Here is a 61,788-nt window from a genome sequence, read left to right on the forward strand (position 1 = left end):
GGTAGGAAGGATTAGGAAGGAAATACCTTCTGGGAACCTTGTCTGAGCCAGGGGACCCCGGCCCGAGAAACTCTAAGAAACCAACTTGATTGAAATACCAATTAACTCAAGGGGCTCTGAGCCCCTTCCCGGCTCGCTTTCCACGGAGAGGGCGATCCCAGGACCCGGAGGCCACGAATGATGCCCCGGGAACGTGAGCCGAGAGCCGAGCAGGGCCGGGCGGGGCTCCTTAGCCCGGCGCCCGCTCAGCGCAGGTTTTCAAGTCGGCTGGCAGCAATCGCCGGAACCCCCTTCCGTTGCTGTAATGAGCAGCCCCAGGAAAAAGGCCCTGGTCTGAGTGTTTTCGCTCATTGTAAATCCTACATGGAGAGTCCACAGCTCCCCCGAGGGTGTGGACCCAGAAGGCCACAGGCGGGCGGGGCGGGCCCTTCACTCCTTTCCAAGCCCCTGTGCAGGATGGGGCCAAAGGCCCGGGTCATCTACACCTTGCTTTACATAATAAAGCTGTTCCTAAGAGGCTGAAACTTGAACGTGGGTAAGTTACCACGCTCTCAGGGGGAACGCCGTTCAAAGGACTGTTCTGGAAGGCCGCCTTTCTGTAGAGTGCAGAGTGCCCACGATTGCACTTCTCAGAAGCGCCCCCAGTCCAACCTGGGGTTTGTCTAGAGTGGGGGAGGGGCTGCCTCTGCAACGCCTCCGGTGAGGGTGTCTCCTCATCTTGGAGACCCACACGTCCACACCAGGGACCAGCCTCTCACTCCCACCTGACCCAGAATAGCTGACGTCACACGCACTGGGCTGTGTGGCCTTTGGCAGGTCCCTTGCCTCCTCTGGGCTTCCATGTCCTCCTCTGTGAGCAGATGACCTGTAAGTCCCCCCACCCCCAGCTCTAGGACCTGCATGGTCCCAACTCCCCACCACCTGTGTTCCAGAATTCCCTAGGCAGATCCATGATGGGCCTGAGGCTGGACGGGCCGAGCAGAGGTGCTATGGTTTACGGGATGTGAACTCCCACTTTGGAGACAGGAGACCTCCCCCTAGGGGGCTTTCTGAGTGCTGGAGGCCCCCCAGCAGGTGTCCAGCACTGGGTGTCGTATGGCCCCCATCCTCCCCCAGAAGCACAAGGGGAAATGTCTAGTGGGGGCTGGAGAGGTGGAGGCGGGAGGGGACAGAGATGGAGGATGGACTGGAAACCACAGGTACACCCATGCCAGCACTTCTGAGAGTCGCGCTAAATCCAGCTGTTGGCATCTCAGGGCACAGCGGAGCTGGTTGGGGTGGGCTGGCAACCGGGCACACGGGCACAGGGTTTGCCGCCTTATATCCCTGTCGCATCAGGGCCCCCCACCCACGGGGTGGATCCCGGGAAACAAACACCTGGGAAGAGGGGTGCTAAAAATAGCTGGGGGCGGGGGCGAGGGGCGAAATTTGTAACTGCAGCCAGCCCGGTGCCTGGGGCGACCCGGGGCTGGGCGGAGGGGGCGGAGGGGGCGGCGGAGCGCGGGCCGAGCGAGGGCTTGCCTGGAGAGGGCTCGGCCGGCCCGGCGGCGGACCTGGGAAGCGGGTGGAGGGTGCTCTCCTCCTTCCACACCCCGCCCCGGAGGGGCAGAGCGCTGCGCGCGGCGGCGGCGGCTCGGTGCCCGGCGGGCGGGCGGCCCGTCTGCGCGGCCCGGGCGGGCCTGCGGTCAGGGATGAGGACTGCGCCTCCGCGCCGCAGAGCGCCGGGGCTGCGCGCGGGCCGGGCGCCGGCCGCCGCTGCCGTTCCGGGAGCTCGATTGCATCCGCCAGCGCGGCGAGCGGAGCGGGGCCCTCGGAGCCGGAGGTGAGTGTAGACGCGCCGCGCGCCGCGGCTCCCGGCGCAGGGCCACCGGTTCAGGCGCTTCCGGAGGGACTAGGGGCTCGGTCCCTCGGGGTCACCTGGCTGCCCGCGCCCCGCCGCGTCCTCGGCCCGGTCCCCTCCCCGGCGCCTCCGGCGACGCACCGCGGCGAGGCCGGACGCACCCTCCCGGCCCTCGCTGCGCCGCGCCGCCCTGCCCGGCTCCCCCGACCTCGCCGGCAGGGCCCGGGACGTGCAGCGCCGCAAACGCCAGGGCGCGCCGGGGGCTCGGCGGGGGCCGCGGCGGTCCGGCCCGGCCCAGCCCTGCCCAGCGCCGTTTGCAGAGTTTGGGCCAGCTCCTCGGGGCACTTTGCAAAGTGCAGCCCAACTGCCCAGAGCTGCATGCCCCCCAGGGCCGCCGGGCGGGGGGTTCCGAGGAGCGAGGGCCGGACTCCGGGGAGGGGGGCGCAAGGAGGGGGCTGTGGGGGCGCGGGGTGCGGGCCGGGGGCGCCCGCGGTAACGGGCCTGCTCATTCATTGCCGATCGGAGCAGTTGGTCCCGGAGCCCGGCCGCCGCCTCCTCCGGGCCGCCCCCGGGCGTGCTGGTCCCCGGCACTCGGCACCTCGCGAGCGGGCCGGGCGGCGGCGGAGGTGGCGTGCGGGGCGGGGTGGGGTCTTTCGGGCAGGCCGGGGGGCTCCGTGCGCGGCGCTCCTGCCGGGGAGGCCACGCGGCGCCCCCACCCGGCCCGCGCCCCTGGCGGGCTCGGCGCGCCGAGGGAGTTGGACTGGAGGGACCCGTGGGGACGCGGCGCCGCGCGGCGGTGGCCGGAAGGGAAGGCCAGCCGGGCTCGCAGGGACTTCCCGCGGCACCCAGACCCTGCCCCTGCACCCTCGGCCCGGGCGGCAACCGGTTCGAGTGACAGGCCCGGGGCACAGCCAGGCTGTGGGGGGCTGTGCTGCCCAGTCGCCTCCTGCGCCCTGTCGGCAGCTTAGGCCGTTAACTCCTTCGGCCCGGTGCTTGAGCAGACACTGGTACTATGTAGGGACTGTGCCACGTGTTACTGCGCTTAATCCTCCTATCATGAGATAGGTGGTACCCTGTGCTTCAGATGAAGAAACTGAGGGTCAGAGAGGTCAGGTAACTGGGCCAATGCTGCACAGCTAGTGAGCTGCAGTAAGATAGACTCGAGTCCGTGTCTGCCCGTTGGTTGAAGGAGTGTGTGTTGACCCCTCTCTGTGCCCAGCACTGTCCCAGACACCTCCCCCCACCCCCAGACCCAGCAAAGCCCCTGCCTTCCTGATAGAAATAAGATAAACGAGTAAAATGTCGGCTTGCTAGGAGACACAGAGGGTTGGGACCCGGGTCCCTTACAGTTTTTGGAAGGGCGGCCAGGGAGGTCTCTAAGAAGGCGGCCTGGGAGGGTGTGCCCTGTGTGCCATGTGCCCAGCCTGGCAGGTCCTGGAGCCCCCTGGGCAGAGCTGGCCGGGAGCCTCACCTGTGAGTGGGAAGAGGGAGGGGGTGTTTGAGGCAAGTAGGAAGGGCAGGTGTTTGGAGGGAGACCTCCAGTGACTCGGCCTGGGAAGCACAGCCGAAGGGCATGCGGCCCGTGTGCCTGGACCCCAGGCAGGCCACAGCTCCAGGCAGTGTGGAAGCCAGCAAGTCTCAGGATTTGAGAGTCAAAGAGAGCTTAGAGGTCATGAACTTCAACCCCCTCATCACTGCTTCAGTCCCCACCAGATCCTGCCTCCAGGTTACTGAGTCTGCTTAAATACCCCCAGCGACGGGGAACTCACTCTCTGTCACAGCAGCCCATTGCGCGATGCTACCCCAGAACACACTGGAGAGTTATAGAAAGCTCTGCTGCAGGTTGATGGAAAACCCTCCTACCTGTGGTTCCTGTCGCCTCTGGTCCTGTCCCCCTAGGGCAACACACAATCCCTCAGGTGGCCTCTTACACACGGCTGCTTTTGCAGAATGTTAATGGAGATTATCTCCCCTTTCAGCCGAATCTTTTCAGGTCCTGCGCCTTTTCTGACTTGACGTTCCAGGTCAGGCGCCTTCCTGCCCCGCTCCCCGGGAGAAGGCCAGGGGTCTCTGCCCCGTCCTCACATTTGCTGAACACCAGGGTGGCCTGGAGGCAGACTGCTTTCACCTCCTTTCTTCTGGAGGCTTGCCACCGTTGATGGTGCCAAGGACGCATGTGCTTCTTGACAGCAGTTCGCTCCGTGGATCCCTCGGGAGCCCTGAGGCCAAGCCCCACCCCCACCCTCCTCCTGGTTTTGACTCTTACCAAGAATTCCTTGACCCATCCGCTTCCTCATCTAGAACCAGGGGCTGAGAGCGGGGCCAGGCAGCCTAGTGGTTCAGAGCACAGGTCCAGAAACAGCTGCTCGCAGCCGTGTGGGCAGGTCGCCGACGTCCCTGAGCTCGACTTTGCTCCCAGGGAAACGGGAGCCCTCACGAGGGTCGGCGGGACAGGCTGGGTACGGAGCATCTGCGGCCCGGGCCTGGCACCCTTCTCCTGTCCTCCCCGGAGAGCACCCGGCCCCGCCCGCCGGCCCCCCGGCGTGGTGCCTTGTCCTAGACCTGGGCAGCAGGGAAGAGCTGGCAGAGGGTGGGCGGCCACTTCCCTGCCGGCTGCAGACAGAGCTGCAGGGCTGCGTCGGCAGCCAGCCACAGCCCGCCTGGCCTGCTCTCCCACAACAGTCCTCGTGGTCCGTCCACAGGACACCGGCTCTCCTTTCCCACCCCAAGCCCATGACCTCCTGCCCTGGACCCCCAGCATCCTGTCCCCCTTCTCTACCCATCAGCCACTGCCCTGTCACGCCACGTGGTCCCACCTCCCCATCAGAACACCCCTGCCTCTGCTCTGCCCTTGACCCTTCCAGTGTCCTGCCTGTCATCATCTGTGTGTGTTCCCACTAGGCTGTCCCCCTGTTCAGAGCCCCATCCCCACTGAGCTGGGGACAGCAGCGCTGAGCATGGCAACCTCGTTCTCTGCTGCAGTTGGCTTGTTCCATATCAGGGGCTGAACTGAGCTTGTTGGAAGGTCGAGGGTAGAGGGTGGGGAGTGGAAGGTAGGGGTGAGCTCTGTGAGAGGGTTTTGCAGGTGCCCAGGACTTGGTTCTTTGGCCTCTCCCCTGCTAGTTTATCCACACCATTTGCCTTGGTGGCCGTGGCTGGGGTGGCAGATGCTGTCTTTGGGGACTGATTGCAATCTTGCACTTAAATCTCACCATGAAGTCAGCAAAAAGCCCACCATTTCCCTAGGTGGAAGGAGAGATGGGCCTGTACAGTTGAGCAGGTTGTTCACTGCACAAGGACACCCAGCCCATACGCTGCTCACCAGGCTCAGTACATCCTGGGGCTGTGTTCACACCCAAAGGTACCCAAAGCATGAGTGGTGGCCCCACTTTAGACATGTGGGCTGTACTTGGACCATGGTCCCTGCTCCTGAGGACTCCCCATGCATCCCCATCATGTGTGCACACTGGCAGCTGCCTCCAGAGGCCAGAGAGCGGGGTGTCTGTGGTTTCTGGTGTGGGTGGGACTCCCTCCTCCCTCATCAGTGTTGTCAGGCACCCAGGTCCCCTCAGCTTTCTTCTGGGTCAGCATCGCTCCTGTGGATCCCTCCCCCACCCCCACCCCAGCCCCAAGCGCCAAACCAGCTTTGGGGAGGGGTGGGAAGCAGGGCGGGGGCCAGCGGGACCCACCCCAGAGGTGCCGGGGGACGTGGGCCCAGCTGTGGTTAGCACTGCAAGTTCCTGCCTCCAGATGTTCTGGGGCCGCAGCCCTGCCTCCTTGCACAGAGGGCCTGCGGGCGCGTCAGCCGCCACCAACCAGAAAGTGAGGTCAGCGACAGCCGGCAGGGGTTGGGGGCTGCAACCCAGCGTCAAACTCTGGGTGTCCTGCTCATCACCCAGCCCTCGATGGGGACTGACGGGGCTTCTGAGAAGCACACCCTTGTTTAGACAGGGCTGGCTGTCGGGGGAGGGTCCCAAATAGAAGCCCCATTTACAGCAGGGGCGGGGGGGGGGGGGGGGGGGATGGCGGCGAGAAGGCGGGGCTGGTCCAACAACACAGTGGGAGGGAGGACGCTTACCTGCCACAGCTGCCCACGCTGTCCCAGGCCCCTCCTGGGTAGGGTGGGCCAGCCCAGTGAGTGACAAGACAGGATCTTGGGGGCCCTCACAGCCCTGGTCAGCTCTCACGCGGCTTTGAGCCCCGAACAAGGCAGTGATCCCTGAGGGCCCCGGCCGGGGGACACAGAGGGCCAGGGGAGGCCAGGGCTCGGCTACCCCACCTGGACCCCCAGACGGCAGCAGTGAGGGAGGGAGGCTGTGTGTGTGTGACACAGAGGGGACAGGGGAGGGCAGGGGAGTGCGGCTATGGACACACATGGATGAGATGGGGACCTGTGCACGCAGCTGGAGCCACAGCAGCCCCCGTGCCCTCGTCAGCCCCTCCTCCCGGCTGGGTGGGAGCCAGCGGCAGGACGGGGGACATTCCGTCCCCTGGCCGCCTGCTGCCAGCCTCCATCCTGACTCCACTGCTTGCAGGGCCTTCGTCCAGCCGGCGGCCGAACAGAATGCACATTCATGAGCAGCCGCCGCCTGCAGAATGTGACCGTTGCATTTTCCACATTCCTCCAGGGCTGCCGGGCCAAGGTGGCCGTGTGTAAACAGGGCCTGCCCCTCCGGGCCGCGTGGCCGGCCGGGCGCTGCCTCTGGGGACGCTGCAGCACGGGGCTTCTCTGGCAAGGGGCAGGGTGGCGGCGGACGCAGCAGGGCCAGGGCTAGTCCGGGTGGGGTCGCCAAGACCGTGGCTGGACGGGGCGAGGACCCCAGGACCAGGTCCCGGTGCTGGGGGAAGGATCCCTCGGTAGAGGCTGCGGCTCCAGTGCTGGGGGGCATTCCGGGTCTGCCGTCGGCCCTGCGCACCATGACCTTCAGGTTCAGCGCCATTCACGTGACACACACTTCACCCTTTAAAGGATGCGGGTCAGTGGTTTTTAGCACATTCACCGGGTTGTGCAGCCGTCACTGCTGTGTGGTGTGGAACGGCGTCATCACCCCAGAAATACGCCCTGTTGTTCGTCCCTCCCCATGCCCCCTGGCGCCCCGGCGGCCACGAGTCTGCTTTCTGTCTCCGTGGATTCGCCTGTTCAGGACACGTCGCGTGAATGAAATTGTGCCGTGTTTTTCTTTCTGTCACCACCTCTCTTCATTTGTAACGTTTTCAAGGTCCATCCACGTGTGGCCTGTCGTGGGACTTCCTTCCTGTGGCTGGTTGGGTTCTGTTGTGTGGACAGACCACATGCTGTTTCTCCATCACTTGTGGACATCTGGGTTATCCCCACCCTCGGGCAGCATGAGTGGATGCGTTTTGGTGTGGCTGTGTGTCTTTGCCGCTTGGGGAAGTGTCTGGGAGTGGAGCTGTGGGTCACGCAGTCGCTCTGACCTTCTGAGGAGCTGCCAGGCGGCTCCCCAGGGTGGGTGCACCATCTCCCCTCCTGCTGGGGTGCAGAGGGGCGGGGACCTCTCACCCCTCTCTGTGGACGAGAAAAGCAGGACAGGGAGGCGAAGACGCAGCTCAGGGTAACACAGCCAGGACGGGGGTCACCCTCTGCCCAGGCGCTGGAGCTCCGAGCACACAGATGGGGAAATCGAGGCAGAGAGGGCAGTTCTGCCTCCAAGGCCATGTCTTCAAGGGACGGTCCTGTCCTGCAGGAGCCTCCATCCTTACGCCCTGCCCCTCCCTGAGGCTTCTCCTGGGCACTGAGCGCACCGGGCCCTGCGCCCACTCTCCACGCACGGGACCCTCTGTCTTCCTCATGGTGACCCTTGAATGAAGGTGGGGCCTGTCCCCTCAGGGGGACCCCGCCACATGGTCCCAAATGTGCAGTGTTCATCTTTCTGCCGGCTGTCCCCAAAGGGACCCACGGCCTTTCCCAGGATGGCCGCACGCCGCAGAGAGGGAATAAGCATGCCACTGGGGACACTGGCTCCGAATGGACCCTAATCCCAGGAGGCCGGGCGGCACTCACCGAGGTCGAGAGATCTGTGGATTTCGCTCGGGTCTGTCCAGAGCAGCCCATGGGTCCTGGAACACGTCCTGTAGTTAATCCCCCCGTTCTGCCAGGACGCACGATCAGCACAGATATTCCTAGCAGCCCGCAGAGTCCACACTTCTTACCACAGAGAGGGGGAGACACTCACCCCAAACCCACCCAGTGGGAACCCTCAGAGGGCAGGGGTCTCGGGTCAGGCTGCCCCCCCATGGGGGCTCACGAGTGCCACGCACCTTCTCCGGCTCCAGCAGGCGGGGCACTACCCTGGGCGCTCCTGGGGCTCCGCCGAGTCCGGCTTGCCTGGACATGGCCACTCGGCAGGGGGTGCTAGGGGCTCAGTCTCCCTGGGGCTGCTGGGCTGCTCCTCAGCTGTAACCCACGCTCCAATTTCGAGGAGACAGTGTCCTCCCGGGGCAGCCACAGCGCTGAGCTCCCAGGCGGTGTGCACCCTCGGTGTTCCGCGCACACATCTCCCAGTCACTCGTGGAGGGTTGCCTGGGCCAGGCTGTGCTCCGGGCATCAGGGCCTCTGTGACCGGCCAACCTCGCTTCCAGCACAGGAGCTGACGGTCTGGCTGGGCGGCCAGGGAGGGGGGCGGTCGCTGCCTACACAGCGACGACGGTAGGAAAGGTGCAGAGACTCACGCAGGTGCCCAGGAGGGGCCTCTGGACGAGACAGGCTGGGGCGGGAGGAGAGGGTGTTCCAGGGCCTCATGTCGCAGGGGGCTGATCCTAGAAAGAGGAGAGCAGGCCCTGGGGGGCCCAGCAGCCCCTCCTTTTGGGAGAAGAGTGTGAGATGCAGCCGTCATCACACAGCCCTGGGAGGCAGAGCCTGGGTCCCAGCCCGCCAGGGTCCTCACTGCAAGAGGGACCCAGGGAGAGCAGCTGAGGGAGGATGACCCTTCACAGGGTCTGCAGGGGCAAGAGGGGTCCCGCCCCCAAGACCATGCCACCTCCCAGTCAACTGTCCGGCTGGGCCGTAGAACGATGGAGGGGCTGGCAGGGCCGTCCTCAGTGGCACTGGGCAGGTGGCGGAGTGGCTGCCACTGCTGTGCGTCCCCCAAGAAGCAGGGCTGCTGTTGCCGTTTCTCAGGCGAGGAGACTGAGGCACAGAGAGGAGAAGGGACCGGCCCTCTTGTCAGCAGCCCACGGGCCTGGGCACGGCCAGGGGGCAGGCAGGCCGTGAGTGGTACCCGCTGACCACCTGCCAGCCAGCGAGAGTCCATTGAAAGGGCCGGAGCTGCAGCCGCATGGCCGGATCCGGTGGGCTGTCTTCACGAGTGAGAAAGCCAGAGACCAAAGCCGCCTCTTGTCCCAGCATCTGGTGGAGTGTGGCCGTCGGAACAGGCGTGTGTGTGTGTGTGTGTGTGTGCGAACAAGCCTGCATTTGTGCACATGCTCAGACACCTGTGTGTGCATGTGCTCTCATGCGACTATGTGCATATTCATGTGTGTGCACACATGCCTGTGGATGTGTGCACGTGAGTGTGCTGTGCATGTGTGTGCACATGTGAGTGTGTGTGTGAGAATGCCATTGTGTCTGTGAGTATGTGCATGTATATAATATAAAATGATACGAGCCACAGATGCAAGGCTCACACAGAATTTTCAGTGTTCTAGTAGCTACATTTGAAAACATAAAAAGAAACAAATGAAATTAGTTTCACTGAATGCAGCATGTCCAGAACACCATTTCAACACGGAACCAGCGAGAACCAGCGAGATAGTTCAGATGCTGGACGTCCGGCGAGTCTCAGTTCCGACTGGCTGTGTGCAGGCGCTCAGCAGCCATGTGTGCTCATGGCCACAGTCACCGTTTGTCTCTGAGGGCCTCCCAGCCATGGAATCCCTGCCGCCCACCCCTCACATGGCAGCCCTCCCCCGTCCAAGCCCCCCTCACCCTTCTTGCCCACCTCCTCCAGGAAGCCTCTCCAGACTGCTCATCCTTCTCTGAGCCCGTTTCCCAAAATAGGGTCTGTGGCTGAGGATCAGACACTCTGGGGGGCAGTTAAACCGCAGTCTCCCCACCCCCAGGTCTGCTGAATCAGAACCGCAGGGACAGTCCTGGGATCTGCATTTTAACCAGCGCCCTGGTGACTTTACCCCCAGTGAAGTCTGAGACCCTCTTAAGCCCTCACCTTTTTCTCCCAACGTGCCCTGCTCTGGGCACATGAGACTGCAGCTGTCCCCAAGTGCACCACTCTCTTGCTCACCGCTACACTGTTGCATATGGATTTTCTGTCTTTGGGATGTTTGTAAAACTCCTATTCATCCTTCAAAACCTACCTCTAGAGTTGCCCTGCCTTTCCTCTGAGAAGGCTTCCCTCCCAAGGCAGCATGAATCCCCTCCCCTCCAGTGCTACTTCTTAAATCCACCCTGTGTGTTTTGGCCCCATGTCTCAAGTCCCTGGGGTCCTGGGACCTGATGAGAATCAAGACTGCCACCTCCTCTCCAAGCTCCCAGAGCCCAGCCAGGCCCCAACACAGAGCAGGCTCGGGTGTGGATGTGGAATGAATCCGGGCATGCGTGGGTGGGTCGGTCTCTGCAATCTCGGTAAACATCTGGCCACAGGACCTGGCAGGAAGCTGACCTCGAGGGTACCGCTCGGCTGGCAGCCGTGCCCCGTCTATAAATACATTCTAAACGCGGAGCAGCCACAGGCATTCCTGCCACCCGCCCCGGAGGGCCCTCCCAGCGGAAGAAAGGCAGCCGGCAGCGCGCGCCTGGCCGCGGCGGGCGCTCCGGTGAGGGGAGCGTGACCGCTCCGGGGTCAGCTCAGGGCCTGCGGAATCCGATGGTTATCTGAGCGCGCTCCCCGGCCGCCCAGCGCCCGGGCTGCTTTTAGCTCCGGGAAAGGCTCCCCGGCTGCTTTTCTTGGATGTCTAGGCTGTGTTTATGCCGGGCTGCTGCCTGGGGAATAATTAGAGTCTCCCAGGGCCCCGGGGGCCTGCCTGCCTTGGGCGGAAGGTGCAGGGTCTGTGCGCCCAGCCCTGGGCCCTCCTGTGCTGCGGTGCCCCAAGCCTGTTGAGTTTAAGAGCGAAGCTGGACCTTCCCCGGGCAGCTATGGGCCGAGCCCCGCAGGACCCAGGACACCCGGTCATGCCAGGCACAGGGAGCGGTCAGGGGAGGTCAGCCAGGTGGCTATGGGGCTTCATCAGGACGTTTCACCACCTCAAGCTTCAGTCTCCCCACCTGTCCCCAGGCATCAAGTCATGCCTTCTGGGTGGCCAGCATCTGGTCCAGAAGTGCTTTGCAAACCATGGGCCAGGCCTGGTGTCCCGTGGCTGGTGTTATTCTGACAGAAAGTGGAGTGGACGCCGCTTCACTGCCCCTGGCACCCAGCGCCTCGGGCTTGTGCCTTCAGGAAGATTGTCCCGAAGTGTAGGGTAGCAACGGGGCCTCAGAAAAAGGGCTCACCGGCCACACCAGTGCCATTGGGAGAAATGGGATGCGAGCCTCAGGGGTCGTTTCAGATTTTCCAGTGGTCACAGGAGGAAAAGAAACAGGTGACCAAACTTTCATGATATATTTTTTCTTTTTTTGCTGACGAAGATTGTCCCTGAGCTAACATATGTGCCAATCTTCCTCTATTTTGTATGTGAGACACCACCACAGCATGGCTTGATGAGCAGTGCATAGGATCCAAATCCTGGGCTGCCCAGCCAGAGCTTGTGAACTTAACCACTAGGCCACGGGTCCTCATGATATATTTTATTTATCCCAATGTAACCAAAATGCTTTCATCTCAACACGTAGTCTGCATTTGTAAACATTATCAGTGTGATGTTGCATGTTCTCAGGACTCAGTCTTGACAGCTGGTGTGATCCCACACATGGAGCACTGCAGTCACTTGTGGAGCACTATGAGCACTCAGGGCAGCGTGCAGGGTGTGAGGATGCGGGAGCAGGTGCAGGGGGCAGCTCGCGCTCCTGGTCCTAGCCCCCTCAGGTGGTGTCGGCGTCTCCTCTGCTGGGCCATGAGCTCCTCCAACTGGCTGTGCCTGGTCATTTCATAGCCCCAGAGGTCAGGAAATGAGCAAATGTTCAGTGAGTGAGTGGACAAGAAACTCTGTGTCTGCAGGAGCTCGGGGCTCAGGGCCTCCCAGCACCGTGGTACATGTGTGGTCTCCATCCTCGTGGTCCCACAGCCATCCGTGCCCATCCCAGGGCACCCAAAACTCTCAACCTGCCCTGCATCCCCTCCCTTCCACCCCCTGCCTGCTCCCTAGACAACGACTTTGCTACGCCTTGTCCCCTCTGACGGCTTTGCCTGCATCAGCCTCTCCACCCTGGGATCTGGGCTTCACCACCACACCATGGTCTGGGCAGCCTTAGGCTGGCTCAGGGGTCCCCCCAGTAGTGAATCAGCCCTGAGACCCCTCTACTGGGGGAAAACTCTGTAGGCAGGGCCTCAGGAAGTTGTGGCAAGGAGAAAGTTTCTGCTGTGACCACAGACAGCCAGTTAGGAAGCTCTGGAGGGAGTGGGTGTACATACATAAAATACACGCATGTGTGGTTGTATGTATGTTGTATATACACAGATGTTATTGCATATATACATATATAATATCAAACATGTAATGTGTTTTGTGTATAATAGCATATAAATTGCATACTTGGGTCACTGGGATCAGGTGCCATTCCTGGGCACCACGTAGTGGGCACTGTGCTGGGGCTCCGCCCAGGTTGTTGGTGTTGATCTCACAGCCCCTCGAGGTGGATAATGCTGTAACATCGTAATTCCCATGTGAGGCTCCGAGGCTGCGCCCCCAGCAAAGGGATGGGACGGAGCCCGGTGTGCACGTCTCAAGTCTGCATCCCACTTTGGGTCGTCCTGCAGCCCTGTGATAGCTGTGGTCCATGCACGGTACCCCCAGTGCCAGGGGGTCGTTCATCAGGCCTGCTGTGCAGCCCCCACCAATCAAGAGTTCAGACTGCCCTGTGCCCCCTCTAGACACTTTTCCCTGAAGGTCACGACCCCGGGCTGTCCCAGGTGGACTCTGGAGCCTCCTCCCAGGCTGGTCGTCCGTCTGTACCACGTGCTCACAGTGACTGCAGGGCTGAGGGTCAGGTAGGTCACCCGCAGGGACACCACCATGCGTCCGCTCGTTTCTGGTTCTTGTCTTGCACCCCACTCTCGTCCTTCTTCCCGTACCCCCACTTCTGTACCCCCACTTTGAGCTTGGCCATCAAGATGTATTTTACGTATTCTTGAGCTTTGGGTCTCTTGAGTGCAAGGGACAGAAACACAACTCCTACAACACAGAAGAGATTTATGGGCCTGAGGGACTGAAAAGTCCATGGAATAACAGGCTTCAGGCAGAGCTGGATCCAGGTCCCCAGATAGTGCCTCCAAGGTTGGCCTCCCTTCGTCTCTTGGCTCTGCCCTCCTCTGCGTTGGCCTCGCTCAGGACACCCTCCTGAAGGGCAGCTAAGAGGCCACCCCACCAGCCTGGCCAGGTCCTGGGGGAGCCTCGGATCAGTGGATCTGTGCCCACTGCTCATCCAGTCTCCCTGGCCGGGGCACGTGGTGCCCTGGGGCAGGTCTGGGTCCCATGCCCACTTTTGGGACCAGCCCCTCCTGGGGCTCACGGCCTCTCTCCGTCTAAGCCATTCTCCATCCCGTTATCTTGTGGGTCTGCCAGGCCCTCTCCCGGCTGTTGGGGAGCAGAGTGAAGAAGGAGGGAGATTGGGCTGGTGAATTTCAGGGGCTCGGGGGGCTGGAAGAGCAGGGCTGTGCGTCCTCCTGGGTTAGTAATCTCTGCCCAACACATAGCCATGAGTCCAGATGTTTACACAGGTGTTCTGCGCGTATGTGTGAGACGGACAGGTGGATAGGTGGGTAGATAGACAGACTGATTGATTGAGTCTCCTCTAGGATTTCATTTGGACACTTGAAGCAAGCTTTCAGTGACTATAAAAGTTGGAAACCTCCAACCTAGGAGGACCTCAGACCCCTTCTGTCCCAGACGTTCTGGCATCTGGGACTCTGGGAGTGACAGTCGAGAGAGGAACCTGGTCCTCGCTCCCCAGCCTCCCATTTGGGGTGCAGACACCTGGGTAGTATGGCTCCCAGACCCTGGGGCACAGGTCAGCAGTGCCTCCATCCCTTTCTGGAGCTGAGCGTGGGACACGGTGTTGCTCCTGTCAGCCCAGTAGGGCAAGGCCTCCCTCAGCCCCCAGACACAGCCGGGTCAGAGAAAACAAAACAGAAGCCTCAGGAAGCTCTTTCTGTCAGCAAATAGAGAAAAGGCCGGAGGAAGAGATTCCTCTCCCTCCTTGGATGGGGCCTTTGATGCTTGCCTCCAGCCGTGGAGTCGGAAGGGCCCCTCACAGTGACTGGTGGGGGGCAAGGGGGTGCTGTGTCCTCCAGCCTCCCTTCTTGCTGTGCGTCCCTCTGCTCAGGACACGGACGTACAGGCTTGGTGAGTCGTAGACGGTGGGTGCCAGCACCCCGAGGAAGGGAGACGTGAGTGTCAAGGATGTATTGGATCTGGATCATCCGTGGGACCCTGGAGAACCTAGGATGGGACCTGTGACAGATGGTGAGGTCAGGGTCAAGTGGCCTTCCCGCAGGGGACAGGCATCTTCATGGCTCCAGGACGGAGCAGGTGGTGACGACGCTGTAGCACTTCCCGTGCTGGAAGCACGACCGGCCCTGTCTCCTCCAACCCCCCCACCACCACGAGGGGTCTTCTCCACCCCCGTTTCACAGGTAGGAGAGCCGAAGCTGCAAGACGCTGACTGCTCAGCTGTCCACAGCTGTGTGACAGGCAGCCCCAGAGCAGGGGCTTCAGACCACAGTGAGCTCCCATGTGTCACGACGCTGTGGGTTTTCCGCTGTGCTCCTGCGGCTCTTGCCTGGGCCACTCTGGGGGCTGCATTCAGTGGGCAGTTGGTGGGCGGCAGCCGGCCCCAGCCAGCTTTGCTCGTGTGGCTGGAGGTTGGCAGTGAGGACAGAAGCCAGCTGGGTCATTCTGAGAGCTCCCGAGCCCTCTCTCCTAGGTGTCCCCTCCACAGGGCTCTGCCCAGGGCCCCCCAAGGTCACCTGAGGAGGGCCAGGCCATGCCCATGGGCTAGCAGGAGCACATGGAGCCCCCAGGGCAGGGCAGCCAGGAGGTGGAGGCCACACTCCAGGCCCCTCCATTGACTTCGGGATGACATGAGCATAGTGGGCCCCTGGCCCACCAAGCTGTGTGACTGCAGGCAAGTCTCCACACCTCTCTGGACCTCAATTCCTCAGTGAGGAGGTGGGGATTACGTCATCATGCCCGCTCGTGGGTTAGTGTGAGAATCAGCTGGGGTGATGGAGGTCGTGTGTTGGGGTGAAAGGAAACGGGGTCGACGTGACCTGCGCACCGTCAGCACCTGCTGTCTTGGCCATCACTGGGGAGCATGGAGCCATCAGCCCTCATGGCGGGAGGGGGTGGGCACCAGTGCAAGAGCCTGACCTCTGGGGTCGTGCACCCGAGTCCCAGTTCTACCCCAGCCCACAGTGTGACCTTTGAACCTCAGCATCCTTGCAGCCCCACCGGGTGAGAGAGCTGAGCAAAGTCTGCCAGGCAAACTCCCGCCAGCACCACAGCTTCCGCTGGGTCCACAGCTCGAAGCCTCTGCTGCAAAATCAGCCAGCAGGGACCACGGTAACGTTCCTCAGATGGGGAAACTGAGGCCCAGCCTGCTGGCAGAGGGGCCTACACTCAGGCCTTCAGGGCGATTTCTGCTGCCCCCAGGAGCATTTCCCCCGGCAGGCGAGGGCGCAGGGCCAGGCCAGGAGGAGCATGGGCCGGAGGCCGCAGTGGTTCTTGGAAGCACCGTGCTGTGCCTGCTCTCTGGAATCTCCAAGCCCAGCGGCCTCCTTGGAGCCAGGGCCCAGCCTCTCGGGATCAGCCCGCCTCTCAGCTGTGAAAACAGCAGCGGTGAGAGGAGGGCTCAGCTGGCGCGGCTGCCGGTCAGCTGGGGGCCGCGGTTCAGGGGCCCAAGCAGAGACTGAGAGCAATCTGGGCTCTCACACCAGCTCCATCTGTGCCTCTTGGCATCTCGGTAAACGGGCAGAGTTGGCCCTGCTCTCGAGGTGTGCAGGCGTGTCTTCAAGGACCCCAGCCCAGCTGGCCCAAGGAAGGCGGCCAGGGATGGGACCTAGGATGGGACGGGGCCCAGAGACAGGAGGCCTGTTTTTGCCTCTGGGGGTGGAGAGGCGTCCACTCTAGGGCAGGGACAAGCCGTGTCCTGAGTCAAGCCTGGCTCTCCAACCCCAGCCTCTTGCCAGCTCATTGGGCCCATTGGCTCAAGCAGAAAGAGGGGCCCAGATCGCAGATGGCTGTGTAAGGTTCCTCCCTCCACAGACCCCAGAGCTTCCAGGCATGAGCCTGGGGGAAGGGAGGCTTGTCCCTTCTCCTAGCCTCAGGACAGAGCTGTCGGTAACAGCTGTCAATGACAGCGCTGTGGGCACCTGTGCCATCCAGCTCAAGTCGTGTCATGTTCTTCCTTGGGGGGATCACGTGGTGGGGCAGTGGGGGCAGTTGCTTACCCCACAACTTTGCAGCACCATCAGCCCTGCAGCGAGTCAGGGGCTAGAGGGCGGCACTCAGGGCCCCAGACCAAAATTCTAGTCCTGGCGATGGGTGGATGGATGGATGGTCAATGGATTGTGGCTGGTGGATGGTTGGGTGGATGGATAGTGGATGGATGGTGGATGAGTGGATGGTAGATGATGAATGGATAGGTGGATTGGTCGATGGATGGATGGTGGGTGGGTGATGAATGGTGGATGAATGGATGGGTGAATGGATGAATGGATGATGGATGGATGGATGGGTGGATGGATGGATGGTGATGGGTGGGTAGATGGGTGGGTGGATGGATGGATGGATGGGTGGATGGATGGATGATGGATGGGCGGGTGCTTGGAGGGATGATGGTTGGGTGGATGGAAGGATGGATGATGGATGGGTGGATGGATGGATGGTGGATGGGTGGGTAGATGGGTGGATGGATGGATGATGGGCAATGGCTTGTGGCAGGTGGATGGATGGTGGTTGGTTGGATGGATGGATGGTATATGGTAGATGGTGGATAGTGGATGAATGGTGGATGGGTGGGTGGACGGGTGGATGGGTGGACAGGTGGCTGGATGGATGGATGATGGATGGGTGGGTGAGTGGATGGATGGATAATGGGTGGGTGGGTGGATGATGGATGGATAGATATTTGGGTGGATGGATGGATGGTGGATGGGTGTGTGGATGGATGGATGATAGATGGGTGGGTGGGTCGGTGGATGGACGGGTAGATGGATGAATTTCTACATTTATCAGGCATTATCCTAAGCAGCTGACGTGAGGGTGAATCTGTTAAACTAGGCCCTGTCTTCTGGGAGCTTCCCATCCAGCACAGGAGGCCAATTAACCCAGGTGATCAAGTGGACTGAGTACTCTGGGCACCGTGAGCAGACGCTACAATGTGGCAGGATGCTGAATGCACAAGAGTGTGATGGGGGTGGCAGGAGGCGAGGAGAAGACAGTCTGGGGACACTGGGGTGGGGAGAGGATACTATGTAGGCGTGTCCCATTTGAAGGGTCCCATGGAGACGGACATTTGATCCCAGTGGAGCCTCAGCCTCCCCTCTGTGAAGAGGGACATACCCTGGCCCCTGGTTGCAGCTCTGAGTCCTCCACAGTCAACGTGGGTCCATCCCTGGGCCCCCAGACCTCCACCACTACCTGCTTTCTCAGAGCCCTCACGGGGCGGCCAGCTCTTGTCAAAAGCTGGGGGTAGACAGGGACCAGGCCCCCACGTCTGCCTCTGGGCATCGCTGCTCCCATTCTTGGGTCTTTTTTCCCAAGCGGCCCATCTCCCATTCGTCTCCCTCACCCAGTTTATTTTCCTGGTGGGGAACAAGCTGGGCAGGGCGGCCGGGGCTAAACCAGGGTCACACGGCCAGTCAAGCTTTCCCTGAGATCTGCTGATTCTCTTCTGCCCAGCCCTCGAGGCACAGAAAGACCCCATGAAAAGGCCAGCTCACTCGGAAGATAAAGCCGTAAATGCCGACATGCAGCCGCACATACCAGAGTTCAGATATGTGGGCGATAGGTCAGCACGCTCTCCACGTTCACAGGGTCCAGACCCTGGGAGGGGGAGGGCCGGGGGGAACCAAGGGGCCTCCGAGCTGCCCGTCAAAGGCGGAGGCCGGGGGACGGCGGGTGAGGGTCGGGGTGGGTGGCCCAGCGGCGCCCCCAGAGCGAGGGCAGGGGCCCGCGGTTTCACCCCATTTTCTTGTAGCTGAGCTTCCACCTGCTGACTTATCATCTGCATCGAGGACCTTTTCTGTTTTGCAGTTTTTGTAAGATAACTTGAATTATTTTACTCCCTTTTTATACTCAGAAATGCCCACTCTGGTGTGGACAATACACTCTGGTCAGCTCGGGGCCGGGAAGGGACCGCCCACGGCCCACACCTCCGGGGCCGCGGCACGCCGCCCTCCGGAAGCCTCCCCTCCGCGGAGCTGGCCGTGCGGTCAGGCCGCACAGCTCGCCTGCAATTCTGGGACCTGTAGAAAGACAGCTGGAATTTTTGTCGTGGCAGGTGTTTTGTAGGATAACTGCTCTTACATTTTGATGGTGGCCCTGTTTAAACAAACCCAAAAGTTGCGAGAAAGGCCTCTCAAACCCATGCCGTCGTCAAGAGCTGCAGCGGCCACTAACTCCAGGTCTTCTGCCCTTGTCTGTCCCTGCCCCCACGCTTACTCTTGCTGCATCTTTAGAGCAAATCCCAGATGCCAGCTCGTGTCGCCTAGGAAGGCTTCAAGGAAAGCCACCGGCCTGCAGTGTGGATGACGGGGTCCGCAGTGGGCGCTCAGGGAGCGTTTTCGTGAGCGACTGCTGTGAAGGAGTTGCTCGCCTTTTCAATTTAGACTGGGGCGGATGGAGCGAGGGCTTCCCTCTTGCGTATCCCTCTTCAGTCTCGTCGTTCGGCCCTCTGGGCGGGGAGGGAAGGGGCGGCCGCTGCAGCCAAGTGCTGGAAGCTGTGGGTCCCCCCAGCGCGGACATCGTCCGTACCCAGCTCTCATGGGAAGACCAGGAGGCCTTGGAACAGTTCGGACGTCCCTAGTGGCTGCTCCACGGCTCACGTAGGCCTGAAGTACATGCCCAGCGGGAGCGTGTGCTCACGGCGGCCGGTTCATTGCTTCCGAGCTGGCCGCGTTGGCTGCAGACGGGAGCTGCAGGAAGGAGACGCAGACCCTGGGAGAGGCGAGTCCAGGCGGCCATGTGAGGAGGAAGGAAAGGAGCAGGTCACAGGGTGCATCGGGGCCTCAGGACAGCCAGCAGCTGACCCAGGACAAAGCTGATGCCCGGTGGGGTCACCTGTGAACCCCCATGTGAGGTTGTATTGGTTGGGACGCTTTTTAGCCACAGGGGAACAGAACTCAACTCAAAATAGGTTACGCAAAAAGGAGACTAGTGATTCATGTAACCAGGCTGTGTAGGGTGTGCTTCAGGCATAGCTGGATCCAAGTGCTCAAACAGTGGCATCAGGATTGAATCTAACAGAACAGGGGAGGGTCAGCCTCACTGGAATCACATGAACAGAGGGGATGATAGGGGAGGGTGGTTCCTGAGAGCAAATTCAGGGTGCTGTTGCCAGGAACAGGAGGATGGGTGCTGGGCAGGCAAGAAACATGTTCACACAGAGGAAACATTTGTAGCTGCAAGGATGGTCCAGGGGTAGAGGGCTAAGCAAGAAGACTTGAGCCCTGAACCTTGGGGCACAGGCACGTGCAGGAGGGGGATTGCACACTGGCAGACTCTGGGTCAGATCCACGAGCACGTGTGTTTGGTTTGGCCACAGCTGTTTTGAAAATCACAGAAGTACACAATACCTAAGCTTCTGTTGGAAACCCTCTGGGCCTGTGATGCCACCAGGAAACAGATGGGTGGGGCTAAGTGGTTACTGCCCCCTTGGAATGGGGCATGAATCCCCGGTTGACCGCAGTCCCCAGCACTCCATATTGCCCACCTCCAGCTCTGCCTCCTCACTGGTGTTGTCACCCAGCCCCTTTGGGCATTCACATCTGCACCTTGGGACCTGGAGGGGACTGTGGCAGCAGGGCAGAGGGTACGGGGGCCTGCGGGCTCTGTGGGTGCCTGGAGGCCCCAGGAAATGCAGGCAAGGTCTGGAGTCTCCAGGCCATCAAGGCCAGCCCCTCTCAGCGACTCCATTGGGGCCACAGTGTCCTTCCTGGTCATCTCCCGCCCAGCCCAGCCTTGCCCGGCCCGCCCCGCCCCGCGGCCCAAGCCAGAACCGTCTTCCAGCCCCGCAGCTCTGGGCCCCGGAAGCACAGAACGCCCTGCAGTTCAGCAAGTCAGGATGGCCTGTGCGTCCCTGCCCCTGCCCCCAACACACACACACGTCGTCGGATGTCTTGGCAGCTGGCGAGCGCTAACACGGCTGAATTGCTCTTGGGGACTTTGAAGAAACTAATTAAAAGCAGCTGAGCTGTGAAACGCTGGAGGTGGCAGGAGCCAGGGACAACTTTCCACGGGGCTCGGCAGCAAGCGGCCAGAGCCGCCCCCACAGCCAGTGTCCAGCCAGAGGTGGGACCGGCCGGGACACTGCCCCGCCATGGGCGCAGGGCTGAGTGTGGGTCTGGGGCGGGAATGCGGTTGTGTTCAGGGTGGCCAGAGGGGTACAGGCAGAGGCCGCCCACCTGGGTGCTCACCGTCGCTTGCTCTGGCCCTCAGTTTACCCGGCTATCAGAGGGTGCCCTGCAGGCCGGGCTGCCGGCCGCCCGGTGCTCCGCAGAGGAGAGCGCCGTTCTTCAGGGCGTCCCTTCTAGGACCCTTTTCATTATAAAGCGATTCCTGCCCCACGCCAGACTCAGACTCCAACAGCTGGCTAAGACGTGACGAGGCTCACGCCCTCCACCCCTCCGTGGGCACGGACCCCAGCATGGAGGTGGCCTCTGGTGGCTTTGCACAGAGACGGGGCGCACCACGAGTGCTGCTGGTGTCTCCATTCCTCCATTAGGGTGACACGGGGTGGCATCCGCAGGGCCCACTGGCTCCCCTCACTCTGCAGGCTGAGCGGCCATGACCTACTGGGTCCTAGCAAGGGCATTTCGGGGAGCCAAGCTGCTTTTCTTTTATTTCCTACAGTCTTTTTCTTACATAAAAATTAACGTAAACACATTATTTTGGGGAGGAAAAAAAGCATCAGGATGCGCTTTCTGTTGGAGGCAGCGCATCTATTAGTTGGCTCAACTGTAGCTCTGTCCCCATCCAGCCCATCCGTGCGCGGCCACCTCAAGACCCCGGGTGTGCAGTGTGTGCTGGGAGCGGGGACAGCAGGCCAGGGGCAGTGGTCCTTCCACAGCAGGAGGGCATGCGGCTCCCTCTGTTGCGTGTGATGCCAAGGAAGGACGGAGGCCGAGGGGGGACGCGGGGTGGCCAGCGATGCCCTGTTCCCATTGCTGTTCCTCTCCGCAGTATTGCTGGTCGTGCATTAATTCTGTGCCATGGTCAATCATCATTTTTATTCTGGTCTCACCAGCTGCCTGGCGCTGAGCGGGGCACGTCACATCCATTATCTTATGTAATCTTCATATCAACCCTGTGCACTGGGTGCATCATCATCCCCATTGTATGCAAGGGGAAACTGAGGCACGGACAGAGGTTAAGTCATTTGGCCACAGGGCTGGATTCCAAGCTTGCACCTAAAATTCTACTTAGGTTTTAAGAAGGTTCCCAGGCCTTCCAAGCCCCACCCATGGACCCCGGATTTACAAGAAACCCGGAGATGGTGATGCCCCAGGCCCTGTAGCCCCCGGCTGTTACTGTCCCTGAGTTGTCAGAGCCCCTGAGGCCTCTGAGCCTTGGAACCCATCAGGAATAAGAGAGAAGCAACACCGTGTGCACATACACAGCCGCGCCTGCATGTGGATGCCCGTGCACGGGCCTGAGCATGTGCATGAGCACCAGTCTCTCACGCGTGTGTGCACATACCCACAATGCACACATGCCTACATACACATGCATGCACACTCACACAGAGCCCCCACACACATGCATGCATGAGCTCCTGCCTCCGCAGAGCCTGCCTGGGCAGGAACCGTGGGGCAGGCACCATCTGCTGACAGTCGAGGGAGGGGAGGCCCACAGACTGAGAGGCGGTCCCCAGCTGCCTCTCCACGACCCCAGGGCCTCTGAGGAGCAGCTGGGCTGAGGCAGAGCCCAGGGTGCAGGAGGCAGACGGTGTCATGTGCATCTGATGGGGAAATGGAGTCCCAGAGAGAGTTTTTCATAGCATTGCTTTTTACGTATCTAAATTCTGACCTTATTTCTAGGCCTGTCCAGGCTTCCTCAGGGCGATGGGAGAAGCGGATTCCTATAAAATAGCAATAATGGAATAACAGTAGCTCGCGTTCCGAGGCATATCATGGGCTTTCTGTACACTGTCAGATGTACCCTGCAGACCCCATGAGGTAGGGACAAATGTCACACCCATTTACAGGTGGGTAAATGAGGCTGAGAGGTTAAGTCATTGCCTGAGGTCACACAGCGAGGAAACAGTGGAGCCTGCCCTTCGACCACGACACTCTGCTTCCTCGGTCCCACCCTCGTGAGAGGGGCTGACTGCCCTGCGGCCCCAGCTCGTGAGAGGGCCAGGACCCCCTCTCTGAGGTCAGCCTGCTGCATGCTGCACACCCCACCTCGCCCCTACGGACGACGGGCAGGGTGGGGTCCCTGGGTCAAGGGCAGAGTCGGGCTTTCTAGTGGGCGGAGTGGGGCTCACTCCCACTCCCCCAGGGAGACTGCAAGAGGGGCACCACGGGGACACGTCGGGCCAGGCCAGGCACGTGGACGAGCATGTTCCCTCTCCTTCCTCTTCCATCTGCTTCAGCGGAGCCCACAGAGAGCATCTCCTCCAGCTGCATGGTCTCCGTCCCTGCGCCCAGAGCAGCAAGAGACACAGGTGTGGTGTCCAGCGGGCTCAGCCCAAGCAGGCTCACCCCAAGGTCAGCATCACCCCAAAGTCAGGGTCACCCCTGGGTCAGCGTCACCCCAAAGTCAGGGTCACCCTCAGGTCAGCGTCACCCCAAAGTCAGGGTCACCCTCAGGTCAGCGTCACCCCAAAGTCAGGGACACCCCCGGTCAGAGTCCCCCCGAGGGTCAGCATTACTCCCAGATCAAGGTCACCTGGGATCAACATCACTCTGGGGTCAGGTCCCCCTAGGTCAGCACCACCCTGGAGTCAGGTTCATCCCCAGGTCAGCATCATCCCCAGGGTCAGGGTCACCCCCAGGTCAAGGTCCCCCTGAGTCAGGGTCACCCTGGGCTGGGGCCAAGTCTCCTGGAGAGTCACCGCCCCTCCTCACCCCTGCCCAACGCTCTCTCCACTCACAACCCTCTGGTCTCCCTCCCAGCGGGGTGAGACGTCCCTGGCGGTCTGGGGCAGCAGGACCTCATAGGGCAGTGTCTGTGCCCAAGGCCCTCAGGGCGCCCCACCGGGTGGGGAGGAGCCTGACTTGGGGCCACAATGCCCCTCCAGGCTCATGGCCATGCCAAGACCTCAGCCAGCCACGAGGCCAGACATGGGGGGCACCATGAACCAGCACCCCCTCCCCAAAATGGGGAAAGTCGAGGAGGAGCCCTGGCACCAGTCTCAGCCCCTGGCCTCCTGCACTCACTCGCTGTACAACGGCCTTGAAAGCTGTGTACCTCTCTGAGCCTCAGTTTCCTCACCTATAACACAAGGGGAGGCAACGCACAGCCATTGAGTGCCGTGTCACAGGCGTGCAACACCTGGTATCTCTTTTAATCTCACCACAACGCTGTGAGGTAAGGATTGGTTAGAAGAGTTCTGACCCACTTGCATTGTTCCCTTTTTACCTTGGTGGCCAGGAGGCTCAGAGCTCAATTTGGACCTCCTGTGAGGTTTTTGGCTTTTGAGTTCTCTCTTAACCACCTTGTGGTGTAGGCATCATTTTCCTTAGGCCCCCTTTAGTCTTTTCTGGAGCAGAAAGTGTACAAGTTTTAAAGAAGCAAAGTTGGGAAGAGGGGAATTAAAGATTGAACAACAAGGGGGAGGGGGCTATCACTGTGGGGTCAGTGTGAGGGATCGGCCCTAATAAGAAGTCAGGGTCAGCAGACTCAGGGAACTAGAATGGCTGTGCCAGCCACCTGTAAGTCGAACCAGCTAACACTTATCGAGCACCAACTGTATACGCAGCACAGACTCTTTCTCTTCATTTGCCCTACCAGAATGCTCTCGTTCCTCTGCCTCTCTTTCAAGCCCACTTCGTTCCCCAGTGGTCGGCTCACACAGGCTTCATGGGCTGGCCCGGCCCCGACCCCGGTCCTTGTCCCCAGAGACGCTCGCTGACTCAAGGCTGGCCCGCTCTCTTACCTCCACCTCAAAGGCTGGAGGGAGGGGACTCCCCGTGCCAAGCACCCCAAGCACCATCAGAGAAAAACGTGGGCACAATGCCTTTTTCAGTCCTTGGCAAAATACCTGCTTTCTTCTTTTCTTCCCTACTTTTTCTCCAACTGATGAAAGAAAAAACACCCCAAGGGCCAGGAGGGAGGGCTCTCTGCGGGCCTCCGCCATCCTCTGAAGCCAGCAGAGTCTAGGCCTTCGGGGGTGGACATCCGCGCTCTCCAGGCTACACCGTGGGGCCTAGTGGCCCCTGCTCCTGGGCGGCCCCTCTGCAGTGGCTGCTGGGGAGACTAGCAGGCTGGGCCGGGCCTTCGAGAACCACGGTATGGGTCATGCAGCCAGAGACCCCCGGCGTGAGGCTGGAGTTGGGGGCTCCTGCCCATGGAGGTTCCCCCAGGGTACCCTGGGCTCAGGTCAGCGTGCTGGGAAAGGAAATCCCAAACCTCACCGTCATTCAGTTTCCTTATCTGCAAAGCGGGGACACTGTGAGGGCCTCAGGGGACACCGTGGACCCAGCAGCTCTGTGCTCCCCTCGGCGACGCTGGCAGGCAGGGTGGGTGACGGCAGTGGGGACACCAGACCGTGGAGTCTGGTCTCACTTGGCAAAACCACATCTGTGATGGAGACTGGCTGCCTGCGTGCGTGGGAGCCGCCTCAGAGGCAGGGGAGGAGGGGATGGGCCGGGCCCGGCTTGTTGAGGCGGTGGTCTCCCTCCCACGCCGTGTGTGCGTCACACACATGTTTACACTATGCGAGTGTATGTGCTTTATGAGTACACGTACAAGTATGTGCTTTTATATGGATGAGGCGTTCCATGATGAAATTTAAATCAAAACCAGAAGAAGCAGAGAAACGGGTAGAGAGAGCCAGGGGCGAGGTGTCCAGGTGGCCCCAGTGTTCGGAGGTCCCCGTCGTGTGAGCAGAGACAAGCCGGTGGCTGCTGGGGAGCAGGCTCCAGGCAAAGGAAAGGGCCGAGGCTGGTGGGTGTGCGAGGGCTCTGGGCAGGGACCCCGCTGTGGTCTGCCAGGCCAGCTCTGGCAGCCAGGTAGAGACAGAAGGGAGGTGAGAGGAGCATCGGGAAGAGGTGACCTCAGCGTCTCTCGGGTGGGAGCAGAGCGGCCAAGGGGCAGGTGCCGGGCGGAGGCGGGATTCCGGCTGCGATTGGAGGTGGAGCCGATAGAACTGCCGATGGACTGGACACGGGGGCGAGAGGAGGGGGCAGGCCTGGCTCCAGGGATTTCGGGCAGAGCACGTGGAGCCGAGCTGTGGACAGTGGTCGAGGCCACGCTCCCTCCTGAGGCTCCAGGTGTCCCTGGGCTGTGGCCATGTCCCTCCATCTCTGTCTCTGCATCACGTGGCCTTCTCCCTGTGTGTCTGTCCCTCGTAAGGACACTCATTAGATTTAGGGCCCCCCCAGCCTCATCTTAAGATGATTACATCTGCAAAGACCCCGTTTCCAGATGAGCTCCCCTTCCCAGGTCCTGGGGTTACGACTTGGGCACAGCTTTTGGAGGACACCGTCCAGCCCATGCCACCCCGTCTCCCGGCTGCCTTGGCAGAGACAGGTCAGATGGTAGAGGACCCCAGTGAAGCAGCCTGAGGGCAAAGCTCCCGCTGAGACACCCCAGGAGGCGGCGTTTCAGCCGCGGGGGCCCAAGCCCGACGCAGCCACACCTGGGCGGCCCAGGAGGAGCGTTCCGGGCAGAGGCACTGCGAGTGCCCAGGCCCTTAGGCAGCACGAGCTGGGCTCTCTAGAAGGCCCAGGAGGCGGGACCGTGACGGTGCAGGGGCACGGAGCCGGAGTGGGACTTGCTTCCAACACCCCGGAGGCCCCCGTCGAGCATGGACGGTGGGTACAGCCTCACTTGCATTTGGAAAGGTCCCTCTGGCTGCTCTTCAGGGAGAATGAGGTACAGGGAGTCACCAGGGAAGCTGGAGATGGGGCGTCGCAATCTCTAGCGGGGAGGCCTGGGCCTGTGAGGGGGTGACACCAGAGGTGTGGCCAGACAGGTTGGCCCAGGTCTTCGGGGCCCTGTGTGTTTATGGGCAAGTGGCCCAGCCTCTCTGAGCTTGGCCCCTTATCTATAGAGTGTGGATAAAGCCCCCCAACGGAAGGTCCCGTTCTTGTCACACAGCTGGATGGGGCCATAGTGTCATCCGGGGTCTTGGACCCCCTCCCACCCCTTCCAGTGTCCTGGGAACTTAGCAAGAGCCCCCCACCAGCCAGCACCTGCCCTCCGTGGGGAAGGACTCAGCCCTCACCAGGCAGGGCAGCTGGCGGTGGGGCAGGAGAGGGGCGAGGTCGGGGTGCTCATTGTGGACAGTCGGTTGACAGGCAGCTGCCAGCCTCTGCCCCCAGGGAGGAGAGACCAGACGCGTTGGGAAGGCTCTGGGAGCCGCCCCCATGCCAGGCGCACCTTCGGCCTCTTGTCTCCCTTGCTGTCTCGCTTCTGTCTCCTGTGGGGACAGTCCAGCCTCAGGCCAGGGAGGTGCCCGGGGGGGAGGAGCCTGCCAGACTCCCTGCCTCAGGCCCACACCACTCAGCTCGCCTCCCCACACCTGTCTGCACAACCCCCATGTGGCCACACGGCCTTCTGTGCCCCCAGCCTCAGACATGACCTCCCCAAGCTGGCCCTCTCGCTGTCCTCTCTGCAGCCTGCTGTGTGACCTGGGGCACATGGCTTAACCTCTCTGAGCCCTGCTGCATAAGGAGCCCATAAGTTCCCTTGCCAGTGAAGGATTTTACCTACTCCAGTAGGGCTTCCGGAAATCCTGAGAACATTCCAGGTCACAGCAGGCCTTCTCCAGCCTTGGGGTCAGGAGACCTGTGTTCCTGTCCTGAAGTTGCCCCAAACTGGGCCCACTGGGATGCCAGCCCCGCAGGGTGGGGTCTGTGTTAGCCCGCCCAGGCCACGTCCCAGCACCTGGCACCCGCGGAGGCCCTTGGTGGGAATTCGGTGCACAAGGGCGTGAGTGCGGGAACCGAGGGCCTCCTCGGCGGGTGGCCCAGAATGCACGCGCCCACGGGAGGTCGCAGGGACCAACCACAGGCGCATCGGCCCCGAGGCTCGGCCCACACAGTAGTTACTTTGTTTTATGTGAATTTGTTGCCAAAGTTTAAAAATGGGGAGATTTCGCTTTAAAACCTGGATTTCTGGCTTTTCCTGAAAAATCAGAGAGCCTGCGCAGGATTTGCTGGCGGCGCATCCGCGGGGCTGGCCTTGTGAACCGCGTGGGAAGGACAGTGGAGTGGTGTGCCCGCGGTGTGGCCCTCCTGCTCTGTGAAGAAGCTGGTGCTGCCCCCAGCCTCCCCTCATGGTGCTGCCGGACACGGAACCGCTGAGAGCTGGGATCCAGAGTCCAATCTGGGCGTCGGGAGGGCAGGCCAGGGCCGAGTGGAGCAGGAGAGCAAGGGTGCGGGAGGCGCGAGCGAGGGAGATGGGGGGCACTGGTGATGTCTGCACAACCCACAGGACCTGAGCAGGATGAGGCAGGAGGCAGGGCCGCCCGTCCTCCATGAGCCTCGTCCTTCCCGTCCTCCACCTATGGCTTGGGGAGGGGGCAGGAAGCCCCAGGGCGGTTTCTGAGTACAGAGCACGAACGAAAGGCCCGTGTGGCCTTGAGCAGCTCTCTGCCCCCTGCCCAGTACCCCCCTCTGGCTCTCTACCCACCCCGCGACTCCCCCCGCCGCAGCCCTGGGCTCTCTGCCCTCTGCCCCTGGGCTCTCTTCCCCCCTCTCCCCACCCGGGGCTCTCTGCCCCCACCCGGGGCTCTCTACGCCCTTCCCCTAGGCTCTCTCCCCCCTGGTCCCTCCCCGCCAGGCTCTCTCTCCCTCCCCCCCCCCGCCCCCCCCCCCCCCCCCCCCCCCGCCGTGGCTCTCTGCCTGCTGCCCCTGGGCTCTGCCCCCTGCCCCCTGGCAGCCTTTCACTTCTGGGCATGGTTCACTGCCTTTTGGTGGAAGGAGGTCATCACACCAGGCAGTGCAGGCCCCACCCATCCCAGGACGAGAGGCACTGTGAGTGCCTGTTGGGTCTGCCTGCAGACCCACTGGTGGGTGCTGTGATGCAGGGGCCCCGGGAGGTGGGCTCAGGCCTGGAGGCAGAGGCCCAGAGGGGTGTCCCGCAGAGGGGGGCTGGCTTTGTGCAGCCGCGGGCTTGTCCCTGTGCTTCCCCCCCGGCTATGGGGCCTTGGCCTTAGTTTGCTCCTCTGAGAAAAGGGTGACAGTGGCCGTGCCAACTGCGACCAGAGCCGTCACAGAAAACGCTGGCTCCTGGGTTCACACAGCATGCTCACTCGAGCGCAGGGCCCTGGACGGGCTTAGAGACGGCAGGGAGGGAGCCTGGTCCTGCCCTCGCCCCGCCTCATGTTTAGGAGGGGAGGGGACAGGTGCCACAAGGAAGGTGGGATGCTGGAAGGGGCCTTAGTGACACTGAGCTTTGGCAGAGCAAGCGTGAGGTCGGGGTGGGCAGGGGGCACAAGCTTCCCTGGAGTCAGTGAAACCCCCCTGGAGGCCAGGGGTGGAGGTGTCCCAGGACCATCAGTGTCAGGGATTGAGGTCTCCCTGAGGGACAGGCGGAGCTGCAGCCCCCTCGGTCTGGCTCCCTGCAATTTGTCACCCCCACGCCCCTCAGGGCCTGGATCTCATGTGTTCCCAAGAGGACAGAACGGTCTTGTCTCTGGGGCTGGAACCCCTGCCTATGTCCAGGCTGCCCACCCAGCCTGCTTCCCCAGCCCAGAGAGGCCCCTCTGGTTAGATGCCCCCATGGCTCCGCATCGCCCACAGGCTTCACCCTGGACTGCCCTGGGGCTGCCCGCACACGGGAGCACCCACTGTGCATCAGGAACTAGGAATCAGTGTGGGCAAAAGGTGGGTGCAGCCTGGCGCAGCAGACGGCCTGGCGGCGACAGTGCAAAGGAGGACATGCTCCTTCTCCCCACACGGCAGAGCCTGGGTCTCCGGAGGCTGCTCGGCTGCGAGAGCTGGACTCCTGGGCAGGCGAGAGTGAACCAACCAGGTGGCGGCTTCCAGTAAGAGGACAGTGTCAGGGGCAAAGCCCCTGTGGGATCAGAGCCCAGCCCCGTCGAGGAACAGGAACGAGGTCACACGAGGCTGTGTGACAGAGCAGGAGGGAGGGCCAGCAACGCCACAGGCAGAGGGCGGCGAGCCCACAGTGTGTGGGGTCCAGAGCCAGGTCACCTCTGCCCTCCCGCAGCGGCCTCCTACCCTCGGACCCGCCAAGTTCAGAGGACCCCCCCCACGGGAGGGCGGCATCCCTGCCCCTGGGGTCTGCGGCTGTCCGGAGCCAGGCCACTGCAGCCAGAGGTCCACCTGCCGCCCAGCTCAGCCCCACACGAGCCTGGGCCACCGCCCAGGGGAAGGGCGCCCTCGGGCACGCTTCTCAGAGGGGATCAGTCAGCCAGGTTGGTGGACCCGTGGAGAGCTCAGCCAGGCCATCGGGTTCCAGCTGCCCAGAGACTGGTGGAGACCACACAGCAAGAGGACAGTGGGGCCGGCCGGCCCAGTACCCCAGTCGTTGTCCCTTCTAAGGCAGGCCCCTTCTGTGATGGCTTGTCCCCCGAACCGGGCAGAAGCCTGAGTGTGGAGGCCTTTCCCCTGGCTCCGCTCGCATGAGTTCCTTGTCCTCTCATCCTTAGGAAGCAAAAATTATAATCGCTTTTAATTGAAAAAGGAGGCAGATGAGATTCTGAACCTGACGGGAGAGTAATTAACACAGCTGCCGGCCTCCAGGAAGCTCATTAATCTTGTCACTCCGGAGACGGCTCATTAAACCTGCCGTCCCCGCCCCTTGGGAAGGCAGCCTCTGCACGGACCACATGGTCCCCGTTCTCATGTGGATGCCTCGCTCCGGGCGAGACGGCTGCTCCCAAAGCCAGAAGGTTCCCCACCTCCCCCGGGTCTTGGGTACTGGGTGGGAATTCCACAGCCGCCCCCGTCCGTTCACTCCCACAGCCTCAGCCGCCTGCCTCACCTGTAGGAGTCTGACAGCTCCCCAGGCTGGAAGGGAGAGGACAGCCAGGGCCACTTGTCCCCTGGCCTGGAGCAACAGACAGAACCTGGCCCAGGCTCCCCAGCCCTCACCCTCCCCCCATGCAGACCAGTGCATGTCACTCTGTCACATGTTGGGGTCACAGGGTGGGGGGTGACAGCGCACAAGTTTCCCAAGGTGCAGGCTGGGCCCCAGCCTGGGGTTTTGGACCCAGAGGGTCTGAGTGGACCCCAGACTCTGCCTCCAGGTGCTGGTCCCTGAAAAGTTGGAGACCACTCCGTCCCCTGTGGGAGCCGCTGAAAAGCCACTTCAGCCGGGCCAGCGCTGTTGCCACAGAGCGCACACGGGGCTCCATGCTGAACGGTTGAAGTTGTGGAAAAGAACTTCAGTTTTTACAACGAACGGTCGCGGGTCGATGGTTGTTTGTGGGGAAGGGATGGTAACAATCTTTCCCACAAAATCAAAATCACTCAAAGCCTTGAACAGCCATTAGTCTCCAGGGGTTTCCCAGTGTCACCCTGACCCCTGGGGTCTCCCATAACCCGGAGCCCAGGGGGCCTGGGCCAGCCAAGGCGGGGGGCACTGAGCTTCCTGCCCGCCTGCAGGGCCTCGGGGTGGGAGGTTCCCTAAGGAGAACAGAAGGCCAAGTGTCTGAGAGGGGACGTCAGCTCCGGGCAGAGCCAAGGAGGCCTCAAGTCTGCAGCCGTGCTGGAGGCAGGTGCACCCAGGGCCCCACCCTGCCAGCCCCCTCCTCTGGTCCCTCTGAGCCTCTCCCTCTCGCCTGCCATCTCCTTCTGGGTTGATGGGGATGGGGGCTCATCCAGCTGGCAGCTCCCAAACAAGGGCAGGCCGGGGCGTCGTTGGCCCTTTTCCAGAACTGCTTTCGGCATCCAGGGTGGCATCTCCTTTCCCTTCTCTGGGAGGCCAGGAGCCAGGCCCCCACCGGCCCCCTCCAGCTCCTTCTAACGGCAGCTTCACGCTCAAAGCCTGGGCACCGAGAGCCCAGACTGTGTCACTGTGTGACCTTGGGCAAGCCGGCACCCTCTCTGAGCTGCTGTTCCCCATCTGTGAAGGGAGTGTGCTGAGCTCGGTGCCCCCAAAGATCCTTGCTCTAGGATTCCAAAGCTGAGCCGCTCGCCGGGCCAATCTGAAGAAAATGCCCCACCTGTTTCGGTTTTGAGAGTGGGTTCTGCAGAGCCTGGAGTCCTGCTGCTGTGGGCGATATGCATGCCCATCAGCCACTGCCCTCCACGCCCTGACCAGCCTGCCCTGGACGAGCCGCCCCCCAGCTCGGGGACCATCAGCTGGTCTGGGGGCTCCCTGGGGCCACTGACTCCCAATGTGATTCCTGCATGCCAGACCCTGGCAGCAGGGCCCCAACGGTTTTCACCACCCCCCACGGTCCCTTGTCCCTCTCAGCAGGGGAGAAGGACTGTCCTGGGGACAGTCGGGGGCAGCAGGGCTGTGCTGGGGCTGCGCTTGGGACAGTGTTGACCTTCAGGGTATGAGGCGTGTTCTAGAACTGAGTGCTTGCCTTGCTGTCGGACGCCTCCGGGCTCAAGCACCACAGCTGAAACGGGGAGGCAGGACGTGCCCGCAGGCCCCCACCTGCCTCCCAGGAAGTCCCCCCGCCCACTGGCTCCCGCCCCTGGGCCTCACCGAGGCTGCGTTTAGAACCAAGGTCCAGTGGCAAGGAGTGAGCAGCCCCTCCACAGCCGTGGCAAGGGGGGGTGTGTGTGCACATGCGTGTGTGTATGTGTGCATATGTGTGCACGTGTGCCAATGTGCACACTGTGGGCATGTGTTCACATGGGTGTGGGTGTTCATGTGCACCTGAATATACATGTTTGTAAATAAGTGTGTAGTCGTGTGTACGTGTACGTAAATGTGTGCACATTGGTGTGAGTTTATGTGTAAATGTGTGCACATGCACGCATTTGTGAATGTGCACATGGATGAGCATGTATGTATGTGCATGTGTGTGTGCGCTTGTGTGGGTGTGCTCACGTGTGAGTGTGCAAGCCTGTGGGTGTGTGCATGTGCATGTGTGTGTGCTAAGCGGGGATCTGACCCCTGCCCTGCACCCACCCCTGGTGGCCCCTGCAGACCTGGAGCAGGAGTGAGGTCCCTACAGCCTCCCTCCGTGAGGGTGGCCCCGGGCTCCCTGTCCGCGCTCAGGGGGACCCGGGCAGCACAGTGGGTGGCCCTCTCGGCATGTGAGCGTCTGACCCAGGAACTCGGAGACGAAGGCACAAGGCTCCTGCAGCCCCGGGGCAGCGCTGGGGCTCCTGCCTGGTCCCCGGCATCTTGGCAGCCACAGGGCTCCACATCTCCTCATTCTCCAGCCTCACCCCTTGGCCCTTCCCTGCTCAGCCCGAGTGGGACCATGTGGTCACTCCTGTCCTGCAGGTGTGGGCATCGAGGTCCCCGGAGAGCCAGCCCCCTCCCCGCCCTGGACCGCCGGTGCCCAGGGTTCCAGAGAGCGCTGGTCCGCACCGGTGTCAGGGACGGCCCCTGGCAGGGGTGGTGACCAGGCCTTTGACTTCTGCTGGCCCTTCTAAGACCAGGCTGGCAGCTGGGCCAGCAAGTGTGTTCCACATCCACATGGGCCACCAAGATGCACCAGATAGGACCGCCGCTGTCCAGGGCCTGAGGCTCAGAGGGTCTTCTCGGGCAGAGCCAGACATGGATGGCTGCTTTGGCCTCCTCCTGTGTCCACCCTGCCCCACACCGTTCTGCAGCCACAGCCAGCACAATCCTGTAAAACATCGGTGGCCCTGCCAGTCCCTGCTTAACGCTCCGGGGCTCCCACCCACTGGGAGTAAGGTCTGCCTCCGCGGCGCATCCAGGATGAGGCGGGTGGCATCCGGCGAGGGTGTGGGCTGATTCTAGGGGGGCAGCTTGGGCACGGTGCCATCCTGCCCCCCGGCGTCAATGGGGGCACGGCTTTCCTCCGAGAGTGGACACGTGAAGCCTGGAAGGCAACTGTCAGGAGCGCTTTCATGCACCCCAATTATGGGTTTTTGAGGGACAAAGGGACAGAGGACAGAGGCCGGTGCGCTCGCCCCGAAGCCCTCGGCGGTTTCGGTGGGCCCAGCCGTGTCTTTAAGCACACATCCCCGCCCCCCTCTGGCTGCCTCCCTGTCATTTTCGAAGACATCATTTTCTCCCACATGCTCCTCTTATCTCCCTCCCGTTAAAGGATCTCAAATATGCACCCCGATAAGGCGGACGAACACGCTTCCCAGCCCCATCCAACGCCAGCCTCCACTTTCCCCCAAAGTAATTAAGATAAATGCAGCTGATAATTTTCGCAGGCTTCTTACACGGACCCTCGGGCCGTATCTCAGATATACGTTTACCTGCAAAGGTTTATCTGAGAGCTTGGGTAACAGATAGTTTTTAAGCAAAGCAGCAGTGTTTGAAGGAAGAGGAAAGGGGAATATTTGTAAAATTGGTGTCAGAACGAGCCGCCCCGCAGCCCCTTGGAGCCTACTGCAGGTGGAGACCCTGGGCAGGCTGCTCCAGGCCGCGAGGCTCCCCCGAGATGGGCACGGCCGGCTGCTGGCCAGCGGGGACGGATGTGGGGCACTGAGTGTCGGCACGGGCTGTGGCCGGCCATGCTGCTCAGAGATGACCTGGAACCAGAGGCCCCTGCCCGGCGGAGCTGGCACGTGGGGCGCCTGGCTTTACCCACCAAGCCCATGTCGGAGCAGGCCAGCCAGCCAGGGGCTGGGCCAAGCCACAGGCCAGCCATGGGGCAGGCCCAGGGAGGCTGAGGGCAGGGCCAGTGCCCAGGGAGGCGCAGCTCAAGCGGCTCTGCCAGGATGGGCAGCCAGAGACAGCGCGGGAATCAACAATCAGAGGGGGTCAGGCTAGACCCAGGCCAGCCTGGTGCCACCCAGAGGCTCAGGGAGAACATTCTGTGTGGAGAGGCAAGGTCCTCTTCCAGGCTCTGCCTCCCAGACTCGCCGTGTGACCTTGGACTGGCCTGAGTCTATTCCGTGCCTCAGTTTCCCCATCTGCACCCAGGTCAGGCTGGAGCTCCACTGCCCTTCCCAGCTCTGTTCCACCCAGTGGTGTGTATGTCTTGCCTCCTGTTTGGTGTCCAGGATGAGGAGCGGGGCCCTGGGGTTGGGTGTGGATGTGGGCCCCACCCACATCCACTGAGTCCCTGACCCTCCTTGGCCTCCCATTACCCACCAATAAAACCCAAACTGGCCCATCCCCTCACCAGCACCACGTGCTCACCACCCTGGCCCACCATGCCTCCCGCCAGGAGTCCCCCATCCCTGGCGCCTGCCCGAGAGGCCTCCACCCAAGGCCCAGCCACGCATGGCTGAGGGTAACCTCAGAGAGGCCCTGAGTGCCCACCACCCTCACCCAGACCCACTCCCTCGCTCTGTCCCATCACACCCACGGCCGTCAGTCCATCCTAACCTGCGTCCCGCCCGGACCTGCCCACCCCTCTCTCGGTGCTGACCTGGGTGACAGACCTGCCCCGTCCGTGCCTCAGTTTCCCATCTGTAAGTGGGGAGAACAGGGTGAAGCTTGTGGGTGGCCGTGGAGACCAGGTGAGGAAACAAGCCTGTCGCCTGCAGTCACTGTCGTGGCTCCCTCGCTGTCTCCCTCGCTGAGAGCTCCGTGGGGAGGGATGGAGGATGAAGAAGGTGCCTGACCTGCGGCCGTGTGTCCCCGCCTCCTGTGCCCGCCTGACCACTGTGCCCCCTCCGCTCACCCTGCGCCAGCGGAGACCGCTTATAGCCTTGTTCTCTGCAGGTTCGGAATGGGCACGGAGCCGACCACGCGAGCTCCTCTAACCCTGAGCCCCTCCCGAAGGCCCCACCTCCAGATACCACCACACTGGTGCCTAGGGCGTCAACACAGGCATCTGGGGACACGAACACTCAGTCCTTGATGGCCAGGGCGAGGAGACAGAAGGGCAGGTGCCCCTCCCCCACCGCGCCGCTGGGCCGGAAGCTGGACGGCCGAGTCCCTGCCTTTCCGGAAGGCGCAGAAGCAGCGGAACGGGAAAATTCAACCCACCCCTCACTGAGTGGTGGGCCGCACAGGCCACAGGGCAAGGAGCGAAGCTTCCAGGCTGCCCGGGCCATGAGCAGGGACGTCATTGGTCACAGAAGAGGGAGCCAGAACAGGCCTAAGGTGGCCTCGGGTTGGACACCTCATTTACAGCTGGGGAAACTGAGGGCAGGAGGCCAAGGGTCAAATGTGGAGGTGGGGGCACGGAGCTCTGACTGGATGGTGTCATCCTGAGTGCAGAGCTGCCCAGGCCACCAGGATGTGGGAGGACAGTCCTGCCCCTGAGGGCTCACGAGATCAATCACTGCTGATGGGGCGCTGCCAGGTAAACCGACACCTCACAGGTGGACTCGCACGCGCAGCTAGAAAGGCTTCTTGGAAGAGGGAGCCTGGTGGGGAGCCTGGAAGAGCAGGGGGCGCCTTCAGAGCAAGCATCCGGGGAGCGCCTGCGTGTGCTGGGCTGCGCGGACGAGTTAGCTGCGGGTCCCTTTAATCTCAGACGACAGCCCTCTGAGGTCAGGACTTCCATCCTCCCCACTTTACAGGCTCCGGCTGGCCCCGTCCCACAGCCGGCTTCAAGCCCCACCCAGCTGAGTCCGCCAAGCACAGTCTCCCTGGAAGCAGTGGGAATCGGGAGGATGGGGAAGGAGGCATCCAGTCTGGGGGGAGGTGGGACTCAGGAGAATTGACCAGGACTGGGGCCCCCCGCGGGCGAGGCAGGGAGAGGAGTGGGGCTCCAGGACGGAGAGGCAGGCCGCTGCCAGAGGTGAAAGAGGAGGTGAGGGAACAGGGTCGGGAATAGAGGCTGTGTGCTGCACCAGGCCAGGGGCTCGGGGGTGGGTAGGGGGCATTGGGAGGGCAGGGGCTGGGCCTGCGGTAGGACCTCCTCACCAGGAGCTGCTGCCCCGCACCCAGCCGTGGTCTTGAGTTCCCCAGACGCCGGGCCAGAGGGGGTTAGGAGGGGCCAGGTTGTGTTTCAGAGGGAAAGGAGACCCCGCACCCCTGGGGCAGGCCCGGATCGGGGATTGGGTCTCCCGACTTCAAAGGGGCCCGGCCTGCTGAAACTGACACCCGTGAGCACCGGGGCTCTGCCAAGAGCCGGGCGGAACCTGAGCCCCCGCACACGCCGCCCCACGCCTGCCCCGTGGTCTGAGCACCGCAGACCCGTCCTTGAGCCCTGGCGGGGCGGCGGGCGGAACGTCAGGCCCGCTGTCCTGGGACCAAGGAAAGAGGGAGTGGGTGGCTGAGCTCTGCCCACAGGCTCGGCACGGGGAAAAGGGCTCCCCACGAGGGGAAGGGGCCCCTGAGGGGGGCCAGGAGCAGAGCGACTTTCTCCAGCACGTCCCTGCGGGCCTGTCTGTGTGCAGCGTGACTTGTCAGTCACACCACCTCTCTGAGCCTCAGTTTCCCCATCTGTAGTCCTGCGTTGACTCCCAGTGAGTTCCGTGAGGCGGAGGCTGTGATGCAGTCACTCGTGAGTGTATGCCCAGGGCCCAGCATAGCGTCGGCACAGATGTCTGGAAATGCGAGTGAATGAATGAATGGGCGGTGTGCTGAGAGCTCTGCACTGGACACCGCCATGCTACGCCCTCTCCAGCCCCCAGCCTGCCCACCAGGTCAGGGCCCTTCCCGCCCTGTGATGCCGGGACTCCTGTTAAGGCCTTGTATTCTCTCCATCGTCAGGAGGAAGGGAAGTGGGCACAGCCCCACAGTGTTGTCCTTGTGGGCGGGCTGTCTGCACCGAGTGACAAACAGCAGCTTAAACGATACGCATCATCATCTCACGGTTCTGTGGGTCGGGGATCTGGTGCATCCCACTGGGTGGTTCTGGCTCCAGGTCTCTCTTGAGGCTGTAGAGGAAAGGTCAGCAGGGGCTGCTGTCTGGTATGAAGGCTCGACCAGGGCTGGAGGTGACTCCTCACGAAGCTGTGGATGGGAGGCTCAGTCCCTCCCCTGTGGACTCTCCACAGGTTTCTCAAGGGTCCTCACCACATGGTGGCTGGCAGCCCCCAAGGGAGCGATCAGAGAGAGCCAGGTGGAAGCCACAGTGCCTTTTATGACCTAATTTCCACCCTATTCTTTTCGTTAGCAGTGTGTCACCCAGTCCAGCGCACATTCAAAGGGAGGGAATTGGCTCCACCTTTTGGAGGGAGGGGCATCAAAAAATTTGTGGCCACATTTTAAAACCACGACAGAGGTTGATCGACAGTCTCTCTCCAAACCACAAACAACATTTGCCCTTTGACGCTCCATCTCTTCTCGGAGTTCACCCTGTGGGTCTCACTCACACGTGTGTTTGTTGTAAAGGCTGCCAGAGGGATCTGGATGCATAAGTAGCTGTTCGACCCTTAGGTGGAATATTCTGTGCGTGTGGGTGGAGAGGCAGACAGACAGGCAGGAACCTCTGTATGGAGTGCTGTGGAGTCATCTCCAAGACTCCTTGTTAAATGCACAAAGTACGGTCTGGAACAGTGATCATGGTAGACTATCTTTCATTGAAGAAAGGAGGAAATTGGAATATTTATTCATATTTGCTGGGTTTTGCATCAAGAAACTGGAAGGAAACACAAGAAGCTGCCCCGGTGCTTGCTCAGCAGATGGAAGGAAGCGGGTCCTCGGCCGGGGCGGGGTGGGCATGGGACTTCTCGCTGCAGCCCTTTGGACACCGTCTCGCCTTTGGGAGCCAGGTGAAGGTGTAGCCTGCGCAACCGTAAGAACTTAACAAAAAGAAATGTAACGCAGTGGCCACACCTGCCTGAGCTGCCCGCCGCCTCGAGCTCACCCGTTGCCGGCCCCGTGGCGGCTTCCTGGCGCCCTGAGGCCCCGCTGGCTCCACGTGGTGTTGGGGGCCTTGCCCGGGAGCTGCTCCCTCCCACCCGCTCCTCCCCGGGACTCTGGGCCCACAGCCAAGCACCACATGGATTTTGACACGCTTCCCATTTTCTTTGCAGCCAAGAAATCCTCACTGCTCAAGAAGCTGTGCAGCGACCCAGCTGAGGGCCGACTCCCCAGGTACGTAGACGGGGACAGCTGGCGGAGGCTGGCAGGCCACCCCCAGCCGGAGATGCCCTTGTCCCCATGCCCCCACCGCCCCAGCCGTCTGCTTCCACCTCCCAGCTTGGGCGCTAAGTGGGGCTGCCAGCTGCCTCCCCAAGAGGCCAGCTCCAGGAGCCGCTGTCAGGAGCCGACACAGGCTTCCTACCACAGCCCGGAGCCGGGCAGAGGGGCGGTGCGGACTGCAGCTTGTCACGCCAGGCTGTCAGCTCAGACCTTCTTTTCCTGAGCGGCCTGCAGCGCAGCTCTTTCAAACTGGCGGCTCAGGCCTGTTTCCAGACCCCGCCCAGCCTGCCCGTGAGCCCCTTCCTGCAGTCTGTCTGCACTGGAGCTCAGAGGGTGACAGGGCCCCATAGTTACAGTCTCCACAGGAGCACATTGGTCCCCACCTTGCTCTCTGAGCGCTTTATGAAAAGGCCGTCACTGACCTCACCTGACCATGACCCTCAAAGAGGTCCCAGGGTTATCCCAGGTCACAGATGGAGAAACCGAGGCTCAGTGAGGCACAAGGCAGGGATCAGAGCCAGGGCCATCAGCCTCTCCGGCCCCAGCCCCCGCCCACCCCTCCCTCCTGGGGGGTGCAGCTTGGAGCCTGGACCTGTGGGGCCTCCACAGTGTCGGATGGCTCCTCTGGCCTTACTGCCACCCCCTCCCCCCCCCAGAAAGCTCTGGAAGCTGTGGGGAGGCCCAGGGGCCAGCCTGCTGGGGGTGGGGGAAGGAGGCCCTGTGAGGTCAGGAGGCCCTCCACCCATCTGCACCTCTGACCCTGTGGGTTTCACTGCTTTCTCGAGTGGAGCCCTGGGCCTGGGTCCCACATCCCAGGCAGCCTGGGAGTTTAGGAGGGAGGTCCCACAGGCCAGAGCCCCTCCTGGCTCCTAGGGAAGGATGCACACCAGCCCCCATCCGGCTCAGACTCAGCTCCTGGCTGGCGCACCCTGGATCACCGCCCACAGCTGGTTGAGGGGCTCTGGCTGGGGGCCCCCTGGAGCTGGTGGCAGGGCGAGCATCAGGAGGTGCCCTGGCCCAGGTCAGAGTGCATAATGAGGCCGGCCACCCTTGCCTAAGCTGCTGGCTGCCCACTCTTTTGGGGTCCCTTCAAGGCCTTGCTTCAAAGGCCTCGCTGTCCTTAATGATCTCACCCAGACCCGGCATTCCCCCGGGCACAGAGCTCATTGTCCAGCTTTCCCCAGCTAGCCCTGTACCCACCTGTGCTCACAGTTCCCCCTTCTCTGAATGCCCTCTCTGCCCTGGTGCCCCAAGCCTGGCCATCCACGTGGCCAGAACCAATGCCACCTCCTCCAGGAAGCCTCCTCTGATGCCACAAGACGGTCAAGCAGCCTGGCCACAGCCTGCGAGCTCAGCCCTCACAAAGGTGGCAAGATGGATTCCTGAGCCTCGGCTCTGAAAGTCTCTGCTCGGAAGTGCATGAGTCACTGCTGCTCACATCCAGCGGCCAGATCGAGCCACGTGGCCAAGCCTGCTGGCAGCCGATCAGGCCAGGACAGTCTTTCCGTGGGGGACGGCAGAATCTGGGTAATAATGCAAGCTGCCCGCCTTGGGGAGCCTTCTGGCATTCAGAGCTCACTCAGGGCTGCTGGCATTTGGAGTGACAAGCACGCCCAGAGGCTGAGGGCGCCCCCGAAAGCAGGGGGGGCAGAGGCTCCTGCTCCTTCTTAAAGACCCACGCAGGATGGCCCAGGTGGCCCCGCCCCAAGATGTCGCTGCAGCCTGGAGGGGTGACAGACCCCAACTCTTGTCTGGCTTCAAGCAGTGCCCAGGGAGAAGCAGCTCAGCAGCCCCTTCCACAGATGGGTAAACCGAGGCACTGGCATTCCACGAGTGCCCACCGTGTGCCAGGCACTGTGCCAGCTCATGTAGATGGTTGAGCCTGAGGACAACCCTGGGGGCACACCGTGACCGTCCCTGTGTCAAGGGTGTGAAAACTGGCCTGCCTTGTCCGTGAGCACCCGCTGTGCACCAGCCCCCAGGCCGTGGGGAGACAGCAGAGAGTCCGACCATGGGCCCACCTCAGGCCCCCAGGCTGGGGCACAAACAGGGCCCATCAGAAAAGGCCCAAACGGTGAACGTCCCATGAGGGGCCTCCTCTGGTGTGTGCACTGGGGGACTCCACCAGGATCCCCACTTCCAGGCACAGGGAGGCTAAGGGACTAGTCCCTGTCACATAGCAGGTCAGCAGCTGAGTCGGGACCTGCACTATGAGGTTCAAAGTCCGGGCAGGGGCCAGCATTGCTCTCGGACTGCGTCTCTCCCAGGCAGGGGGCGTCATGAGGGGCACATGCTGGCACAGCCTGGCCCTGAGCCGGTGTGGGGCTGAGAGGAGGCCCCTCCCGGGGACCCCTGCGTCCTTCACTAGCCGTGAAGCCTCGGGCGAGTTACTCACCTCCCCACACCTCGAGTCCTCACCGGTGACTCGGGGGCGACAGTAACGGCTCTAACTCCAAGCCACTGCGAGGACAGAGACACAACTGATGGAAAGTGCTCAGCACCCCAGCCTGCAGCAAGTGCTCAGAAGCCAAGCTGCTCTTACTGCTGTCACTGATTCATTTAATAAACTTTACCCACAAGCCCTTGCCCCAAGGTCTCCCAGTCTGCAGATGGAAAGGGGAGTGGAGGACTGGCACCAGGCAATGGGGCCCAGAGGAGGGAGCAAAGCCTATGCTTAGGAGGGGAGTGGCCCCTAAGCTGGTGGGATGGGGGACCATCCATGGGGTCTGGGGTGGGAGTGGAGGGGCAGCGTGGCATCCTCTCCTGGTCAGCCCTGTAACCACGCCCACCCTGGTGACCAAGGGACACTTGTGCCTCGACTCAGGCAGAAGGTCACTCCTCAGAGAGGGCAGTCCCTGAGCAGGTCTCCAAACATGGGGAGGGAGCCTAGAAATGCAGGTGCTGGCCCCCCCAGGGTGCTGACCAGGCGGTCCCCAGAGCGGGGAGCTTGAGGCTGTCCAGTGCAGGGCGGCCTGCAAGGCCCGGAAGGACCAGGTGTGAGCCTCAGGCCAGATGCGTGTGCACAGTCTCCCCTCCCTTGTGTCCTGCGACTCAGCTTCCGACTGAGGCCCCCATCGGCAGGAGAAGGCGCCCCCTCCATCCTTCTAGGCTCTCCCCTGGTCCTGCCTGGGTGGTATCTCAGGCCGGCAGATGGCCGCCAGGTGTTCCCATCCCTGCCATGGGCCCTCTGCAGGTCTAGGAGTTCGTGTGCTCACGGCCTGGCTAGCGCCCAACAGGGTGGCTCTGAAGCGGCCGGGGGTCCTCTCACACCCTGGGGCCCCCAGCAGCACTCCCCTCCCCCACTCGCCAGGGAACCCCGTGCTCAGTCTGGCAGGAACCACTCCCTCTTGTCTCCCGAGGTGCCCTCGGAGCCAAGCCCCTTCCCCTGAGGGTGAGGGTCTTTGCACCCATCCTGCCACAGCCTCCCGGGGGAGCCACGGAGCCCCATGGTTCCCTACTCACTTCTGTCCTTTCCTTGCAGGCTCCACTCGGGACCATGAGAGCAGGCTTCTCCGCGGCCCCCCGAGGGGCGAGGATGGCTGCCCAGCCTACTCCCCGAAGACCCCCTGGGACCGCCGCCTCCTCCTAGCGCCTGGACGGAGGGGCCATGCCTGGGGAGCAGCCCCGCGGAGCACCGCCCCCAACTGTGACGGGAGACCTGCAGCCCTGCCAGACGGCCGGCGGCACAGGGGGCCCCTCCCAGCCCCCCAGCCGGGGCGGCGCCCCAGCCAGCAGGACTGCCAAGGCCACAGGCATCGGGGCCCAGGCCGAGGAGGCCCCCGAAACCCAGCCATGGCAGGCCGGGGAGGTGGAGCTCCTGAGAGCCCAGTCTCTGAGCAGCACCCCGGGGAAGGGCGGCAGCCCCCGGGCCCCACCAGGGAGGAGCCACACACAGGCTCGCACCCGGCAGGTGGGCAGGGCGGACAGCGGCCCCCAGCAGCTCTACAGCCTGAGCATCGCGGGCTCGAGGGCCAGACCCGCCCCAGATGAGACCCCCGAGGGCCCACAGCACGATGCCCCCCGGCCCCCAGAGGCAGAGGCCCTGCCTGCCCCCGGTGAGCTCAGCTTCCCAAGGTGCTTCCAGGAGACCCCCTCCACCTTTACCTCCACCAACTATACCTCACCGAGCGCGCCCCCTGGGCCCCCACCCCGCAGGGCCTCCCGGGGCCGCAGCACCAGCCCCCAAAGGCCGGCCTCCTACTTGGAATTCCAGGTCAGCGGACCCAATGCCTGGCCTCCCGCTGCTGAGAACAGCTTCCCAGGTGCTAGTTTCGGGGTCCCCCCCACCGAGTCGGAGCCTTTTCCTGAAGGTGGCAGCCCCGGGGGGGTCTCCTTCCAGTTCCCCTTTCCTGCGCTGCATGGGGCCAGCCTGAAACCCTTCCCCGAGGACACAGCCGGGCCTGAGTACCCCGAGAGGGCGCTGGTGTTTGCCTTCCACCCACCTCGGGGAGCGTGGCCAGAGGAGGCGGTGGGCACAGGCCTGGCCTACCCCCAGCCTGCCCGGCCTGCGCCCCCACCCCCACCCTGCTATCCCGGCCGGCCCAGCGGCCCCGAGGCCACCAGCGACCTCGCCGGTGCTCTCCCCACCACTGGTGCTGCTCCCTCGGCCCCCAGCTCCTTCTCGGAGAGCACAGCCACCTTCCCGGACAGTGTGCCCAAAAGAATGACCCAAGCCCTCCCCGAGAGACCGCCTTCAGCCCATGATGGGCTGGGGAGCCCCAGGGGGCCCCCAAACTCTCTGCCCCAGAGGCACTTTCCTGGGCAGCCTTATGGAAGCCCCAGAGCCAGCGGAGTGGGTACCAGCCCAGGGTCTCTAGACACAGAGCTGGCTGCCCCAGGTCCCCCACCCACCAGGCTGCCCCAGCTGTGGGAACCTCCCACAGCCCCTTACCCCACACATGCCCTGGGTCCCCCGGCTGCCACAAGGAGTGCATTCTTTGAAGGCCAGCCCAGCCCAGGCCAGCAGCTCGGGCTCCCCCAGAGTTCCCCTCTGCCCTGGCCCCAGGCCCTCCCGGCTATCAGGCCCAGCACCCACAGAATGGAAATGCTGAGCCGGCTGCCCTTCCCGCCAGGGGCCCCCGAGTGGCAGGGAGGCAGCCAAGGAGCCCTAGGTGCTGCCGGCAAGACGCCCGGGCCGGGGGAAAAGCTGGTGGTCCTGAGAAACAGCCCCGGCCGGCACAGCAGCGGCTCCCCTGGGCTGTTCACCTACAATGGGCTGAAGGACCCTGGAACCCAGCCCCTGTTCTTTGGGGTAGCCCAGCCGCAGGTCTCACCCCGAGGGACCCCCAGCCTGCCACCACCCAGGGTGGTGGGAGCCTCTCCCAGTGAGTCCCCGCTGCCCTCGCCCGCCACCACCACGGCCGGCAGCAGCACCTGCTCCTCACTCTCACCGCTGTCCGGCAGCCCGGCCAACCCCAGCTCCGAGGAGAGCCAGCTCCCCTGCCCGCTCAGGCCCTCTTCCTTCTACCAGCACTCCACTCACGCCCAGGAGACCAGCAGCCCCTTCCCGTCCCCCGAGCCCTCACACGCCCTCCCCATCCACTACCAGCCAGAGCCCGTCAAGGCTTTCCCCTTGCCCACAGAGGGGCTGGGGGCCGACGGCGCCTACAAATGCCTGGAGGAGGCCCCGTTCCCCAGCACGGGCCCTGAGGTGGGCAGCAGGGGGCTGGAGGTCTTCCCCCGGGAGCCACCCCCCTACTCTGCACACCACTTCCCCCTCAGCAGCGCCAGCCTGGACCAGCTGGACGTGCTGCTCACTTGCAAGCAGTGTGACCGGAACTATAGCAGCCTGGCCGCCTTCCTGGAGCACCGGCAGTTCTGCAGCCAGCTTCTGGCGAGGGCCAAGGATGGCCACCAGCAGTCCCCAGGGCTCCCCACACCCCCTGCCGCCCCCTCCATGCTGGCCACTCCCAAAGCACCAGCCAGTGGGAGCCCAGGCCTGCTCAGCCACACCAAGATGGTCCCCTTTCTGCTGGGTGGGGACGTCCGGGCAGATGGCAAAGATGACCCCCTGAGGACGAGCTTCTTGCCCGGCCTGGCTGCTGGCCCCTTCCCGCTCCCTGCTGCAGACCTGGACCTGGAGGACGAAGCCAAGCTGGACAGCCTCATCACCGAGGCGCTCAACGGCCTGGAGTACCAGTCAGACAACCCTGAGATTGACAGCAGCTTCATCGACGTCTTCACCGATGAGGAACCTTCCGGCCCCAGAGGTCCCAGTGCTGGGCAGCCCTCCAAGATCAGAGTGGGGGCAATGCCAGAGAGCAAAGCCCAGCCCCAGCTCCCAGCAGTGGCTGCCCTGCTGGAGCCCCAGGCTGCCCGCCCTGGGGACGGGGGCTACCCAGCCCACAGCAGGCCCAAAACCCGCTCCCTGGGTCCAGCACCTGCGGAGGCAGACGGGGCCAGCCCGGCCAGCCAGCAGAGGAGAGGGAAGCAGTTTAAGTTGTTCCAGAAAGAGCTGGACACCGTCAACACTACCAAGAGGCCCGGCAGGGGCACCAGAGCCACCCACCCAAGGCCAAGGAGGAAGGGGGACAGGGCTGAGCCGATTGTGCCCCGCCCCCGGGACCTCAGAACCCAGGCCCCCAAGAGCCATGCAGATCCTGACGGACAGGCTGTCCCCGTGGAGACCAGGAGTTCCAGGCGCCTCCGACTGTCCCCCGGGAAGGATTCCAGGAGGAGGAAGACGCGGGGTGGCACCTGGAGCAAGGAGCTCATCCACAAGATCGTGCAGCAGAAGAACAAGCGGCACGGCCGGCCAGCGCAGGGCGGCCCCTGCTCTCTAGTGCCCGAGAGGCCCCCGCGTGGCGCCACAGATGGCGGGCCCCGGGAGTACGACTACGCCTCCGAGTCTGAGGAGGAGGACAGCTCCCGGCCGCGGGGCCCCCACTTCAGAGGCCGGCCCCGCCATGGCAGCCGGCGGTGGCACCGAGGCAAGAAGAGGAAGGGAGCAGACTTGACCCCAAGTCCCAGAGAGGGAGGAGAGCAGCAGAAGCCCAGGAAGGTCGTGAGGCAGGGAGCCATGAAGGGTGGGGGCTCCCCCACCCCACAAGAGCCAGGTGGGCATTGCCCAGGCCCCAGCGAGAGCCCCGAGGCCAGAGCAGGCCTCCAGGAGAAAGGCTCCACATGTCTCCTGCAGGTCCCCGGCAGTGCCAAGACCCCAGAGGAAAACCGTCTATCGCTGGACTTCTCTCAAGAGACCAAGAACCCTGAAATTGCTGACAAGCTGCCCCCTGACACCACAAAACTTCTCAGAGAGGTTTCAAGCTCTTCTCCAGCCATGTGTGTGGGAGGAAGCCCCCCAGCCCCAGAGCGACCACAGTCCAGCAGAGAGGACACAGTGAGGCTCCGGGGCAGCTCGCCAGCTCCAGGGGCGGGCAGTCTGCTGGGAGAGCCCCAGGGCCCGGAGCCGCCCATCTCCCAGGACAGAGAGGAACCCCCTGCCTGCCCACCAAGAGAACTGCCGGTGCCTGTCGCTAATGCCACCAATGCTGCCTTCCCCAAACTCAGCACCCTGTTTTTGAAGACTCCAGATCTTGGTTGTGACCCTGCTGTGTTTAACAGAGACCCCGCGGGGGTTCCAGTTGCCAAAAAGGGGCCCCAGCCCTATAGCAGCCCCCACAGCAAGCTGTTCCTTGGGCCTAAAGACCTGGCCAGCTGTTTCCACGAAGACCTGTACCCCGAGCCCTCGGCTCCGGACACTCCGCCAGCCAACAGTGTGCACCTTCGCCAGGATGGTGTGGACGCCAGTTCCCTTGAGCCAAAACCTCCCAGGAATCCACCCTACACGGTCGACACAGACCCAGGCGAAGCCAGATTGCCACTGACCTTGGAGTCCCCGCCCCTTTTCTCCGGGCTGCCTGTGGACGGCTTCGACCCGCCGATCTACAGCAGCCTGTCTGGAAGTGGGGACGCCCACTCTCCATGTGCATGTGCCCACCCTCCCCCGAGGAAACCCTTGTCAGATCCACCATACCCATCGTTTCTGCCCGAAAAGGGCTGGTCCCTGCTGGAGGACGCGTCCTCCATGCTGCCCAGCCACATGGGCCATTTTCCTGACCTCTCAGAGGAAAAGGCATTCAGCAAGAAGTGTCCCCCTCCAGGGACAAGAGCCACCAGCTCTCCCCCTCTACCTGGCAAAGTTACTGAATGTGGCGTCACTTTTATGAGCAACCTGTCTGAGGACGAGTTAGAGATCAAGAGATTGGTCACCGAGTTAGAAAGTCAGCTGAAAAGGCAAGATGTGCACGCGGCCCCAGGAGGGCTGGGCAGTGCTGAGCAGGCGGGTGGGGTGCCCTTGGGCCCGGGCACCCCTCTGCCCATCCCCCAGGCCACCCCATCCTGCGAGGACTCACTCTCCACAGCTGGCCTCACCAGTCTTGGGGAGTTGAGTCCACACCCGGAAGGGGCACAAACTGCTGTGGCCGCTGCAGAGGGGCCTCCGGGGAGCCCCCAGGAGGAGTGGCCCGCATTCCACGCTGGAAAAGCAGCTCTTCCCTGCAGCGCCCACAAAGATGTGGCTTCTGGGGCTCCTTTCAGCCCCACGGAGGCCCGCCTCAGTTTCCAGCCGGTGCAGAAAGACATAGTCTCCGAGATGGGGCCCCCCAAGCCAGAAGGGGACTGCCAGTTCTGCCCAGAAGTCCCTGGCCCCGGAGAGCTGCTCAAGTCCCCGTTGGACGTGGGAAAGTCAGCAAAGTGCAGCCCAAGCCAGGAGCCTTTACTTCCTAAGAACAACAGGGCCACCAAACTCCATCGAAGCAACACCCTCCTGCTGCCCCTCCCCAGCACATGGGGACAAGGGAGTCTCCCAGGAGCCCATGAGGCACACAGGCCCTGCAGAGAGCCCCCCGAGCTGGGAGCGTTTGGCAGCCCCACTGCCCATCTGCAACCTGACTTGGTGTTTCGGGGTGCCAGGATTCTGTCTCCAGGTGCCACCCCACCTACTGGTGCCAGTCACAGCGAGACCACCAAGGGACAATCTGTCAGCAGCGCAGGTGGGCCAGAAGGAGCGGGTCTCCCCCACCCCATGGTAGGGGGCCCCGGCTTTGAGGGTAACAAGGAGCTGGTCCCAGTGGGGGCCTCCCCGAGTCCTGCCTGCACGCCCGATGCCAGTCCTGGCGGGAGGCCCCAGGACCCAGCTGCGAGCCCACTGCAGCAACTCCAGCTCCTAGTGGCCAGAGCGGCTGAGAGGGAAGGCGAGGCCTGGGGCTCCCAGGAGCCCCCACCTGCCGATGCCCAGAGCCCTCAGTGCAGCCAGCCCTCAGATCTGGAAGGGGACAGTGTGGAAGGTGGGAGCATGGCCTGCAGCCCCACCCGGGGCTCCCTGGGAGGTGCACAGATGACAGCTATCCCTGCAGTGGCTGGACGTCAGCCAGGGCCAGAGGCAGATGGACGTCTGGGCATGCTCAGCCAGGCTGAGAAGCCCAAGGGCCAAGGCCAAGCCAGCCAGCTGCAGCCAGATAAGAGGGGGAGCTGTGGGAGGCCGGGTGACCTCGCCACAGTCAATGCCAGTCCTGAAACTGCTCTGGCCAGGCCAGCCATGGGTGCAGACCAGCTAGGGGGACAACTGCAGGAAGGCAGGGTGGCCTTGGGCCCACAGAACGAGGCACAGGCCACCCCAAGTCCCGCCTCCTCCGATTCGGAATCTTTGCTCCCGGCCTTGGCAGCAGCCCATGCCCAAAGTGGGCCTGAGGACCAGACCCGAGAGGAGGCGGCTGGCCCAGGCCTTGAGAAGCAGTTGCTGCTCGCTGGGGAGAACCCAGTGCCCACCACCAGCAACCTGGCCAGCTGGGCCCCTTCGCTCCCATCCTCAGCCACCTCCGTTCCCTGCGGCCTCAAGCACCTGCCCCAGGAAGACCCTCCATCAGCTCATTCGGGGGCTCTGAGGGGGCTGCTCACAGCCTCTCCATCCTGCGGGTACCCTAGCAGCCCGCAGCATCTGCCGGCACCTTCTCCTGCCTGGACACCTCCGGAAAGGGCCGACTGCACCCCAACCCCCACTGACCTATCTTTGAGGACAAGCCCCTGTGGCCTCAAGGAAAGCCCAGCTTACCAACCCTTCCTGGGGGACCACAGACCCCTGGGAGACCCTCCCACGGGCCGGCCCAGCTTCATCGGTGTCTTCACTCCCACCCATCATGGGGACAACCCTGAAGACCACATGTCAGGAACCCTAGAGGTTTCCAGGAATGAGCAGCTGAGGCTGTCTCCTACCTGTGCTGCCCCTCCACCCCCAGCGAGGGCCGTCTCCCTGAGAGTGACCGTCAAGGCTGCTGCCCTGCCCACCACAGAGGGCATGGGGGCAGTGAGAGGCCCCAGGGCCAAGCGGCCAGACGCTCACTGCAAGGGAGCCCTGCCCCGCACCAGCCCCAGCGGGATCCCCAGGGACCCCTCGTCAGAACCCCCAGGAAACAGGGAAGGCCGCAGCATCCCCACTGCGCCCACTCACCCTTCCACACAGGGGGCCGTAGGGCCAGAACCCCACGCCGGCCTGGAAGGCGAGGCAGGGGCCAGCCTCCAGGGACAGGAAGTCCTGGAGACACCTGAGGCTGGGCACACTGGCGTTACAAGGGCACCTGAAGCTGGCACCAGAGGCCTGACGGTCACCCACCCTCCTGCAGAGCTCCACCTGGGCAGAGCCGTGTCCCGGAGGAGCAGCATAGACAGTGACTCCAGACCCAACTCCCCGCCAAGCCTCAGAAATATCCTCCCCCAGACACCTCAGGGGGACCCCCTCAGCCCTCAGGACCCCAGACAGAAGCCTCGTTGCTTTAAAAAGAAGCCTGTGACCACTGAGAACGGCCACTGGAAGGACCGAGCCCCCCACGGGCGGCCTGTGGCCTGTGAGGTCTGCTCGGCCTCCTTCCGCTCCAGGCCAGGCCTGAGCCGCCACCGAGCCAGGAAACACGGGCTGCACAAGGGGGCTCCCTCCCAGCCAAGCCCGCCAGCCCTGCCCGCCCCCCAGCCCGCAGCCCGGACATGCCGCCCCCCCGGGAAGAAAAGCCGCAGGGCGCCTGGGAAGGAGAAACCGAGGCGCTCGCTGAGCAGCCCCAGCCACATTCTTGGGCCGCCTCCTGTCCAGGGCTCCACAGCTCCTGAGGACGCCCTGGGTCCCGAGACGTCCGAGGAGCTTAGACAGGGGCTCGGCGTTCTGGGAACCCCAGGCTGTCCCCTCAGCCGGGAACCACACTCCCCAGGCCTGGTCAAGCAAGGAGCGGATGTGAGGTCTGCAGAGCCCAGGAAACGGGACCAGCTGGACAAGAAGGAGCACCATCTCAAACCAGCAGAGAAGGGAGGAGGCCAGAGGCGGGGCAGAGCGCCCACAGACTTGCCCAGCGAGGCAGGAGGGAAGTCAAACAAGAAAGCGAGGAAGCCCAGAGCGAGAAGGTTCCGGGAGGAGAGCAGTGCTCGAGTCTCTCCTGATGCGATTTCAGATACAAGCAGCTGGAATCCATCAACTGTGATTGCCAATTACCCAGTCCTCCCCAGCCGCTGCCTCTCACCTGAGGCAGAGCAGGAGACCCAGGTCGCGCAGCCGCCTCTCATGGCCACGGACCCAAATGAGACTCCCACACAGAAGTCACCCGGGGATCAGGTGGCCCATTCAGGGAGAAGGGAGGGGGCACTTGCTGGGGAAGGCCCAGGGGTGCAGAAGGCAGCCTTGGCAGGGGGATGCTGCGGTCCCAGAGAGACCAGGACCTCGGGTGTCTATAGAGAGCCTGCAGGGGACAGCAGAGCTGCCGAGAGCCGGTCAGGGCACGGTGTCTGGGAGGGGCACAGGCCTCCCTCGGGCTCCCCAGGCCCCCCCGACACTTGTGGTTCTGAAGCCAGTGGCACGATCAGCAGTCACCTCCAGGACCCCCAGCGCAACCTGGAAGACGGGGTCCAGGAGCATGAGGGCACCACTCCCGAAGCCCCCAGCCCGGGTCTCGGGGACCCTCTGAGCCTGTTTGATGACGAGGCCTCTTTCTCCCAGCTCTTCCCTCTGGGTGACCGCTGGACTCGGAATAAGAACCCCCATGTCTACGGGAAGCGTGGGAAAAAGCTGAAGCCCCCGCCACTGCTGGAGCCCAGCCGCGACGGGGCAGGCAGCGCAGCCCCGCCCTCCCACCTGCCCACAGACCTCAGCGACTCGGGCTCGCTCTGCCTGTCTCACGAGGACCCCTGGGGCGATGAGGCCACAGGTCTGCCCGAGTCCTTCCTCCTGGAGGGCTTCCTCAGCAGCAAGGTACCCGGCATTGACCCCTGGGCCCCTGGCCCCAGCCTGTGGGCCCTGGAGCCCGAGCTGGAGGCGGACTGTGCGGAGGAAGCGCCCTCCTGCCACGCCGAGGAACACCGGGCAGAGAACATCCCTGAGCTGCACATGGTCCCGGCGGCCTGGCGAGGCCTGGAGCTTCGGGCCCCCTCGGAAGAGACTGCCTCTTCTCTTGGAGACGTGAGCCCTGAGCCGCCTTACCTGGAGCGAGAACGCTATGACAGTGGGCTCCCCGGGAACACTGTGGATCTCAAGGTGCTCAGCACCAAGCTTGAGATGCAAGACCTGAGCTTCTTAGGGCCCTGTGAAGACCCTGTGGGTCTCCCTGGCACAAGCTTCTTAGACTTCAAGGCCACGGCAAACTCCCAGGGGCCACGGAGCAAAAGGACAGAGGAGGCAGCCGGGGCCAAGAGGGCCCCAAGCAGAGATGGGCACGCCAAGGCCAGGAGGGCACCCTACAAGTGCAGGGTGTGCTTCCAACGCTTCCATGGCCTGGGCGAGCTGGATCTCCACAAGCTGGCCCACAGTCCCTCGCCGCCCCCCACCTGCTACATGTGCGTGGAGCGCAGGTTCGGCTCTCGCGAGCTGCTGCGGGAGCACCTGCAGGAGAAGCACCTGCAGGGCAAGGCGGGGCTGTGGGTCTGTGGCATGTGCCTGAGGGAGCTGGCTGACGTCTGGATGTATAATGAGCACCTACGGGAGCACGCCATGCGGTTTGCCCGCGAGGGGCAGGCACGGAGGTCCCTGGGGGCCCTGCCTGGATGCTGGGAGGGGGACAGCGCAGTCACGCACTTCCTGAGCAGCATCATGGGGCAGGTATCCAAACCCCACAGGGGAGTGCACTCGATTGGCAAGACAAATGGGGGCCCCACAGAGGCATCGGGGCGCAAGCCGGGAGCTGAGAAAGAGTTCCTGAGGGAGAGGGCCAAACCCAAGGCCACTGCCAACAACTCAAACCAAGATGGCGCCTCGGCACCAGAGAGAGCCTTGGGCAAGGGCAACCCGTCAGCCTGTGTGAACCCCGCTCCACCCTGCGGCTCTGCCAAGACGTCCCCTCGCCCGTCCCCCGACCCCTGCTCCAGCAACGAGCCCCTCCTGCAGGCCATCCCGGTGCATGAGGACTGCAAGGACCCCTCCCGCGACTGCCACCACTGCGGGAAGCGCTTCCCCAAGCCCTTCAAGCTGCAGCGCCACCTGGCGGTGCACAGCCCACAGCGCGTCTACCTGTGCCCCCAGTGCCCGCGGGTCTACTCGGAGCATCGTGAGCTGCGTGTGCACCTGGGCGGGGAGCACGGGGTGCAGGAGGAGCTGGAGCTGCAGCACACGCCGCTGTACGCCTGCGAGCTCTGTGCCAACGTCACGCACATCAGCAAGAGGTCCTTCGTCTGCAGCTCCTGCAACTACACCTTTGCCAAGAAGGAGCAGTTCGACCGACACATGGACAAACACCTGAGGAGGGGGCAGCCGCCCTTCACGTTCCGCCGCGTGAGGAGGCCCGGCGCCCCCGGGCAGAAGGCCCCCGCCCGTGAGGGCACACTGCCCAGCAAACGGCGCAGGGTGGCCGCGCCCGGCAGTTCCCCGGGGCCCAGCATGGACAAGCCTTTGTCCCGGAGCAGCAGCCCCACCCTGAGCGAGGGGTCCCCCCCAGCCCTACTCCAGCCCTGCCCAGAGGCAGCTCCTGGCACCAGCAAGGGGCAGCCCGGGACCCCGGAGAGGCCTGGAGACCCTGTGGGCCACCCAGTTGGGGGGAGTGATCTACCCTCTGACCTCCAGGAGCTCTTGCCCCCATCTCTGTCTCCCTTCCCGGCAGCCTCAGCTGATGGCGAAGATGGCCACAAACTGGGCCGAGCCGTGAAGAACTCCGAGGACAAGGCTTCCCCAGGCAGTCCTGGGCCTCTTCCCCAGCAGGCTCTCCCACCAGGGGAGTCTCTGCCCCAGCCAGGGGTCAGAAGCCAAGACGCCGAGGAAAAGAGGGCTGTGGACCCCTTCTCTGGGAAACGCAGGACCTGCAGTGTCCCTGGCAAACGTGCTTCTGACCATCGCCCGGAAGCCCCCTCCCCACTCCAGAAGGAGAAGCAGGTGGCCACAAGCCACATGGTGCCTGACGGGGGCACAGGGAGCCCCTCCCACAAGGGCAGTGCCACCAGGCCTGGGGGTGGCCGGAGTTCTTCAAAAGACAAGTCAGCCCTGTCCACCCCCCGCAAAGCACCCAAGTTCCTGGTGCAACTGAAAAAGGCCATGGCCAGCCCGGCACCTGGAGATCCAGCCTGCAGCACTGAGGACAGGCCAAAGTCCACCTCCCTCAAAGCCAAGCCTGGCCCCAGCGCCCAGGGCGGTGGAGGCCTGAGGCACGGCACCAAGACAGCAGGCGGCAGCCAGCCCCAGCCAGCCAGTGGGCAGCTCCAAAGTGAGACAGCCACCACCCCAGCCAAGCCCAGCTGCCCAGGCCAGAGCCCCACCCCAGACAAGCCCCTCCCTCGAGCCCCAGACAGGGGCTTCTCCAAGGGACCAAGGGAAGCTGGTGACCAGGGGCTCCGAGGGAGCCTGGGCCCCAGGGAGGGTGGGGAGGGCGGTGAGAAGAAGAGAAAGGGCCGGGCTCTGGGGTCGAGCAGGAGTGACAGTGGGGGGGGCTTGGGGAGAACCCCCCCGGTCCCTGACAAACCCCTTAGGGCCCCCCGAAAGCAAGCAACTCCCAGCCGCCTGCTCCCAGCCAAGCTCAGGCCCAGCAGTCAGAACAGCAGGACGCCCCCCCAGCCCTCAGAGCCGCGGAAGGCAGAGCCGGGCCACACCCACGGGGACAGCAGGCGCAGCAAGGAGGGGCCTGGCAAGGCCTTTCCCTCGGGGAGACCCCTGCACAGGCCCCCCAAGAGAGGCAGAGCTGTCCACGGTGCTGAACCCGCCACCTCCCGTGCCTGTCGGACGGCGGAATCCCAGAGTGACCTCCTCAGCCAGCTCTTCGGGCAGAGACTAACCAGCTTCAAGATCCCTTTGAAAAAGGACCCTTCTGAGTAATTTATAGGAGCAAGTGAGTGCCTGGGAGCAGGTCTGGGGATGAACCCAGTGAATGGGGGACTCCGTGCTATGCCACCAACCTTCAGTCCTCCGAGATGGTTTGCTTGGTGGACGTGTCTTAATCCACTTGACTTAACTATACCAATGCGCAGACTTTGGTGTTACAGCTGAGACTGGGATGCATTGAGTAGGGCCTGGGGTGGACAGTAATCCCTTTCTAGCTGGAAGGTAAGGATGAGGGGCGGGCCAGCTGCAGCCTCTTTGAGACCATGAAGCTGTTTTCTAGGTACCAGCTCATGCCCCCTGCCCCAGCCCCGTGTGCCCCCTTGCTGAGGCACAGTAGCCACAGAATCCCCATTTGAAGGTTTGCACAGGGTCCCCCCCATGTCATCTAGCAGGGAAGTAAGTGGAGGCAGCTGCAAATAAGATGGTGGCAGCCTCCCTTAGTCTTGTTGCTGCTGTTCCTGGAACTCCAAAGTGACCTTAGAAATCAAACAGGGGGACAGGGCTCTCCACCATTCCTGAGCCGCCCTGCCCTCCAGTGCACAACAGCCCTTCTCTGACCACAGGGTCGTGCCAGCCACTGTCCGTGCTGCCAAGGGAAACACCGGTCTCCAGTGCACCTTGAACCCTGGGGACCAGGCTCCCATTCGGAACGTGGAGAAAGCTGCTCACGGGCAGCTCTGCCGGTCCTGCCTCCCCACGCGCCTCGGCCCCCACCCCAGGCTCTGCGATCGCCCTTTCTAGAGCCTTCCTCCCACGCGGAGCTGTCGGCTGCGAGTGTCAGCAGTTCTACTCTGAAGTTTCTGGTGCTATTTCATGACGTAATGTGAATACTGGCTTCCCTGGTGTGTTTTCCCTGGGGAGACGGGGTTGGGAGGCGCAAGGGGCTGCACAGAGGCCCACGGGCACCAGCAGCCCGAGAAGTCTTTCACTGGCTCCTGGCCACCGGCAGGCACAGTAGGAGCAGCGGGACGGGGCCCTCAGAGCCGGGGTGTGGCGCTGCCGCCCGGTCGCCGAGGTGCCCCATGCACTGACATGACCCGGGGTTGGCCCGCACGTCCTTCTCACAGAACCGTGTCTTGAAAGGGCCCTGGAGGGTGGAGAGGCGCCTTCTGCTCTTAGGAATCTCCGAGGCTCGTGGTCCATTCCGTTCTGTTTTTTCGTTTTTACCTTGGGTGCAATGTGTATGTCAGAAGTTTTATTTTAATATTTCAAAAGAGACCAAATCGGGCCCGAATCACCTTTCAGAATGCCTTTGTGCTAATAAATAAAATGTGGGGCCTCTGAGGTTGTACTGGACAAATCACAGCGGACGCATCCTCTCAAATATATTCCCACTGTTTGCACGGGCGCCTCCTCCGGCCGTGGCCTCCATCCTCCCACCAGCCCCGCCCTGCCCGCCCAGGAGCCTAGGACCTGGCTCAGAAAGCCTGGGCTTCAGCTGCTGCTTCCTTGCTGTCCCTGGGCACCTGGCCCTGCAGAGCTGCCCCGAGCAGCACTGGGGCCCCCCAGCTCCTCAGGCTTGTTAACCTGGCACATAAGGCCACGGCACAGCCTCCTTTGTTTCCAGGCTTCACAGCTCAAGGGAGTGGAACAGGGAGAGTAAGTGTTGGGAGATAATTATCAGGGCTCAGTTTCGGGGACCCAGGAACACCGGCAGAGGCCACAGGAGGGGGTCAAACCAGGAGACCCTCCCCCACCACAGGCTCAGAGCCCTGGGGCCCGCCGTGTCCTAAAGACCCGCAGGGGGAGCTGTCCAGAGTCACGGACATCCTGTCCTGATCTTGAAGGCCGCTGGGGCCCAGGCAGGAGGGGGCTGTTCAGAGCAGCCCGCCAACACCCACTGGGGAGGGGGAGGGGAGCCCCGCCCAGCTCCGCCCACAAGGAGAGGAATCACACACAGGCAACCGTGGGGTTTCGACACTGCTGTACTGCTGTCCGAGCCCTCGGGCCTCTGCCCGACCCTCACACTCCCCTGCCAGCCCCTGTCCACCGGCGTCCTGTCAGGCCCTGGCCTGGCCAGTCCCCTCCACCAGGAGTGCCCTCCCCAGGTCCTCTCCCTCAGTCTCAGCCCCTCTCATCGATGCGTGCCGGGGTGGGTCACTATGAGTGACTCGGCAAGGCGCCTGGCCATCCATCTGCACCGACACGCGTACTGTGCACTGGGAAAGGAGCCAGAGGCAGCCCCTACCCTGGGGGGCTTTGATCTCCTCAGGGTCTCTGCAGTGGGGCCTGGGGCAGGGGGCACTGAGTGCCGCAAAGAGGGGCACGGGGCTGGGATTTAGGGTTGGGGTAGATGGAGTCTGAGCCTCGTTTGAGGAAGCCCATCTGGGGACTTGAGGGTGGAGACTCATGGGGCCAGTGGGGCCGCAGGACTTCATGCCCCCGTTTAGCTCACCATGGCTCCATGGCCCGGGGCCAGCAGCATCCGCGTAATGGATGGAATGATGGAAATTCCAGGCCTCCGCCCCAGACTGCAAATCCGATGCTCTGGGACCACCTGCGCGCCAGCCTGTCCCACGCCCTCGGGACTCACCGCTGCTCTAGTCCATTCAGGGCCTGGCCGAGCGAGCCCAGTCCCCTGCATCCTGAGCCCATCCTGCAGCCTGGAGACCCAGGCGTGGTCGGTGCGTGCCTGGCCAGCAGGTGGCAGCATCCACCCGGCTCAGCTGCCCTGGGCAGGGCAGCTCAGCCACCAGGCCTGCAGGCAGCGGGCGGTTCCCAGGTGGCCTCCAAGCCCCAAGTGCACACACGACAGACCCACGGGCCCCCAACCTCACCGATGAGCCCAGAGACATATGCGGACTACACACATGTGCGCCCTCCTCCACACACTCACACACACCCACACAGGGGCATGTGCACTCACAGGCCTGCTGGCCGGGGACACACAGAGGTGTACAGACACCTGTGGCTGTGAGAGCGGGAGAGTGGCCAGGGGTATGTCTGGTGTCGGGCAGCCCTCGAGAGGTCCCAGGCAGGAGTCTCAAGGGCCCTGTGTGAGCAGAGGAGTGGGCCGGACAGGACAGGAGAAGGTGCCAGCGGGAGTGACCTGAGAGCCCAAGGAAGCTCCCACCACCTGCAGCTGAGAAAACGGAGCCCAGGCCCCCACCTGCCCCCGAGGGTCCTCTGCCCTGGGCCCCGAGGGCCTGGCTTGCCCCATGTGGGAAGCCAGTGCACCCCCAGGCCGTGCTGCAGGATCCCTCAGGGGCCACTGCGAGGTGAGCGGGGCGGGCAGGTAGAGGCGAGTTCACGACAGGATCACGTAAACGGCTGTGTGGCTGTGTCGTTGAGCAGCATCCCCTGCAAGCCTCCAAAGTGCAATGCCAACCAGCCCTCGGCCCCACCACCCCGGAGACGGAGGCGGGTGGGAGAGAAGATGGAGCAGGTGGAGGGACGGGCTGGAGGCACGTGCGGTGTGGACAGAGCGGAGAGACAGCCACAGGTGGAGGGAGCAGCGGGCCGGCCCCCGGCCCCCAGGCCCCGTAAGGGGAGGCCCACCTGCCCTGGGAACTGCCTGGAGCATGGCACTGAAAGCGGGTTCTCCTAAGCTTCGGGGCCAAGACGCCTCAGAGCCTCCATCTCCAGGGAGAGTGTGCAGATGGCCATGCTCACACTGCGGGAAGAATCTGGATAGAAAGGACCCCACAGAGATGGCCTCAGACGAGCAAACAGCTGCCGGGGAAGTGGGGAGTCCTTGTCACTCTGGGGTGGCCAATGTCGGGGTTCCTGGAAGCACCCCACATGAGGGGATGGGACGTGGAGGCCCATGCGTCCTGCCCCTATCACCTGTGAATGTGCCACGCGTGGGCTCTGAAATCCAGCCCTGAGGCCACGTCCCTCTGGTCCCTGCTTCTCCACCCGTCCAGTGGGTGGGCAGCACGCAGGTCATTTCTCAGAAGGCCTGCCCTCTGAGCCCGAGGGCCCGCCGCAGTGCAGAGTGTCCCCCAGGGATGGCCTCGTGGAGCCCCTGGCCCACTCTCCTTCCCACCACTCTGGGCCTGGGCACCCAAGGCCACAGCCGCTTTCCCACAGGGCAATGTCTCCCTCACCGACGGGCCAGCCTGGCCTTGTGGGCTGCAGCTCAAGGTCATGGGCCTCCTCCCCAGGGGCCCCAGGCAGAGACAGTAGGCAGGACGAGGCCCAGGTTTGGCTGGGCCTGAACAAACTGCACCTCGGCCTGCGCTGCCGAGAGACCCTCGGGTCAGTGTCCGAGCCCGGAAGGAGGGTGCTGCGCTCTGCCAGCTCTGGGCTGGGGGCAGGACCCCTCGGGTTCACTACCATCCTGGCTGGGCCTCAGTTTTCCTGTCCATTAAATGGCACAACCATCACCAAACACTCTCCCGGCCCTGACCTGAGCGCCTCCCTCCGAGGGCTGGGTGCCATGGCTCCAGGACCTCTGCGTCTCACCGGCTCTGCCCGACCTTCTCTCCCTGTCCCTTTGGCACCCTCTCCACTTCAGGTCTGTACTCAGATGGCACCTCCTCTCTGTGGCCCCCCAGCCCCTGTTTAAGACGCAGGGACACCCCAGGGCCTGACCCCTCCCTGCTCTATTTATTGACGTTTGGCTGGGGACATGCTCCATGGCGGCCCACTCCACATCTGGGTCTGCTGTTCCCCTCCTGCTGGACTCTTGGTGATGAGCTGTGTGTGTGTTGTTCCGGTGTCAGAGTTGGAGCCCAGGACATCTGTGGGTGGGAAGAAGGAGGAAGGGAGCAGAGCGGTGTGGGGGGGGGGGGGTGGGGGGGTGTGTAGAGAGGGAGGAAGGAAGGAAGGAGGCAGACGGCGAAGTGTGCGCTTCCTCTCCGGGGCTGTGCCGCGTGACCCCAAGCCTCGGAGATTGGGAAATGTCCAGATAGTATTTCCTGTCTGCGCTCGGGACCGCCTTGCCCGGTGGGGTCCACGGGTGGCACGTGGGCAGCTGCTTGACAGGGTGGCTCTCACACACAGCCAAGGACGGTCTCCAGGTGAGAACCTGTGTCCCCGGATGTCAGAGGGGGCAGCCAGTTAGAGACGCTGTGTTAGAGAGGACCACGAACTGGGAGGAGATGGTGGCGTCCCACAGGGGCCCAGGCCGACTCTCTCCTGTCCCGCCGTCATCTGAGGCATGGGCAGTGGAGACCACACGGGGTCCCCGGCCACGGGCGGGACACCTGAGGTGGGTCTCCAGGGCCAGAGCCACCCCCACCATGAGCAGGGCGGCCGGAGCAGCAGCCCCCGCTCACGCCACCCGCCCCCGGTGGCCCAGGCAGCACTAGCTGTCCCAGGAGCTGCCCCTGCTCCTCTGAGCCCCTCCCACAGGCAGCCTCGCCATTCCCAACTTAATTTATTTTGACATCCTCGCTGCCGTTTGACCTCCTTATGACATCACGTGGTGCTTAAAACTCATTATCCCCCCGTTGAAGCAGGAAGTTAATTAAACCCTTCACAGAGCCAGTGTTGACAAACGTCAGGATGGCCCCTGGCGTGCTGCCCGGTGGCGCCAGGGCCTTGGGCTGACCGGCAGTGGGGGCAATGAGGCCTGGCGTGGGCAGGGGCCACGGGACAGATCCTGGGCCCCCTTCCCTCCAAGGCAGCCACCAGGGTCCATTCTGGGTGTGGATTACCTAGGGAGAGTTCGCCTCTGCCACTCATCTGCTCCGGGGCGTTGGGCAAGTGACTTCACTTCTCTGAGCCTCGTGTTACTTGTCTGGCAAACGGAAGTTCTAACAGTCCCTTCTTCAGAGAGCCATTATGAGCAGACAGTGCGTTGTTAGTGCTCAGCAGGGGCCTGGCACTGAGGAACCACCCATGACGTTCCTCCTCTTGCTGCTACTGTAAGACAACGGAGCTGCATGCTTCAGAAAGAGGCATCTGGGCCCTGCCAGCGGGAACAGAGAAGGGAGGCCTCACCTTGTCTGGGAGCAGCCAGAGGTTTCCCTGAGGAAGGGTAAGTGGGCCAGGCAGTGGGAGGGAAGGGTGCACCTGGCAGCAGGAACAGCCTGTGCAAAGGCCCTGTGGTCACAGGATGCCTTGACCCATGTATGAGGAGGTTCAGAAACAATGGTAAAGTGGGGCAAGGCGGGGCCTGCGGTTCTCACAAATGGCTTTTGGGAAAGTTCCACTGGCTTCAGCCTGCAGCAGGGGAACGAGTGGCCAGAGGGGACAAGCAAGTGAGGGACAACAGTGCTCAGGGTGACGGGTGACAGAAGCTTGGAGCAGGTGGGTGGTGGCAGTGTCTCAGGGGTGCCTCTCAGAGCTCTAAGGAGGTGAGGTGGGCAGGGAAGCAGCAAGAGGGCTCACGGTGGGCCTAGCATTCAGAGGCCCCTGGCCTGGGCTCCAGACACACTCCCCACGATGTGCTGCAGCCGCAGGCTTCCAGGCCCCACATGCTCAGCCCTCCTGCCCATGTACCTGCTCTTCCCTCAGCTGAGTGTGCCCTTCTCCCATCACTCTTTCTTGAGCATCCTCTTCATCCTTCAAGGTCCAGCTTAAGTTTCTAGCACTTAATTCTGTGGCTCCCTTGGTCATAGCCCCAAAACCAGTGCAGGGCCTGGCGCGTGGGAGCTGCCACCATTAGCCCCTTCCCCACCACAGCAACTGCCCAGCCCTGGGGCAGCCCTCCCGGGGCAGGGCAGCACGGAGCATGCCCACCAGGGAAGCTAGGCCCACAGGCCGCCAGCGCACAGGTCAGAGGGCAGAGGTAGACCAGGACGGGAGCCCAGAAGCACAGCGCTGGAGGAGCCCTGAGGCCACGCCCCACCCCACTTAAGGAGGAGGAAACCAGGGACCCGACTGGTTATGGACTCGCTCAGGGCCACGCCCTCCAAAATGGCAGAGCCAGGACTGGAACCCAGCGCTCCCGGCCCCCAGGCCAGGGTTAAGAACACCGGCTCTGCAGTGCGACTGCCTGGGGTTACATCCCAGGTCCACCACTTCTGAGCTGTAGAGCCACTCTGAGCCTCAGGGTCCTCATCACCACCCGACAGCCCTCTGGGTGCTGGAAAGCGTGTCTTATGTGTCCCAGGCCCAGCTCTGCCACCGTCTGCCTGGGTGACTCTGACGGTGGTAACCACCAGAGGGGTGCCCGTCACGAGACAACAGGAACCAGCCCAAAAGAACAGCTCAGTGAATACTGGTGATGCCACCGATGATGATGACATGGCCCCTAGAATGGACGCACAGGACAAAGCCAGGCCCAGGAGCCTTTCCTGGGCCCGGACACCCTCGGCACCTCCCCAGGAGGCCTGAGGGAGCCTTGGAACCAGCTTTGATCCAGTGAGCAGGGAACAACCAGGCTGTGGTTGGGGCAGCCCAGCTCCACGCAGTGTCTCCCGGCTCCACGGCAGCACAACCACCCGCCTGCGGTGGATGCCGTCCTTTTCTCTGCCAGTGACTTCTGGGTGTGAACCCTGGCACTCCCCTGGGACACACAGGGGGAGGCGGGAATGGGCCCCCCATGGGCAGCCCAGGCAGCTCAGCCTGGAAACCCTCAGCAACCCCACATGCTGCTGCTCCCCGCCCACCTGATCAGGGCCTCCTGAAAAACCCCACTGGGATGTCACCTCCTCCAGGCAGCCTTCCCTGACACCCCCAGGCAGAGGCAGTCGCTCCTGCTCTGGGGTCACACAGACTATCCTTTCAACAGCATTTCTTGCTCCTCTTTCCTCGGTTTATCCTCATTATCAACCGGCCTCCCCTGAGGGTGTGAGCCAGGTCCTGTGGCATGGCCCCTTATCCCCAGCGAGCTGCAGCTTCCCATTCTGTGCGATGGGGGTGGTAATATCCCCCTGCAGGCAGATGGGGGGTGCAGAAGAGAAGGAAACTACTCTAGAAACAGCTCTGGCCTGGGTCAGGGGTGTCACGGCCCTTCATGGGACCCCACGCTTGGGAAGAGCCCCACACTCGGTTCCATGCTCTATTGTCGCTGCCCTGAAATTCTTACATTTTTAACAAGAGGCCCCCCATTGTCATTTTGCAAAAGCCCCGAAAATGATGTAGCCGGTCCTAGTCGACAGCCTCTCTTTCTGACTCCTTCCTGACCCTACTTTGCTGGGCAATTGGGATGTGTCCCCTCTCTCAGAGTCTCAGCTTTTTCATGTGTCTATGAGCACAG

At 63.0% G+C, this 61,788-nt stretch overlaps 1 protein-coding gene across 1 annotated transcript; it reads left to right on the forward strand.

The window, feature by feature from the left end:
• The first annotated feature begins 1,588 nt into the window (after nt 1-1,588).
• ZNF469 (zinc finger protein 469) lies at nt 1,589-54,980 on the forward strand. The gene is made up of 3 exons (XM_070612492.1): nt 1,589-1,822; nt 38,320-38,380; nt 41,910-54,980. Exon 3 carries the CDS (start codon nt 42,036-42,038, stop codon nt 53,688-53,690), a length of 11,655 nt encoding a protein of 3,884 aa, XP_070468593.1. The 5' UTR covers nt 1,589-1,822; nt 38,320-38,380; nt 41,910-42,035; the 3' UTR covers nt 53,691-54,980.
• The last annotated feature ends 6,808 nt before the right edge of the window (nt 54,981-61,788 follow it).

This window comes from Equus przewalskii, chromosome 3 (assembly GCF_037783145.1).
Source record: "Equus przewalskii isolate Varuska chromosome 3, EquPr2, whole genome shotgun sequence".
Taxonomy (NCBI): Eukaryota; Metazoa; Chordata; class Mammalia; order Perissodactyla; family Equidae; genus Equus; species Equus przewalskii.

Excerpts from the sequence above, each read along its gene's own strand:
- ZNF469 (XM_070612492.1), top strand. The coding sequence starts at position 42,036 with ATGCCTGGGGAGCAGCCCCGCGGAGCACCGCCCCCAACTGTGACGGGA.